Genomic DNA, 72,089 nt, shown 5'->3' on the forward strand with positions numbered 1-72,089 from the left:
TGCCGCAGGTGTGATGTTCAGATGTACCGATCCTGTGCAGGTGTTGTTACACGTGGTCTGCCACTGCGAGAATGATCAGCTGTCCGTCCTGTCTACCTCTAGCGCTGTCTTAGGCGTCTCACAGTACGGACATTGCAAGGGAGACCGGGCAACGGGATAAGACGGCAGGACTTAGAGAACCGATCCACAACGACCAGGATCGTCGTGTTCCCCTGAGACAGGGGAAGATCCGTAAGAAAATCCACCGATAGATGTGGAACGGGGAGGGGTTGTAATTTCCCTTGTGGCAAATGCCTAAGAGCCTTACTCTGAGCGCATACCGAACAGGAAGAGACATAGAATCGCTCGTCTCTCACCAAGGTAGGCCACCAGTACTTCCCTCTAAGACTTCACACCGTCCTCGAAATACCCGGGTGACCTGATGAGGGTAGACTATGTGTCCATCGAATCAATTGATCACGAACAGCGAGCGGCACGTACCTACGACCCTCCGGGCACTGTGGAGGCGCAGGTTCCTCCCTTAGTGCCCGCTCGATGTCCGTGTCCACCTCCCATACTACCGGTGCTACCAGCTTGGCAGCCGGAATGATGGGAGTAGGATCGATGGACCGGTCATCAGTGTCGTATAGGCGGGACAGCGCGTCGGCCTTAGTATTGAGGGAACCTGGTCGATACGAGATCGTAAAACGAAATCGGGGGAAATACATGGCCCACCTTGCCTGACAAGGATTCAGTTTCCTAGCTGATCGGATATACTCTAGGTTACGGTGGTCAGTCCAGATGAGAAAAGGGTGCTTAGCCCCCTCAAGCCAGTGTCTCCACACCTTCAGAGCCTTAACTATGGCCAACAACTTCCTATCCCCCAAATCATAATTCCGCTCCGCTGCCCCGAGCTTCTTCGAAAAAAAAGCACAGGGGCGGAGCTTCGGTGGCGTACCCGAGCGCTGGGAGAGCACCGCTCCCACCCCAGCCTCGGATGCGTCCACCTCAACTATGAATGCCAAAGAAGGGTTTGGATACGCCAACACTGGTGCGTCGGTGAACAGCGCCTTCAAACGACAGACTGCTCCGTCCGCCTCTGCTGACCACTGCAAACGCACCGGCCCCCCCTTCAGCAGTGAGGTAATAGGGGCCGCCACCTGGCCAAAACCCCGGATAAACCTCCGGTAGTAATTGGCAAACCCTAAGAACCGCTGCACCTCCTTTACCGTGGTGGGAGTCGGCCAATTACGCACGGCCTTGACGCGGTCACACTCCATTACCACCCCCGAGGTGGAAATGCGATAACCCAGGAAGGAAACGGTTCGTTTGGAAAATTCACATTTCTCTGCCTTCACGTACAGGTCATGCTCCAGCAGTCGCCCAAGAACCTTGCGCACCAGAGACACATGCTCGGCGCGTGTAGCGGAGTAGATCAAGATGTCGTCAATATACATCACTCCACCCTGACCGTGCAGGTCTCTGAGAATCTCATCAACGAATTATTGAAAGATGGCTGGAGCATTCTTTAACCCCTACGGCATGACGAGGTACTCGTAATGGCCAGATGTGGTACTAAATGCGGTTTTCCACTCTTCTCCCTCCCGAATACATACCAGATTATATGCGCTCCTGAGGTCCAGTTCCGTGAAAAATCGCGTCCGCCGTAGCGATGAGAGGTAGTGGGTAACTAAAACTCACAGTGATGGAATTTAGACCTCGATAATCAACACGGACGCAAACCACCCTCCTTTTTCTTCACGAAAAAGAAACTTGAGGAGACAGGTGACATGGAGGGCCGAATGTATCCCTGTCCCAGAGCCTCCGTGACATATGTCTCCATAGCCAACATCTCCTCCTGGGACTTCGGATACACGTGACTCCTGGGGAGTGCAGCATTTACCTGGAGGTTTATCACGCAATCACCCTGTCGATGGGGTGGTAATAGGGTCGCCTTCTACTTACTAAAGGCGATAGCCAAATCGGCATACTCAGCAGGAATGCGCACGGTGGAAACCTGGTCTGAACTCTCCACCTTTGTTGCACTGATGGAAACTCCTAAACACCTGCCTGAACACTCAGACCAACCCTGGAGAGCTCCCTGTCTCCACGAAATTTTAGGATTGTGAATAGCCAGCCAGGGAATCCCCAGTACCACCGGAAACGCGGGTGCATCGATAAGGAACAGACTAATCCGCTCCTTATGATTCCCCTGCATAATCATCTCCAGAGGAATCGTGGCCTCCCTGACCAGCCCTGACCCTAATGGTTGACTATCTAAGGAGTGCACAGGGAAGGGGGGGTCTACCTTAACTAACGGAATCCTCAACCTCTGGGCGAGCCCGCGATCTATAAGACCGGCGACGACGACCGCCGAGCGCCACCCGAACAGGAAGTGGAGCCACCTTCGGTGGTATTTGTGACAGTGTCTTAACAACCGCTCCACAGGTGCATGTTCATTAATTGTTTATGGTTCATTGAACAAGCATGGCAAACGGTGTTTAAACCCTTTACAATGAAGATCTGTGAAGTTATTTGAATTTTTACGAATTATCTTTGAAAGATAGGGTCCTGAAAAAGGGACGTTTCTTTTTTTTAGCTGAGTTTAGAATGTTTCATTAGGTTGTGGGAACATGTTCTCAAAACACAAAAACTGTCATGTTTTGCGGATGATTCTACAATGTTTATTTTAGGCCGAAAAAGCATTAATCTGAAATTACAAGAACGTTCCCAGTTTTAAGAGCAGACAAATGTGTTCTGGGAATGTTATTGTAAATTGGGAACTAATCTTTTCACGTCACCCAAAGTCACTGTACATACACAAAAATATCAGTTAAAAAGAAATAAACTCAGATTGAACAAGTAAGTATATAAAAGTACACTGAAGATGATGACAGACTAACCAGGGAAGTGAAGTTAGATAGAGGATATACGCTAAAACAACAACAACAAACAAGAATCCGGCTAAGCATGTGTGACTAGGCATGTCTTTAGTGTGGACTTGATTATCAAATCAAATCCAATTGTATTTGTCACATGCGCCTAATAAAACAGGTGTAGACCTTACAGTGAAATGCTCACTTATATGCCCTTACCCAACAATGCAGTTAAGAAAAATGCCCCCTTCCAAAATAAGAAATAAAAGTGGCAAATAATTAATAAGCAGCAGTAAAATAACAATAGCGAGGCTACATACAGGGGGTACCGGTACAGAGTCAATTTGTGGGGTCACAATTTAGTCGAGGTAATTTAGGTAATATGTACATGTAGGTAGAGTTTTTAAAGTGACTATGCATATATAATAACAGAGAGTAACAGCAGCGTAAAAGAGAGAGGAGGGGCAATGTAAATAGTCTGGGTAGCCATTTGATTAGATATTCAGGAGTCTTATGGCTTAGAGGTAGAAGCTGTTTAGAAGCCTCTTGGACCTAGACATGGCACTCCGGTACCGCTTGACGTGTGGTAGCAGAGAGTACAGTCTATGACTACGGTGCCTGGAGTATCTGACAATTTTTAGGACCTTCCTCTGACACCGCCTGGTATAGAGGTCCTGGGTGGCAGGAAGCATGGCCCCAGTGAGGTACTGGGCTGTAGTGCCCAGCGGTCGGAGGCTAATCAGTTGCCATACCAGGCGGCTCTCGATGGGGCAGCTGTAGAACCTTTTGAGGATCTGAGGACCCATGCCAAATCTTTTCAGTCTCCTGAGGGGGAATAGGTTTTGTCGTGCCCTCTTCACGACTGTCTTGGTTTGCTTGGACCATGTTAGTTTGTTGGTGATGTGGACGCCAAAGAATTGAAGCTCTCAACCTGCTCCATTACAGCCCTGTCGATGAGAATGGGGGCGTGCTCGGTCCTCCTTTTCCTGTAGTCCACAATAATCTCCTTCATCTTGATCACGTTGAGGGAGAGGTTGTTGTCCTTGCACCACACGGTCAGGTCTCCTCCCTATAGGCTGTCTCGTTGTTGAAGTCGTGCCTAGCTGTGCAGTCATGAGTGAACAGGGAGTACAGGAGGGAACTGAGAATGCACCCCTGAGGGGTTCCCGTGTTGAGGATCAGCGGGGCGGATGTGTTGTTACCTACCCTGGGGTGGCCGGCCAGGAAGTCCAGGACCCAGTTAACAGAGGGAGGTGTTTACTCCCAGGGTCATTCGCTTAGTGAAGAGCTTTGAGGGCACTGTGGTGCTGAACACTGAGCTGTAGTCAATGAATAGCATTCTCACGTAGGTGTTCCTTTTTTCCAGGTGTGAAAGGGCAGTGTGGAGTGCAATAGAGATTGCATCATACGGGATCTGTTGGGGCAGTGTGCAAATTGGAGTGGGTCTAGGGATTCTGGGATAATGGTGTTGATGTGAGCAATGACCAGCCTTTCAAAGCACTTCATGGCTACAGACGTGAGTGCTACGGGTCGGTAGTAATTAGGCAGGTTACCTTAGTGTTCTTGTTCTTGAGACTATGGTGGTCTGCTTGAAACATGTTGGTATTACAGATTCAGATAGGGAGAGGCTGAAAATGTCAGTGAAGACACTTGCCAGTTGGTCCGTGCATGCTCGGAGTACACGTCCTGGTAATCCCTCTGGCCCTGCGGCCTTGTGAATGTTGACCTGTTTAAAGGTCTTTCTCACATCGGCTGCAGAGAGCGTGATCACAAGGTTGTCCAGAACAGCTGATGCTCTCATGCATGTTTCAGTGTTACTTGCCTTGAAGCGAGCATAGAAGTAATTTAGCTCATCTGGTAGGCTCGTGTCAATGGGCAGCTCTCGGCTGTGCTTCCTTCGGCTGTGCTTTTCTTTGTAGTCTGTAATATTTTGCAAGCCCTGCCACATCCGACGAGTGTCGGAGCCGGTGTAGTACGATTCGATCTTAGTCCTGTATTGACGCTTTGCCTGTTTGATGGTTCGTTGGACAGCATAGCAGGATTTCTTATAAGCTTTCGGGTTAGAATCGCGCTGCTTGAAAGCGGCAGTTCTACCCTTTAGCTCAATGCGGATGTTGCCTGTAATCCATGGCTTCTGGTTGGGGTATGTACGTACAGTCACTGTGGGGAAGACGTCATCGATGCGCTTATTGAAGCCAGTGACTGATGTGGCATACTCCTCAATGCCATCGGAAGAATCCCGGAACATATTCCAGTCTCTGCTAGCAAAACAGTCCTGAAGCTTAGCATCTGCTTCATCTGACCACTTTTTTTATTGACCGAGTCATTGGTGCTTCCTGCTTTAATTTTTGCTTGTAAGCAGGAATCAGAAGGATATAATATGTGTATGGAATGTGGGGTTCTGACATGGAGATGGAGGGAATTCCAGAGTTGGGGAGCTGTACTGCTAAAAGCCCGTTCTTCAATTGAGCGGAGCCTGGTGCGAGGGATGGTGAAGAGGTCAGTGTGAGAGGAGCACAGTGAAGAGGTGGGAGTGTAGGGGTGTAGGAGGTCAGTAAGGTATGTGGGAGCCAGTCAATTGAGTGCTTTGTAGGTGAGCATGAGCAATTTGAAGATGATCCTGTATTGCACTGGGAGCCAGTGGAGTTTGATGAGGGTTGAGGTGATGTGGTCCCAATGTCTAGTGTGTGTGAGGACTTGTGCAGCTGACTTTTGAATGTGTTGAAGTCTGTCCAGTGTTTTGGCGGGGAGTTCGTAGAGAATGGTGCTACAGTACTCCAGGCACGATAAAACAAATAATTTAACTAGGCAAGTCAGTTAAGAACAAATTCTTATTTACAATGACGGCCTACCGGGGAACAGTGGGTTAAACTGCCTTGTTCAGGGGCAGAATGACAGATTTTTACCGTGTCAGCTCAGGGATTCGATACAGCAACCTTTCGGGGTACTGGCCCGAGGCTCTAACCACTAGGCTACCTGCTGCCCCAATGAGGGTTGAATGAGGGTTTCAGCAGTGGGCTCAGTGAGAGAGGATGTGAGTTGTGAGCTGTTTTTCAGGTGGAAGAAGGCTGACATGGTGATGATTCAGATGTGGGGTTGAAATGACAGTGGGATCAAATGTAACACCAAGGTTCCCGACTGTGGAGTTGGAGTTTATGGTGCAGAGGGAATTGGGTTTTGTGTGGAGGTAGATGTGTGTCATCTGCATAACAGTGAAATCTGTGTCCAAATTGATGGACGATCTGACCAAGTGGTAGCATGTAAATACTAAATAGTAATGGACCTAACACTGAACCTTGTGGGACACCTTGTGATACAGGGTCTGAAGCAGACCTGCAGTTGCCAACGGAGACAAACTGTTGTCTATCAGATAGTTAGAAATGGAACCAGGCAAGAGGTGTTCAGGAAACTCCAAGAAGCCTCTCCCTGCAGTCAGTTAAAATCTGATGACAGACAGTGTCAAATGCTGCAGACAGGCCCAGGATAATGAGTATAGAGATGTTCCCAGCATCAGCAGCACAATGAATGTGAAATGTTAAAAGTCAGTTTTAGTGCTATGCATAGCCCGGAAACCCGACTGGTTCAAAAAGCTGTGTTGGAGTTGTGATGCTACCACCGTTCAAGCATTTTGGCGAGGAAGGGGAGCCTATGCCTGTAGTTGGTGAGGAGCTCAGTGTCCAGGCTCTGTATCTTCAGTATTGGAGTTATAGTCACTGTTTTCAAGGAACAATGCCAGATGAGAGATGCATTTACAATCTTGACCACCAGGGGGCAGAGAACTAAGAGTGTTAGTTAAAGACACTGTTCCCACAACTATATGAATCATTCTGGGAACATTTAAAGAAGAGATTAAATGTGTTCTAGGAACATTCTTGCAACATCAGGCAAAAGTTTTATATAAACATTCTATAATCATCAGTATGACTGGACAGTTTTTGTGTTATGAGGACATTTGCCTCGACCTAACAAATGTTCTGGGAACTTTCCCAGAACTAATTTTATTTTGCTGGGGAGACACACCTGTTAATGTTAAAAGAAAATATTGTCAGAAGTACAGGCAAAAGATTGTTGAACAATTTTAATATTTCACATTCATTGTACTGATTAAGTGACTCAATAAAAACAATGTTCACAAAACAATAAATACAAGAAGTACAGACATAACTGCTGGAGTTCAATACTGATGAATTTACCAGCATCTTTTACAGTACCAGTCTAAAGTTTGGACACACCTACTCATTCAATACTTTTTCTTTCATTTTACTATTCTACATTGTAGAATAATAGTGAAGACATCAAAACTATGAAATAACACATATGGAATCACGTAGTAACCAAAAAAGTGTTAAACAAATCAAAATATATTTTATATTTGAGAATCTTTAAAGTAGCCACCCTTTGCCTTGATGACAGCTTTGCACACTTGGCATTCCCTCACCTGGAATGCTTTTCCATCAGTCTTGAAGGAGTTCCCACATATGCTGAGCAATTGCTCTGCGGTCCAACTCACCCCAAACCATCTCAATTGGAGCACCCCATCACTTGACTTCTTGGTCAAATAGTCCGTACACAGCTTGGAGGTGTGTTGGGTCATTGTCCTGTTGAAAAACAAATGATAGTCCCACTAAGCGCAAACCAGATGGGATGGCGTATCGCTGCAGAATGCTGTGGTAGCCATGCTGGTTAAGTGTGCCTTGAATTCTAGATAAATTATGACAGTGTCACCAGCGAAGCACCCCCACACCATCACACCTCCTCCTCCTTGCTTCATGGTGGGAAACACACATGCGGAAATCATCCATTCTTCTACTCTGCGTCTCGCAAAGACACGGCGGTTGGAACACAAGATCTTACATTTTGACTAATCAGACCAAATGATTGGTGTCCATTAATAGTGGTTTCTTTACAGCAATTTCGAACATGAAGGCCTGATTCACGCAGTCTCCTCTAAACAGTTGATTTTGAGATGTTTTTGCATTTATTTGGGCTGCAATCTGAGAGGCAAGGCATTCCAGGTGAAATGCATTCCAGGTGACTACCTCCTGAAGATGGTTGAAAGAATGCCAAGCGCGTGCAAAGCCGTCATCAAGGCAAAAGGTGGCTACTTAGAATAATCTCAAATGTAAAATACATATTGTTTGTTTAATAACCTATTTTTTTTAAATATTCGCCTAAAATGACAGATATGCATATTCTTTGTACCATTTGAAAGGAAACACTTAGAAGTTTTTAGAATGTGAAAGGAATGTAGGAGAATAACACAATAGATCTGGTAAAAGATAATACAAAGAAGAAAAAAAACATTATTTTATATTTTTTTTGGATCATCATCTTTGAAATGCAAGAGAAAGGCCATAATGAATTATTTCAGCCCAGGTGCAATTTAGATTTTGGCCAGTGGATGTCAGCTGCGAATTTGCAACATTTTAGACTGATACAATGAACCATTGCATTTCTGTTCAAAATGTTGTGTCAAGACTGCCGAAATGTGCCTAATTTGTTTATTAATAACTTTTCATGTTCAAAATTGTGCACTCTCATCAAACAATTGCATGGTATTATTCTACTGTAACAGCTACTGTAAATTGGACAGTGCAGTTAGATTAACAAGAATGTAATCGCATTAGCCTACGTGAGCTCAACCGTCCAGCGGAAGGGACACCGATCCCAAAGAAGTTTTTAACACTTTTCTTTGGTTACTACATGATCCCATATGTATTATTTCCTAGTTTTGATGTCTTCACTATTATTCTAAGATTGTAGAAAATAGTAAAAATAAATAAAAACCCTTGAATGAGTAGGTGTTCTAAAACTTTTGACAGGTACTATATTAATACTTATTGCTGAAAGCAGTCGCTTCATGCAGCAACTAAATTCACATTCCATTGCTTTTGTCAGAAGGAAGACAAAACTTCATCCAAATAAAAGAGTAAATCCAATTCATACAGCAAGTATCCTAGTGCTGGAGCTGGCAGTAGAAGAATGGATAAGCCCTCCCACGTACTATGTATTGAGAATATCCCTGTTGTTGTCCTTTTGAGGAGTTAGAATGCATAACACCTCTATGGCTGGTGAGAAACAATCTGTAGATTAAGCCCGACATAAATATGTATTATAACTCCCTACATTTAACCCTTACATTTCCCATCAATGTATTCTAAAACCAATTTGTTAATAATGTGAGTTTTAATAAAAACAACCACGGGTTCCAGTGAATTGGTCTCGTGCTCCCTAGTCAACTTTCAAAGTGGATTAATTAAGAACTGATAATTAAGAGATGTAACTCTTTGAAACTGCCCTCATACCTAATTGTTGTACCAGGGGCAAACACATGACATTTTTTTTTTTACTTTAACAGTGTGCATGAGAAAATAATTGCTTTGTTTATAGTTACTGTGAAATTAAGCACGCTTAAAAGCCAGGAAGGGTATGGTTTAATCAGCTCTGTTGATTCATGCTCTCAATTCGCACTGGATCTGAAAGCAAGGCACATTAAATACATTCCCTTATTACTCTATAAATGCAAGTGGCTAACCAGACAAACCATAAGTAATAAATTAATAGTCATAAAAACACCAAGTGCACAGACAGATCCAGAAATTAAAAGCCAGCATCAAACACAACACTTCATCCCATTCAGCATAATAAAATCATGCAAGACAATAACGTTTCCAGGAACCAATCACATGCACCTACTGTGGAATATTTAAAGATGCTCCCTGTTGATTTGTATCTCATTTGACGTCGACTAAATGAATATAATAAATATCTAGCATTTAGAGTCCATTTGAAAGGGATAAAATATAGATGTAAATGGCAGTGAGTGAAAAATGCTATCATTTTCCAATTAAGCCCTGCATCGAATAGAACAATTAAATTGCATTACTTAAATGTGGACCATAGAACTCACAACATCCAGCAAACACTATTTGTACAAAATGCCTCCCTTTAGATTGTCAGTATCTAAAATGTATAAAATGGCACAGGAGAACGGTACACAACAAAACCCTTTTGGAAAAAGACCACAATGAGTGCAATTCAAGTCGTCAACGTACAATGCAAAGTGATGTGCAACGTATCTAACATTCAGTTGTACGCTCTTGGGCAATGTTAAAAACAACAGTAACATCATACATTAAGAATTGTGTTGTTGTTGTTGTTGAAATGTGTAAAAACGAACAATAAATAAAATACATTGAAATAAATACATTGAAATAAACAACAGTGTCCCAATAATTACTCATTTCATATCTCAATAAATATCTCAATAAATATGGAAGCAAGTTTGTAAGATTCAAGGCGAGGTATCGGCTACATGTGTGTTGATGCAGTGATAGAAAATGCCTGTGTCAGCAGAGCAACTCCCATGGAAGACATAAGATAATGAGCTTCAGTACCTTTGGGTTGTCCAGGTCTGTATATTATACCATATGAGCTTTAGCCAACCCTCTTGACTTCCGTTGTCATGTCATACATGACACCTATGATATGATATCACATGACATGACCATGGCAACATACAAGTCAGAAGGGTTGTTAAAAGCACATAGATCTGTGGCGACCAGGCTGGAGCAGGGCCGTATGCATCAAGCATCTCTGAGTAGGAGTGCTGATCGAGGATCAGGTCCCGCCATCCATATAACCTTATCTAAAACGCAAAACTGATCCTAAATCGGCACTCATACTTTGAGGTGCAATACATACGGTCCCAGAGTTGTGTGACCAGGATCGTCCGGAGGAAGAACCAGGGCCAGGGGGGCTGAGTCTCACACTCCTCCCCCGCTACGGTCCACCGACACAGGCTTCCTCTGGTCGACAGGTTCCCTCTGCTCGAGGGGCTCTGTCTGGTCCAGGCTCTGTTCAGCCGTCTTCATCAGTATGGCCAGACGGTTGGCCGACACCTGGCCCTTCTTCACAGCACTCATCAGCTGAAGACAGAACACAGCAGCAGGACCATTTAAAAACGTTTAAATCCTTATACAGTTGAAGTCGGAAGTTTACATACACTTGTAGTCATTAAAACTAGTTGTTCAACCACTCCACAAATTTCTTGTTAACAAACTATAGTTTTGGCAAGTCGGTTAGGACATATACTTTGTGTATGACACAAGTAATTTTTCCAACAATTGTTTACAGACAGATTATTTCACTTATAATTCACTGTATCACAATTCCAGTGGGTCAGCTTTAAACAATTCCAGAAAATGATGTCAATTTACAAACGCCTGAAGGTACCACGTTCCACGGTATAAACAATAGTACGCAAGTATAAACACCATGGGACCACACAACCATCATACCGCTCAGGAAGGAGACGCATTCTGTCTCCTAGAGATGAACGTACTTTGGTGTGAAAAGTGCAAATCATTCCCAGAACAACTGCAAAGGACCTTGTGAAGATGCTGGAGGAAACAGGTACAAAAGTATCTACTGTATATCCACAGTTAAACGAGTGCTATCTTGACATAACCTGAAAGGCGCTTAGCAAGGAAGAAGCCACTGCTCCAAAACCGCCATAAAAAAGCCAGACTACAGTTTGCAACTGAACATGGGGACAAAGATCGTACTTTTTGGAGAAATGTCCTCTGGTCTGATGAAACAAAAATAGAACTGTTTGGCCATAATGACTATCGTTATGTTTGGAGGAAAAAGGGGGAGGCTTGAAAGCCGAAGAACACCATCCCAACCGTGAAGCACGGGGGTGGCAGCATCATGTTGTGGGGGTGCTTTTCTGTAAGAGGGACTGGTGCACTTCACAAAATGGATAACATCATGAGGCTGGAATATTATGTGGATATATTGAAGCAACATCTCAAGACATCAGTCTGGAAGTTAAAGCTTGGCCGCGAATGGGTCTTCCAAATGGACAATGACCCCAAGCATACTTCCAAAGTTGTGGCAAAATGGCTTAAAACCTCTTTGGGCTAGGGGGCAGTATTTTCACGAACGGATGAGAAGCATGCCCAAAGTACACTGCCTGCTACTCAGGCCCAGAACCTAGGATATGCATATTATGGTAGATTTGGATAGAAAACACTCCGAGGTTTCTAAAACTGTTTCAATAATGTCTGTGAGTATAACATAACTGATTTGGCAGGCGAAACCTCAAGCACAATCCATCCAGGGAAAAGTGTTTGAGCTCAATGTGTTTTCCATTAGTTATCTATGGTAATCCCTTTTTAATAGAAATATGCTTGCAGTTCCTATGTCTTCCACTAGATGTCAACAATCCTTAGAAATTGGTTGTTTTTCCTTTGAGAAACGAAGAAGTAGCCCTGTTCTTTCCATGTGTCACACTAAGGGACTCAAGTCTTTTGGAGCGTGCGACCTGGAACGCGCTTCACTTTGTTTTCGTCCGGTATTGAACACAGTATTTCCCGTCTTACATTTGATCGATTATTTACGTTTTAGGATACATAAGTTTGGATTAGGAACGTTGTTTGAAATGTTTGGACCAAGTTTACAGGTAGTTTACTAAATACTTTGTAGGCATGTTGGGCGAGTTGGAACCGGTGTATTTCTGAATCAAACGTGCCAAATAAATGGACATTTTGGGGATATAATTAAGGAATTTATCGAACAAAAGGACCATTTGGGATGTTTATGGGACATTTTGGAGTGCCGACAGAAGAAGATCATCAAAAGTAAGGCATGAATTATATCGTTATTTCTAATTTTTGTGTAGATCCTGCTTGGTTGAATCCTGATTTTCATGTGTTTGTATGCGGGGTGCTGTCCTCAGATAATTGCACTGTCTGCTTTCACTGTAAAGCCTTTTTGAAATCTGACACTGTGGCTGGATTAACAAAAAGTTAAGCTGTATTTTGATGTATAACACTTGTATGTTTAATGAATTCTTATTATGAGTATTTCTGTTTTTGAATTTGGCGCAATGCAATTTCACTGGATGTTGTCAAATCAATCCCATTAACGGGATCCGAGCGGGAATGGGGGTGAAGGGATCTCTAAGAGGTTTTAAGGACAACAAAGTCAAGGTTTTGGAGTAGCCATCACAAAGCCCTGACCTCAATCCTATAGAAAAGTTGTGGGCAGAACTGAAAAAGCATGTGCGAGCAAGGAGGCCTACAAACCTGACTCAGTTACACCAGCTCTGTCAGGAGGAATGGGACAAAATCCACCCAACTTATTGTTAGCTTGTGGAAGGCTGTCAAAAAGGTTTGACCCAAGTGAACTTCTTATGGCTGGGGGGCAGTATTGAGTAGCTTGGATGAATAAGGTGCCCAGAGTAAACTGCCTGCTACTCAGGCCCAGAAACTAAGGTATGCATATTATTGGTAGATTTGGATAGAAAGCACTCTGAAGTTTCTAAAACTGTTTGAATGGTGTCTGTGAGTATAACAGAACTCATATGGCAGGCAAAAACTCCACAACATGGCGAGTATCTGTATGGCTTCTTTTGGTCTCAGAGCTGTACTCAGATTATTCCATGGTGTGCTTTCGCTGTAAAGCTTTTTTGAAATCTGACACAGCGGTTGCATTAAGGAGAAGTATATCTTTAATTCCCTGCATAACACTTGTATTTTCATCAACATTTATGATGAGTATTTCTGTAAATTGATGTGGCTCTGCAAAATCGCTGTATGTTTTGGAAGCAAAACATTACTGAACATAACGCGCCAATGTAAACTGAGATTTTTGGATATAAATATGAACTTTATCGAACAAAACATACATGTATTGTGTAACATGAAGGCCTATGAGGGCCACCTTATGAAGATCATCAAAGGTTAGTGATTAATTTTCTCTATTTCTGCTTTTTGTGACTCCTCTCTTTGTCCGGAAAAATGGCTGTGTTTTTATGTGACTAGGCACTGACCTAACATAATCGCATGGTATGCTTTCGTCGTAAAGCCTTTTTGAAATCGGACACTGTGGTGGGATTAACAACAAGTTTCTCTATAAAATGGTGTATAATACTTGTATGTTTGAGAAATTTTAATTATAAGATTTCTGTTGTTTGAATTTGGCGCCCTGCACTTTCACTGGCTGTTGTCAAATCGATCCCGTTAATGGGATTTCAGCCGTAAGAAGTGAAACAATTTAAAGGCAATGCTACCAAATATCAATTGAGTGTATGTAAACTTCTGACCCACTGGGAAATAAATAATAATAAATAAAAGCTGAAATAAATCATTCTCTCAACTATTATTCTGACATTTCACATTTTTAAAATAAAGTGGTGATTCTATCTGACATAAGACAGGGAATTTTTAGTAGGATTAAATGTCAGGAATTGTGAAAAACAGAGTTTAAATATTTGGCTAAGGTGTATGTAAACTTCCGACTTCAACTGTATATCCCCCCCTCAGAATCCCCATATTACTCAGAGGAGACCTTCCCCACCCTGGAGGAAGAGATGTGCCATTTCCAGGCCCAGGGAAATCTGTGGGGACACAAATGCGCGCACAGGAACCCTACCTGATCTAACGACCACACGAGGGGACAGTTTTATTACAGGCCATATTGTTTCTAACTGCCTTAATCTCCCCCATAGAAACAACAGTGACAGCACCATCAACAAAAACGGAAGGGATCTGTTGCAGCTCTGTAGAAGCCTGTGTCTGTACTTTGTCAATGGTAGGTTACGGGGGACTCTTTGGGGAGATTCACCTACAGTCGTGGCCAAAAGTTTTGAGAATGACACAAATATTAATTTTCACAAAGTCTGCTGCCTCAGTTTGTATGATGGCAATTTGCATATACTCCAGAATGTTATGAAGAGTGATCAGATGAATTGCAATTAATTGCAAAGTCCCTCTTTGCCATGCAAATGAACTGAATCCCCCAAAAACATTTCCACTGCATTTCAGCCCTGCCACAAAAGGACCAACTGATCTCATGTCAGTGAATCTCTCTTTAACACAGATGTGAGTGTTGACGAGGACAAGGCTGGAGATCACTCTGTCATGCTGATTGAGTTTGAATAACAGACTGGAAGCTTCAAAAGGAGGGTGGTGCTTGGAATCATTGTTCTTCCTCTGTCATCCATGGTTACCTGCAAGGAAACACGTGTCGTCATCATTGCTTTGCACAAAAAGGGCTTCACATGAAAGGATATTGCTGCCAGTAAGATTGCCCCTAAATCAACCATTTATCGGATCATCAAGAACTTCAAGGGGAGAGGTTCAATTGTTGTGAAGAAGGCTTCAGGGCGCCCAAGAAAGTCCAGCAAGCGCCAGGACCGTCTCCTAAAGTTGATTCAGCTGCGGGATCGGGGCACCAGCAGTACAGAGCTTGCTCAGGAATGGCAGCAGGCAGGTGGGAGTGCATCTGCACGCACAGTAAGGCAAAGACTTTTGGAGGATGGCCTGGTGTCAAGAAGGGCAGCAAAGAAGCCACTTCTCTCCAGGAAAAATATCAGGGACAGACTGATTGGACTGCTGAGGACTGGGGTAAAGTCATTTTCTCTGATGAATCCCCTTTCCGATTGTTTGGGGAATCCGGAAAAAAGCTTGTCCGGAGAAGACAAGGTGAGCGCTACCATCAGTCCTGTGTCATGCCAACAGTAAAGCATCCTGAGACCATTCATGTGTGGGGTTGCTTCTCAGCCAAGGGAGTGGGCTCACTCACAATTTTGCCTAAGAACACAGCCATGAATAAAGAATGGTACCAACACATCCTACGAGAGCAACTTCTCCCAACCATCCAGGAACAGTTTGGTGATGAACAGTGCCTTTTCCAGCATGATGGAGCACCTTGCCATAAGGCAAAGGTGATAACTAAGTGGCTCGGGGAACAAAACATCAATATTTTGGGTCCATGGCCAGGAAACTCCCCAGACCTTAATCCCATTGAGAACTTGTGGTCAATCCTCAAGAAGCGGGTGGGACAAACAAAAACTCACAAATTCCTAACAAACTCCAAGCATTGATTACGCAAGAATGGGCTGTCATCATGTGGCCCAGAAGTTAATTGACAGCATGCCAGGGCGGATTGCAGAGGTCTTGAAAAAGAAGGGTCAACACTGCAAATATTGACTCTTTGCATCAACTTCATGTAATTGTCAATAAAAGCCTTTGATTCTTATGAAATGCTTGAAATTATACTTCAGTATTCCATAGTAACATCTGACAAAAAATATCTAAAGACACTGAAGCAGCCAACTTTGTGAAAATTAATATTTCTGTCATTCTCAAAACTTTTGTCCACAACTGTATTGCTCACCTCTTGGCTACAGCACAGTAGACTATATGATTACAGACATTGACCCTTTCTCTCTCAGCTCATTCACTGTCAAGCCACTAACACCTCTGTTTGATTACTGCCAAATGACGTTGTTCCTCAAAAGAACAGACATGGAAACAACCACACATTCACAGCCCAGTAAGCTGTACAACATCAGACATTCATACAGATGGGCCCAAAACAGCATAGAAGAATACCAGAAAGCAACCTGTAAACAAAATATCAAAACACTCTTAGATAACTTTATGGATACCACATTCACTCACAGTAAAGAAGGCATCAATCTAACAGTACAAAACATCAACTATATATTCAGGCAAACAGCAAAAGAAGCACAACTGAAATTGATTAAAAAAAACGAAACAAAAAAGACCACAGATGACAACTGGTTTGATGCAGATTGTACAATTATACAGAAAAAACTTAGAACACTATCCAACCAAAAGAATAGAGACCCAAATAATGGTGAATTACGCCTTCATTACTGTGAGACTTTAAAACTCTATAAATGTACACTCAGAACCAATAAAACACAGTACAACAGCGAGCGGCTGACAGTAATTGAGGAGTCCATAAACACAAACAACTTCTGGCAAAATTGGAAAAAAACTTTTCAAAATCTAAACAATAGGAATTAGCGATACAAAATGGTGACGTATGGACAACCCATTTTAAAACACTCTACAACACCGTTCAAATTGACACAAACGCAGAACAACGCCAAAATCATGAGAAGTTGAATGGATTAGAAAAAGCTATAAAGGACAATAAAAATTCATTGGACTCCCCAATTACTGACCAGGAGCTCTATAAGAAACTAAACTATTACTGACCAGCTCTATAAGAAACATCAGGCCTTCAAATTTAAAAAAGCATGCAGACCTGATGGCATCCTAAATGAGATGCTCAAAGTCCCTAGTGCAAAGTTTCAATTGGCTATATTAAAACCGTTTAATTTGTAGAATGTAGGTTATTTCCCTCACATCTGGAATCAAGGACTCATAACCCCAATCTTTAAGAACGGAGACAAATTTGTCCCTAACAATTACTGAGGCAGTAACCTGGGGAACGTTTTCTGTGGTATTATAAATGTAAGAGTTCTAAACTTCATCAATAAGCACAATGTCTTGAGTAAAAGCCAAATTGGATTTATACCAAAACATCGCACGACTGATCATATTTCCACCCTACACACCCTGATAGATAAACATGGCCACCAAAATAATACCAAAATATACTCTTGCTTTATCCACTTCCATAAAAACATATGATTCTATTTGGCATACAGGACTGTTCTACAATGTTATTGAAAGTGGTGTAGGAATTAAATCAATGTATACTAACAGAATAAGAACAGAATTCTTTAACCAGGGGCAGGGCCTTCGCCAGGGTTGCAATCTGAGCCCAACACTCTTCAAAATGTACATCAACAAATTAGCCACTATTCTAGAAAAATAGTCAGCCCCTGGTGTTAGTCTCCACAATTCAGGCATTAAATGCCTACTCTTCGCAGATGACCTATGCCTGCTGTCACCCACAACACATGGCCAACAGCAGAGCCTGGACCTGCTAGAGCAGTACTGGGCCCTTGCAGTAAACCCCCAAAATACTAAAATAGTGATTTTCCAGAGAAGATCCAGATCTCAGGGAATTAGACTAAGTTCTCAATTGGTACAAAATATAGAATACTGCACACACTACAATCACTTAAAAATACTTAAAAATAAGCTCAACTGGACACCTTAATGATGCAGTGAATGAACCAAGAGAGAAAGCACGCAGTGTCACGCCCTGACCTTAGAGAGCTTTTTATGTCTCTATTTTGGTTTGGTCAGGGTGTGATTTAGGTGGGCATTCTATGTTCTATTTTCTATGTTTTTGTATTTCTTTGTTTTGGCCGGGTATGGTTCTCAATCAGGGACAGCTGTCATTCGTTGTCTCTGATTGGGAATCATACTTAGGCAGTATTTTCCCCTTTTGTCAGTGTGGGTAGTTGACTTTGTTAGTGGCACTATAGCCCTCTTAAGCGTCACAGTCATTTTGTATTGTTTTGTTGGCGACATTCGAAATAAAGTAATGTACACTCACAACGCTGAGCTTTGGTCCACTTATTCCTTCCAGGAAGATGGCCGTGACACGCAGGGCATTCTACACCATTGAAATACCTATTAAAATACTATTTTAATACCTATTAAAATTTGGCTAAAACTAATTGAATGTGTCATTATACCAATTGCACTTTATGCCAGTGAGATGTGGGGTTCACTTGACCCCTCTCATATCATTACCAAGCCCAGCAATGCCAAGAGCTGAACAAAGAAAAGAGTCCCCTCATCCAGCTGGTCCTGGAGCTGAGTTCACAAACCTGTTCTACTAACACTCTGAAGCCTCAGGACCAGAACATCCAATCATTCAGAATAAAACTAATTACAACACAGTCAAAATAAAACTACATTGCTTATTGGGAAGCACAAGCACAAAGCAAAATGCAGTGCTATCTGGCCCTAAATTGAAAGTACACCGTGGTTAACTATTTGACCATGGTTATTGATCAAAACCTTAGAAAAACCTTGACAAAGTACAGGCTCAGTGAGCACAGCCTTGCCATTGAGAAGGGTAGACACGGGAAAACCTATCTCCCTGTAGAGGAAAGGCTGTGCAACCACTGCATCAAAGCAGAATCTGAGACAGAGCTGCATTTCCTGACAAAATGTAAAAAAACCAAAAAAACAATTAGAGAGTGTCATTTCCCCAAATTTGAAACCCTTATTCAAGGTTTCAAAGACCTCTCTGATGAGAGTAGGCTCCCCCCTGTTGGGGGAGGACGCAGAGAGCTGTGGTTTGGCAGCGCACTACATTGCTGCCTGCCATAAGATGAGGGACAGTGTCTGACCGACCAATCAACCTGCACATGTTCTCTACTGTATGCTTATTGTTACTGTTCAATGTATGGTTATTTTGACACTTGGTTATTGTTGTTACTGTTGTCCCGTTGACAATTTTGATTCTCATCATCTTAATATTGTAAATATCTTTGGCAATATGTACATTGTTACGTCATGCCAATAAAGCAAATTGAATTTAATTGAGAAAGAGAGAGAGAGAGAGAGAGAGAGAGAGAGAGGGGGATGCTGGCTCAATCATTATCATGCTAGAACATGTTCAGCTCACCGGCCATCCTGGTTGTAAGTCTGCTCATGCCTTATGTGAGGAAGACCATGCCTACCCATAATACCACCATAACCAGAACCTCCTGCTTCAGCCACTGGACTCCACCTCAAGACCACCAGAAAACCAGGAAATAAATGGTTCTGCCACTCAAAAAGTACACTAATGAAGATTTATACCAGGTTTTTGGAGCCACTAAATTTGTTCCAGGGGCTGTATGTATAAAATGTCACAGAGTAAGAGTGCTGATCAGGATCAGGTTCCACCTGTCCATTTGATCTTATTCATTGTGAAACTGATCCTAGATCAGCACTCTGAGATGCCCAAGTCTAAGAGTACTAAGTGGATAGGTAGGCTGTCTCCTTCTGAGGAGTTATTTATTCTTTGATTCCATGCACACAGCATATTCCTAACTAAATTAACGTCCAAAAGACATTGATGAAATTCATCCGTAATATAACAGCTCAACGTAAAGATCTCCATTCCTTTCTCCTAATTAGTTGGATTTCAGCAGAGTGCATATGCTCTTAAGACGCCACAAAATGTTCACACGTCTGACACGTGAAACAAAGGGCTCAGACAGGTCACTCCACCTCAACCTCAAATGAAATCCTCCTTAAACGCCGAGCGAAGTCAATGTAATGTATAGAGAACATGCAAATGCTTCCCTCTCTGATTTGAGACAAACCCATTTTCTAAGCACATTAGACATGGACCTGTATTCATTAAGCATCCAAGAGTAGGAGTGCTGATCTAGGATCAGTTTTGACTTTAAATCATAATAAATAAGATGACATGGACAGCGGGAAGTTGGTCCTAGACTAACACTTCTCTTTCGAGACGCCTTGTGAATACGGACCATTGTTTTTAAGAGTAGGGTGATCAGAAGTGACCCTAGTGGCAGAGGAAGACTGACCATGTTTAGGAATGGCAGAGGAGCCAGATCCCCCATAACCAGGCCTCCACGGCACGTCTCTTATCTCTTGAGGGATAATTACCATTCCCTTTGCCTTGATCTTGTTTGTTTAACTTGACACGGCGAAGAAAGGGCTGACATTGACCAGAATCCCCTGCATTAATGTGTCTCGTGTTCTGCATTCATCATTGTCACCGAGCAGGAGGAGCCTGGCAGTGTCAAGAGGAGAGGAGAGAGGGAGGGAGCACATCCATGTGTGTGCGCGTGTGCTTCACACTCTCTCTAACGACACACATGCATGCACTTGCACATGTAAGCATGCACACACACATCTATTCAAACCATAAACTATTATAAGCTCTAGAAAACACAAAAAATATTGTTTTTTTTAGAGTGGAAAGAAAATGTAATACACACAACAACAACAAAAATGGAGGTGGGATTTAAAATATTTTTGACACAAAAATAACCAGACAATAACCAGACAAAATTAATATACTCTACCTGCAAGAATTCATTAAATTCCACTTGTCCATTTTTATTGAGGTCGACTTCATTCAGAATTTCATGGAGGGTGTCTGCATCTATATAGACATTGATACTCTGAAACAAAGGAAACATAGTTTAGAACAGTCACCAGTAAACTGGTGCAGGTACTGAGTCCGCATCTCAAACACTAGAACTATGAACCACATGGGTTGCCGTCCCAAATGGCACCCTATACCCTGTATACTGCACTACTTTTGACCAGAGCTCCCATAGAGCTCTGGTCAAAAGTAGTGCACTATCTAGGGAATAGGGTGCCACTTGGGACGCAGGGTGGTCTCATCAAGTCCCTTCAGCTACAGTAATATCCAGAGCGACACCTATCCAGTATATTCATATCATCTCCGAGATGAGGCTTCTTATGAATATGTCACCCCGGTATTTGCTCCCTAGCAATGAAACACATTTCATTTCGATTGTGTTGACAGAAACTCCCACACATCCCCCACCGCCAACCCACAGCTCAATTAGTAGAGAGAGAGAGTGGTCTCTTGCAGAGGCCTGTCGCTAGCTGAATCTTTGTGTACAGCTAATCCATACACTTTCAATGGAATGGATGTGAATAGGTTGGGATTAATGACAGGCGCGCCTACCTTATATACTCCCTATAGTTATACCCCAGTGGGTTTCAAACCAAACACTACTGTTTTCCACTACACGTCATTCTAACAGCAGGATCTGCTGCTACTGCTACTACTACTACTACTACTGCTGCTGCTGATGATACTACCTCTACTACTGCTGCTACTACTACTGCTACTGCTACTGCTACTTCTACTGCTGCTAATACTACTACAATTACTGCTGCTACTACTACTACGACTAGTGCCACTGCTACTGCTACTACTTCTACTACTGCCACTGCTACTACTACTGCTACTACTACTACTTCTACTACTACTGCTGCTACTACTACTACTTCTACTGCTGCTACTACTACTTATACTACTACTACTACTACTACTGCTACTACTACGACTAGTGCCACTGCTACTGCTACTACTACTTCTACTACTACTACTTCTGCCACTGCTACTACTACTGCTACTACTACTTCTACTACTACTACTACTGCTACTACTACTACTGCTACTCCTGCTGCTACTACTTATACTACTGCTACTTCTACTGCTGCTGCTACTACTACTTATACTACTGCTACTACTACTACTGCTACTCCTACTGCTGCTACTACTACTACTACTACTATTACTATTACCTAAGAGTGTGATAAGGTTAAGAGCACATGAACATCACATGTTAAATGGCCTGAATTATACTTCAAACATCATTTGACAATGCTATGTCAACTCATACTTATAATTAGCCCAACAGCTCCTCATGCTCATGATCAGTTGGAGGGAGCGCTGCTGTCGTGTGACTGAGCAACGGAGTGTCATGGTTACTGAACTAAAAAAGGACCATCAGAGCAACGCTGTGTTGTGGCGCACCGTGGTTATATTAAAGCAGAGAAATCTGATACTCCTTCTACAGGCCTGACAAATGCACACTAATTGCACACACACACTCCAGCGGAGAGGACAAAGGGAAACGCAACATGAGACTGAGCATCATTCGTTACCTCTAATACCCGCTGAACATCCACGGTGGTGATGAAGCCCTTATTTTCTTTGTCAAACTTGTGGAACCTTTTCATATACCTGTTGACAGAAGAAAGGAAGTGGTGGGTGGCTGTTGGGTCGGTGCTAGGCTAGCCCTCTGAGACAGACAGGGGAGGAGAGGAGAGGGGAGGAGAAGGGCACAGTAGTGTGAAGTCCGTCTGTGTCTTTTTCAAATATATGTAAAAGCTTTATTTAGACAGATTGGAAGTTACAAAGGGGATACAAACGGGATAGTTGGAAGGGTCGATTCCGGGCTTGAACCCCGGTCTCCGGTGGGAAGTCACATTTGTGTTGGGAGCAGGGAGTGTGAACACTCCGCGATGGTTCTGCACCAGCCTGTCTGTCTTACCTGCCCACCTCAGCAGGAGTGAGGGTGATCTCGGAGGTGTCGGTCAGCTGCTCTGAGCGAGCCTTGTAGCCCATCTCATAATACAGGAACTGTTTGGCTGCAGATAGCTCCTCCTACAGGAATACACATAACAGGAAGGTGAAGGCCCTGGCCGAGTCCTCAGAGCATGGGCAGACCAGCTGGCTGGTGTGTTTACGGACATATTCAATCAATCCCTATCCCAGTCTGCTGTCCCCACATGCTTCAAGATGGCCACCATTGTTCCTGTACCCAAGAAAGCCAAGGTAACTGAACTAAATGACTGTCGCCCCGTGCTCACTTCTGTCATCATGAAGTGCTTTGAGAGACTAGTCAGCCGATCATATCACCTCCACCCTACCTGTCACCCTAGACCCACTTTAACTTGCTTACCGCCTGAATAGGTCCACAGACGATGCAATCGCCATCACACTGCACACTGCCCTATCCCATCTGGACAAGAGGAATGCCTATGTAAGAATGCTGCTGACTACAGCTCTGCATTCGACACCAAAGTACTCTCCAAACTCATCATTAAGCTTGAGTCCCTGGGTCTTGACGCCGCCCTGTGCAACTGGGTCCTGGACTTCCTGACGGGCCACCCCCAGGTGGTGAAGGTAGGAAACAACATCTCCACTCTGCTGATCCTCAACACTGGGGCCCCACAAGGGTTCGTTCTCAGTCCCCTCCTATAATGTTCACCCACGACTGCGTGGCCATGCACGCCTCCAACTCAATCATCAAGTTTGCAGATGACACAACAGTGGTAGGCTTGATTACCAACAACGACGAGACAGCCTACAGGGAGGAGGTGAGGGCCCTTGGAGTGTGGTGTCAGAAAAATGACCTCTTACTCAATGTCAGCAAAATAAAATAGATGATCGTGGACTTCAGGAAACAGCAAAGGGAGCACCCCCCTATCCACATCGACGGGACAGCAGTGGAGGAGGTGGAAAGTTTTAAGTTCCTCACTGTACATATCACAGACAAACTGAAATGGTCCACGCACACAGACAGTGTGGTAAAGAAGGCACAACAGCGCCTCTTCAACCTCAGGAGGCTAAAAAAATGTGTCTTGTCACCGAAAACCCTCACTAACTTTTACAGATACACAATCGAGAGCATACTGTCGGGCTACATCACCACCTGGTACGGCAACTGCAGGAAGGCAAAAAAATAATAAAAGCCAAAAAATATCACCAAGGACAATAACCACCCGAGACACTGCCTGTTCACCCCGCTTCCATCCAGAAGGCGAGATCAGTACAGGTGCATCAAAGCTGGGACAGAGAGATTGAAAAACAGCCTATATCTCAAGGCCATCAGATTGTTAAACAGCCATCACTAGCACAGAGAGGAGGCTGCCTACATACAGACTTGATATCATTGGCTACTTTTTTTAAATGGAACACTAGTCACTTTACTTATCTCATATGTATATACTGTATACTGTATATGGGGCGGCAGGGTAGCCTAGTGGTTAGAGCGTTGGGCTAGTAACCGGAAGGTTGCAAGTTCAAATCCCCGAGCTGACAAGGTACAAATCTGTCGTTCTGCCCCTGAACACGCAGTTAACCCACTGTTCCTAGGCCGTCATTGAAAATAAGAATTTGTTCTTAACTTGCCTAGTTAAATAAAGGTACAATTAAATTAAAATATGGTCCTGCCGTACATACCTACACGTACACTACGGTCACAAGACACAGGCCTCCTTACGGATTTGAACTCCTAGAATTTCTAAGCAAACAGCTGGAGGCAGGGCTTTCTCATATAGAGCTCCATTTTTATGGAATGGTCTGCCATGAGAAATGCAGACTCGGTCTCAACCTTTAAGTCTATTGAAGACTCATCTCTTCAGTGGGTCCTATGATTGAGTGTAGTCTGGCCCAGGAGTGTGAAGGTGAACGGAAAGGCACTGGAGCAACGAACCGCCCTTGCTGTCTCTGCCTGGCCGGTTCCCCTCTCGCCACTGGGATTCTCTGCCTCTAACCCTATTACAGGGGCTGAGTCACTGGCTTACTGGTGCTCTTCAATGCCGTCCCTAAGGGGGGTTGTGTCACTTGAGTGGGTTGAGTCACTGACGTGATCTTCCTGTCGGGGTTGGTGCCCCCCCTTGTGATGTGCCGTGGCGAAGATCTTTGTGGGCTATACTCGGCCTTGTCTCAGGATGGAAAGTTGGTGGTTGAAGATATCCCTCTAGTGGTGTGGGGGCTGTGCTTGGCAAAGTGGGTGGGTTATATCCTGCCTGTTTGGCCCTGTCCGGGGGTATCATGTCTCCCGACCCCCCCTGTCTCAGCCTCCAGTATTTATGCTGCAGTAGTTTATGTGTCGGGGGGCTAGGGTCAGTCTGTTATATCTGGAGTATTTCTCCTGTCTTATCCGGTGTCCTGTGTGAATTTATATATGCTCTCTCTAATTCTCTCTCTCTTTCGTTCTCTCTTTCTCTCCTTTCTTTCTTTCTCTCTCTTGGAGGACCTGAGCACTAGGACCATGCCTCAGGACTACCTGGCCTGATGACTCCTTGCTGTCCCCAGTCCACCTGGCCGGGCTGCTGCTCCAGTTTCAACTGTTCTGCCTGCGGCTATGGAACCCTGACCTGTTCACCGGACGTGCTACCTGTCCCAGGCCTGCTGTTTTCAACTCTCTAGGAGACAGCAGGAGCGGTAGAGACACTGAATGATCGGCTATGAAAAGCCAATTGACATTTACTCCTGAGGTGCTAACCTGTTGCACCCTCGACAACCATCGTGATTATTATTATTTGACCCTGCTGGTCATTTATGAACATTTGAACATCTTGGCCATGTTCTGTTATAATCTCCACCCGGCACAGCCAGAAGAGGACTGGCCACCCCTCATAGCCTGGATTCTCTCTAGGTTTCTTCCTAGGTTCTGGCCTTTCTAGGGAGTTTTTCCTAGCCACCGTGCTTCTACAACTGCATTGCTGGCTGTTTGGGGTTTTAGGCTGGGCTTCTGTACAGCACTTTGAGATATCAGCTGATGTAAGAAGGACTTTATAAATACATTTGATTTGATTTGTATACTATACTATCTATTCTGTAATATCCATTGCATTTTAGCCGCTCTGTCACTGCTCATCCATATATTTTATATTTATATATTCTTATCCCAGTCCTTTACTAGATTGTGGGTATTAGGTTTTGTTGTGGAATTGTTAGATATTACCTGTTACATACTGCTGCACTGTCAGATCTAGAAGCAGAAGCATTTCACCACACTCGCAATAACATCTGCTCAGCATGTGTATGTGACCAATACGATTTGATGGCCCATTAGAATACCAGACGTTCATCACAGCAGCACTAGCACTACTTCCATTAGCACACATTGATCACATAGCAGACACTCAGACACCCACATACAAACAGGTGGCCTGCAATCTACCACGACTGCTGTAGGTTAGTGGCTTTCTAAATACCTTCTCAACCTAAAAACTGTAAAAACAGGGGTCAGTTATCCATAGTGGTGAATTAATACGTTCACATTCAACACCGGTTTGCTTTGAATGTGACTTGTCATGGATTGGTAAAGGTGCTCTAAGGATTGCAGGCAAGAATCACTCCATAACTGGGCTAAAGTTCAATGTAGAAGGAGAATTAGAGGAAGGGTGAGGCCCCATCTGAATTCATGAGAATCAAACTGTATCAAAGCTCTAGTTAGGCATTTCTCTATTAATAGTCCAATACAAACAAAACCTAGACTGGAATAGAAATATCAAAACAATACCTATTTAGGGGATACCCCAGCAGTAATTGGCTTTTGTTAGCTGCATATGATTACAGTGTGAATGTAGCAACAGCATAAAGCAAACCTCCATAATTAACCTATGGTAATGACCAAACCCAATTTATGGCTCTTAATAAAGACCAAACGTATCCCAAGTTAATGTGAGGTCGATCAAAATGCACGTGCGGGAATATCCGAGCGGGAAAATCAGTGACGGGATGGGAGAGAGATACTGGGAATGGTGCCAGTCAATAGGAATTTTCTTACATATCGATTGTATACTGTACAAATGGGTTAAGGAAAGATGTGGCGGTTTGAATGCAGTGGTTTTGTCTGTGAAATAGGGTTGCAAAATTCCAGTAACTTTCCCAAAATATCTATGTTTTCCAGGAATCCCAGTTTGAAGATTTCTGGAATCAGAAGGAAATTAGAAGGAAATCCTACAACCTGGATTTCTGGAAAACCTGGGAATTTTCTGGAAAGTTTCTGGAAGTTTGCAATCCTACTGTGAGAGAGTGGTGCAGCTCACCCTCTTCCTCTGCTCACTCCACGTCAGCTGCTTTCCCATGATGTCTACGATGCGTGGAAGGGCCTCCTCGGCCGCCTGCACGTTCAGGAAGCCCAGCCGCGTGCGCCTAGCGATCACATCAATGGCCGTGCACGCATACTCTTTAATGGCATACTGGACCTGGAAACAATATAATGCTTAGTCTACATTTTATGCACCTCTGGTCATTCACCTATTCACTCTTCTTTTAGCTCTGTTGATTAGGAGTTAAAGTACAAAAGGTACTTTTGTATTATTTTTAGCAAGTAGTTCTGAAAGTAGCACTCGCTAGCCAAAAGTGGTCCCTGAAAATTGCGTACTGTGTCACATACTGTATGTGCAGATATGTGCACTGATCTCTCTCTCTCTCTCTGCTGTGTCCACTGAGCCATTGGGCCCACCCAGCAAACTCATTGGATAACGCTGGGCAGGCCTCTTGCTAGCAGTCATTCAAATGCGAGGGGCTGAAGCTCATTTTCTAGAACTCGAATTGCTAGGGGACTGACCCAGGTGAGGGGAAATGTAGGGAAAATAGCGAGGCACAGCTTCAAGAAAACATTTGCTTTCAAACTAGGGATTTTGTGGCTAATTGAGGTAAAACAGTCATTCTGCTCATAGATTATGCATGTATGAACTACACACTCACACACCTAGCCCAAAGTGGGATGTTAAAAAAATATGCCAAAGTACCGGAGCATGTCTTTAACTACAGTAACTTCCTATGTTTCCCAGAATTCCCGGTTGGGAATTTTGGGGAAAGTGACTGGAATTTTGCAGCCCTGGATATAATGTACATACATACCTCACTCTCAATGTAGGGGAATTCAGATACGAGGCGTTTGCCGACAATGGGCCATCGTTTGCCGGTGACATGGGCCATTTTGGCGACCTCGTAAGCCCTCCCTCCGTAGGAAGAGGCCAGATGTTGGGCCACCTGGACACCACACACATTTGCAATCCAGTTAAAATCCAAACAGAATGGGCCAATGTTCCCTGGGAAATCCATTGCACTTAAACAGCACCTTTTGATATGAGATCAATATGATGTATTAACAGTCGAGTCACTCATGGTGGAGATGGCTGCAGAGGAGACAGCATGCTTTGACTGTGATACATTATGTGCCAGAACTAAACAAAGAAGAAGTTATTTCAATTCAACCGGTTTGGTTACTTTTTTTCCACTAAAGGTCACACGCTGTCAAAAATATCAGCACATTGACCTTTTTAAACATTCCGGCAACATCAGGATCATAGATTAGGCTTTCTTCCCTATTCCGCGCTAACGAAGGGTTAAATCTCATTCACACTAAGTCACAGGGGGCTGCAACTCTCTCGGCTTGTCATTTGCAGGTCATTGTACAGTTCATTTGAAGTCTAACATGGCGTGGACTGTCCTGGAGATGTGTCTGAGTGGTGCAGAGACAGAGAGAGTGCAAGCTGCACTGTTAATCCACTGTGCTAAAAGCACTGGTGTTCAATTCACTCATTGGCCAAGATGAACACATGTGGCTCATCATTGGGATGTCAGGATACTGATGGCACAATCTTCATTTGACAGCAGCTTCCGGGATTGTGTGGACTCATGTACCAAAGGAGCCATTCAATTCAGCTTTACAAATGGGCCTGACTATTCATTAGTATCCTCCTACAAATTGATGTCATACAATTATGGCAGACCATTACTTTAAAGTTGGCACCTCAATAAATCATTACAACTACCTAAAATGATTGGTAACTTTTTTTAAATACCCAGGTTTTCCAGAAACCCTAGGTGGAGGATTCCGGACCTTCTGCTTATTCCTTCCTGATTTCGGGAATCTTCCAGCCAGGATTTCAGAAAAACCTGGGAATGTTGGGAAAGTTAACAGAATTTTGCAACTAGTAGTTGTGCCCACCTCCACCTCCAGGCCATAGTCCTGTACCAGGCGGATGTACATGGTAGGAGTCCAGTCTTTAGCTCCCTCTAGCATCAGGCCCACTGTCTTACTGGGGCCAGCAGAAAGGTTATGGGCCTTGACTGCAGCATCCAGGGTATCCTCCGCCATGGAGCGATATGTTGTCCATTTCCCACCTAGACAAGGATTTAAAATGTGGTGTTATTATCACACTACGTGTAATAGACTTGTGTTCATATGGTGTTATTACCACACTATATGTAATAGACTTGTGTTAATATGGTGTTATTACCACACTATCTGTAATAGACTTGTGCTAATATGGTGTTATTACCACACTATCTGTAATAGACTTGTTAGTGCTGCAATTCAAGTATATGCCTATATTATCTCACACAGAGTAAGTTACATGTACAGCATGATTAGTATTGATAAAATGCAGTGAAACATTTGACTGTACAGACTAACCAGCGATGGTGACCAGTCCGCTGTCACTGATGTGGACAATATGATTCCTGCAGATTGACTGAGTGTCCTTGGAGTTGGGGTTTGTGACCAGCGGACGAATACCACTCCAGGCTGCCAAGACATCTCCTCTCCTCACTGCACAGGACAAAGAGTCCAGACAGAGTGAGACACCACACCCACACACCCACCGACCCACCCACCCACACACACACCCACACACCCACACACACACACACACACACACACACACACACACACACACACACACACACACACACACACACAAAGCAGGAGAAACACAAAGCTATGAGAGTGATGGACAGCTAGTGGAATCCTTGCACGCCTAAATAACACCTCGCTCCTCTACTGCTAGAAAATAAATGACTTCCAACTCATACGCCACAACAGCCGCTCTCTCCATATCGCGGTGACATATAAAGAATTAAATATTAATATGCTGTTGTGTATCGATTGAAAAAATAGCTGCCACTATAATGGGCTGGTTGATATTTCTGAATAAAACAATGACAAACTCGTTATCAAAGGGCATTTTTTAAACATTTATGACAGCTGAGTAGCTATGGGGCTGAAGGCCTCACATGGGCAGTAAAAGGGGAGCAGATAGAGACAAAGCTAATTTGTACGGCGGTGCAAAGTGAGAGCTATGCATGATAAACAACATCTCTGGTTGCAACCCAAATGGAATCCTGTTCCCTATTTAGTGTACTACTTTCGACCAGGTCCCATAGGGCTCTGGTCAAAACTAGTGCACAATATAGGGGAATAGGGAAACAGCCCGCTCGGTCTCCAACTCTTGCTGTATTCAACATAGGGGACCTGCTGGCTGCATTCAAGAGTTCACCGACTCAGTCTGATTGACTTCAACTTTGTGGGTATACTTTCTAGTCCAGTATGGTGTCCATATTAGGACAGCCTCAAAAGTCTTGCTGAGATTGATTCATACCTAAAAACTATTCAACTCACACTGAAAACATATACATTTACCCTTCCTCAAAAGTATGGCTATGAACAAAGGACATATTCTTCCACGCAGAAATGTGGGTTGTCTGGGATGTGAAGGATACAATATGAAAAAGAGTGCCATTTTTGGATTATAAGAGACAATATGAGTTGAACTGACGGGTCCTTTGTTGGGATGACTCATTATCAGGGAATGGAGGCCGTGTGGAAACATTCCACCATGCCGAGAGAGGGTGCATTCCAAATAGAAACCTATTCCCTATATAGTGCACTACTTTTGACCAGAGCCCAATGGGCCCAAGTCCAAAGTAGAGTACTATATAGGGAATAGGGTGCCATTTGGGACATAACGGAGTCCAGTCCGTACTGCAGTAGAGGAACAAAGCAGGCCCAGTGCTTCAGCTGCAGCAACAGCAGGCCAGGGGTGTGCTACTGGTACGGTCCTGTTACAGTCAGACCTGGGTTCAAAACTATTTTAAATCTTTTAAACACCATTAGCAATTGATTTAGCCTGCTTGGAGTGCCAGATGGGTGGTATTTGCAGTTTTATGACTATTCTATTGGTTCCATTGTGCCAGGCAAGCTCAATCGAGCCCAGCTAAAGTATTTGAAATTATTTCAAACAGTAATTGAACCCAGGTTTGGTTCCAGTAGGGATCTGGAACTGTCTGCTGGGTGTCACTCAGAGGTTGGTGTGACTGTGAGAAGCCATGGAGACCACTTCCTTACGGGAAAGACTGGAGGAAAGGACTGAGGAGACACTGCCTGTCCACTCCAGGCCACTATGTCTCCTCTGAGGTGTCACCGCCACATAATGTGACAAATCCCCCCTGGAAAGATCCTCCTCTTCTCCTTTCCTCTGCCGTTCAGAATTACTGGAGACTCTACGTCTGGAGCCCCAGCACGTCCACAGGCAAGGACGGAGAGATGAGACGGAGGAGAAAAGTCCGCTCCCTCATGGCCTCCGGCTCCATCGCTTCACACTTGTGTTTTTTTTGTTCTCAGGCCGTAGGGTCTTCTGCTCCGACTGTGACCACAGGACTTGGGGAGACAGGGTCTCGCCCAGACATACGCCACATGTCAGCCTGGCGGGCCGTCCAGAGCACAGAGCATGCTGGCTGCAGCATGGAGCTGCCCGGACGCTGGTCTGAGACCTGAGTCGCAGAGCCACCATGACACATAGTCCTCCTCCATACGCTCCATACAGACAGAGCTACTGTACTGTACAGGTGCCACCTCTCTACTGTCTCAAGGTCTTGGTAGAAGGAAAGCTGGCAGCTAATGAGTAGGAAATGTGCAAAAACTTTTTGGGGTAAATCTTTTGCTGGATATAGATAGATGGAAAATAATGATGGAGAATGCAGTGCTTTGGCATTACTGTGCCATTAGATTGGCTGGCCAGGAGAGGATGTGGATGTAGACTAGAATCAAGCTAATCAATCAAATAATCTCGACAACCCCTTGTGCACTGAAAACAATTAGACCACTTCTCCAAAATCAATAGCACTGCATTCTGTTTAGACACCCAACGGTCCTTCATTTAATAAAGTCTCCCTGGGTTTTGATAAACTAGTCAATCGGCAAGGCCATCAGAGGCCCCAAATCGGAAAAACATATACAAAATACATAATAAGGGCTCCAGGAAGGTCTCATAAAAATCGCAAATCGAAAACAATATAATTTAATGTGGTATTGGTTATTTTTCACTTATTCATAACAAACCTCCCATGTGGAGGTATAGTGAGTAGAAAGCAGATAATCTATTTTGTCCTAAGTGTTTAGGGAAACAACAAGCAGCAGTGCATTATAGTCGAAGGAAACAAAACAACTATGGACGAAATGAAATAGGGCTTCACAAAGTTCCGATAAGAAATCCTCAGAGTGTTGTTGGTTGATGTCTCCTGTTTCTCGACTGCAGGTCCCCATACATAATTAAAGCAGGAATTTGTATCTGTCTGCACTCTGTGGCCGCCTGATGAATTAATATCTGGAGGAAGTCCTACACTGTGCTACACTGCCATCACATTAGCCCATTTATACCAGTCAGCTGCTTGCTCCATCAGCTATTTGTAAATCTAGAGGGGGGGGGGGGGGGAATACTGTGAGATTGCCGGACGTGTATTTATTATCATAAATGTCTGTTATGAATTAGGTATGATTGTAACGTCATTATAGTGCCGTAAGTGTAAAAGTATAGCACACGAGTGATTCATGGCTTGTAAAGGAAATACCGTATGTGTTGACATTGCTACCTTTATAACTTCAGCATCATGGCCTTCCTGTCCATCACCTCATGGAAGATTGACTTGGGGGAAAAATGCTGTATAGAATACAAGCATTTCACTGGTAAATCATTTTTACAAAACGATCCAGACTTCTAAAATGACTGGATATTCCAGTTATTATAAAGATATAACTGGCTAATTGAGTTATTATATAGATAACGCATATTGCATTATCAAAAGTTTGGTAAAGAAATGTCAATTCATGATTATAGTAGAGATCTTCTACTCCTGCACTGTGAATCCCTCGGAGAAACCATAAGCAGGTCATCGCAGGTCATAGTCACCTTCGACATCGGGGCTGAGGTAGTTGCGGACCTCCGTGAGGATGAAGTTGATGTCCTCCTCCATGGGGATGGGGTGCGGTGTGATCTCCGTGGGCGTGTCCGTGGTCCCGGCGATGGTCATCTTCTCCCAGGGCAGGAAGAAGATGACGCGTCCGTCGCTGGTGGCTGGGTCCAGGAGCCCCATGTTGTCTGGACTGAAGGTAGGGTGCAGGGGTGTGGTGGAGGGGGTGTGGTGGAAGTAGAGTGGGGGAAGCAAACAAGAAGACTGCATTAACCTTTGGTCTGCTGGGGGTCGTGAGCGGGCCGACTGGGGGACACCCCATAATCAGGCTCCTGTCAACGGTCTTTCCAGGAGATTAATTCTGCTGGTTTCAATTCCAGCTACACCACTGCTCCTGTATAGTTCCAGCGACAGCATAGCACTCATATTGTCCTGTTTAAAACACATGCACACGGTACTGACTCAATTTAATACAGGAAACAGGGGAGGGGTAGAGGTGGCGGGAAATGGGGTGGGGGGGGGGGGCACTTTTTGTTGCCCTGCAAACACAAATAACATGCATCAACAAGAAAACCAGCACTCTTAGAAAAAAGGATTCCAAAATGGTTCTTCGGCTGTCCCCACAGGAGAACCCTTTTTGGTTCCATGTAGAACCCCATGTGTAAAAGGCTTCTACCTGGAACCAAAAAGGGTTCTTCAAAGTGTTCTCCTATGGGGACTTTTAGGTTCTAGATATCACCTTTTTTCCTAAAAGTGTAGGCATTACAGGAAAGTCTGGTTGAGTAGGCCAACAGCTCTCTTCAAAAAATCCATATTCATCTGGAGATAAACGGCATACAACGCCATCTGTTAGCTTGATTAAACTCATCTAAATGGCCTTTTCGACCTAACAGGGAGTGTGACGAAACACAAAGAGACATGATTCCCCTGAACAGAACCCCTCAGCACCAAGCACTTGTTCTGAACCATCCATGCAAGAGCGTCTTGTATCGTAAGAGTGCCTATGTTTTGTCCTGGCTGTCCCTGTCTCGTGGCTCAGCCGATGGTGCTAATGAATTGATCAGCCAGGCGCTAATGATGCAGTGATGCGGGGGGGGGGGGGGGGGGGGGGGGGGGGGGGGGGGTGACGAAAGGGGGCGTCGTTTGTTACCTGTAATAGCCCGGGATGACGATGTGCACCCCAGCACTGGGCTGACAGATGTTGGGGTTCTTCTGATCATCCATTTTCCGCAGTGCATCGGTAAAAGGTCCCGTGGCATTGATAACACATTTGGCTCTGACATCAAATTCCTGCCCTATGAAAGAAAACAGCATCAATCACCAGGGGCCATTCATCTGTACCCAGTGACAACCGGGATTATTAATTTATCAGCCAACACCCCTTCCGTAATAGAGTGGCTCGCGTGTGTCCATGGGAGACTTCAGAAGACTGTAATTAATAGGAACCAGACATACCTAATTTCCCTCTCGCCTCTTTGTGTCAAAGTGCAGCCCAAGAGGCAGTGTGCGAGGGAGTGCTTTTAATGCGCACAGGGAAATGTATGCATCCCAAATGGCATGCCATTCCCTATTTACTGCACTACTTTTGACCAGGGCCTATAGGGCGCTGATCAGAAGTAGTGCACCATGTAGGGATTAGGGTACCATTTGGGATGCAGACCATGTTTGTTAATGTGCTGCCTGGTGTTGACGAGCCTTTACAATGGGGCCCATATCAAACGTAGCACGATGATGCTAAATAATCTGTTTTGACAACGACTTAAAAGAACGGACTACCCTCCTAATTTGACTTGTGACACCATGTCATAACGAAAGTAGCGAAAAGCTAAACTGAGCGACATAGAAATGACATTTTGTACGAATTTTCAAGCATATAATTGTAACACCTGACACATTCACATCGTAGAGAGAAACAGGAATAGAGTCAACTGAATTAGCGCCAAATAGTGATTCAAAGTACTCTTACAAGCACTTTACTTGTGAGGCCTCTCTCTCACACCAAAGAAAGTGAGCCGTTTCTTCTTCAGAAAGAAAGAAAGCACACATATCTTTCAAAACATCAGGGGGCAGTCATGTGTTGAGACCCTCAAATCTTGGTTATGTTTTATTCCTACAAAGCCACTGCTATGCGTGACATTTAAAAAGGTAAGTTAGGCCATTTGGAGTACGCTAATTCCATATTATATTGCTAGCAGATCGGAAGGAGCTCTCTACACCATAAAATGCTTATAAAATATTAAAGCCCCACATTAGATCTGCGATGACTATGTGCAAAATACCACTGATTAACAGGGCTACCTAACAGGCAGGCTCTGAGAGCTGACGCCCTGTGGTGAGTGCTAGGGGGCAGGGAGGAAGGGCGGAAGCAGCGGCTTTGTAGCTGTAGTTTCACCTGTGATCACGTCCCTGCAGCGCGCTCCACAGACCCTCTCTTTGCCCATCTGAGGATCTACCCTCTTCAGTAGGTGCACCACTTCAGTGTAATTGGCTATGGCAGCCCCATACCTGGCAGCAGTGAGGGCGATGGCGAGGTTCATTCGAGCGTCGTTGTGTTGTCCTGCAGCGGGGGGACAGGACCAGGGGAGAGGATGTGAGTCACCCCCAGCCTGTGACTGGTGGTATGGAAGTGTGTCGGAACCGATATGTCACATCTGTCCCTGTCACTTTGCATCAGTGGGATGGCTGCTCTGGCCACACAAGGAGCACACTTAAAGCCACAGTGGCCCTTTGGCCTGTGTGTGCTGTTCTTATGGAGCTCCCACCACCCTGCACTGGGCTGGGGGGCTCCACAAGAACAACAGCGGGCTGGGCTCGGCAGGGCTGGTCAAAGTGTTAAACCTACCAAGTACGGAGGGTTGGGAATTGATTACCTGTTCTCTAATAACCCATGCTTATTTCTGTATACAGTACACACCACATGCATGAGTGTGCCGTCACTGCCTGCAAACATGAGGACACTAATTTAGTTACGTGGAACATGATCACTATAATATGTATACTTCATACACATTGTTCAGATACAATACGCGGTCCAGTTAGGAAACACAGAGGACTAGGTCAAGTGAGGACAAAATCTACTTACAACCAATCAATAATACTGCTCCTTTTCAAAAGGGATGCAAAATGTGGGGAAATGATCATTGAAAATAATTATTTGCAATGTCCCTGGTCCATCAGCATCAGGAGCGGGATTCTGACAGTGACGGATCTACTTGTAAAGCAGAAGATCCCTCCGCAGAATCCTTTTAATGAAGAGAGGAATCTGGTATCAAGATTTATGGATTAATCCCTCGCTGGCTTGAGAATATACTCAGATCTATATTCAAGAGTCAGGAGGTCATAAGTTTTGTAATTTAAATGAAAGGGTCTAAAAGGTGACAAATGAACAAAGCCCGGTTTCATTAGGAAGGGATTCTTATGTACATCTTTGAAGATTTATCGCTGGAAAATCCTTTGGTTCAAAGTAGAGAAAAGAACAGAGATGATTAATCACTTTTAATGTTGGTGTCTTGGGCGACTTTCTTTCTATTTGTTATTGCCAGGCGAGGTTCAAGTCCTCATTGTTGGCCTTGAGGGGAAGAGAATGTTGTTACTTTGCAGGAATGTTCTTTTGTGCCTTGATTTATTTGCGGTTTGAACAACCAGAGGCTAGGTAACTGGTAGGCTCTGCTGGTTAATGCTACCGCATGCTCCGAGCCATTCCACCACTAAGAAAAATAAATTCATTAATTGGAAACAAAAAGTAAAACATGAGAAAACAACACATTTAAAGGCCACATTTTAGAATGAATTACATACAAGAGTATGCACCCTGCCATGATGTATTAAGAGGACCATAGAATCCACTTCCTCATCTCTGTAGGCTGAATATGACCATTAGAGTGTATGGTTGGCTAACATGTGCTGTGCTGTGCTGTGGGTGTACAGTCAGTGTGTCTGATCCTGGATGATTGTTGAGCCCCCTGCTGACCTCTAACCTCATGACCCACAGCTCTCCGCTATGAGCCTAGCTCCGCTGCCAGTCACACATTCGCATCGCCCAGATTACAGCTACATCCATCACAATGTTAAAATAATCCGATTACAGCTACACTTACCACCACAATGTTCAATGTGACTTAGTTCCAGGATTAGACAGATAACGTAACGAAGGATTATTACTATGCCATATTTATAATAATGGGATTAGAATCTGATAACGCTAATAATGATAATACATAATACAAATAATCTGAACATTAAAGCGCAGGCCATCAATAATGAGCATAGGGAGGGAGGGAGCTGAGTGTCATGTCTCCCTAGAGGAGAGACAGTTGAGTGGGAGCCTCGGCCTCCTCCCCTACAGCCCCGTACCTCCTCCTCCACTATAATCCGCGCCTCCTGGAGGTACAAAACTCATTGGAGTGAGAGGAACTCCATGGCTGGACAAAATGCTGCAAAATGACAGGGACAATAATGACATCATGTCTTCCAGTCATGAGAGAGAGAGATGCTTGGCTGGGCTGACTTGTCCAATTAAATTGTTGCAGGTACAGCGGGGGACGCAGTTATTATCCCAGACGCTTCTGCGAATGACTCCTCTGGCTAAAGGAGAGGAGGGCAACGAAGGGAGGGGAGATAAACACACACAAAGAGTCTGTATTTCCTAAAAAATGCATATGAAAATAATGAAGTGTAATAATTGTCATATATCACTTTATTACAGCTATACTGTAATATTGCATAGGACATAGCAGCCTAGTGGTTAGAGCGTTGGGCCAGTAACCAAAAGGTTGCTGGATCGAATCCCGAGCTGACAAGGTAAAAAAAAAAAAAGAAGGTTGTTCTGCCCCTGAACAAGGCAGTTAACCCACTGTTCCCCGGTAGGCCGTCATTTTAAATAAGAATTTGTTCTTAACTGATTTGCCTAGTTAAAAAAAATAATATATATATATATTTAAATATATATATTTTAAAAAATTAACTAGGCAAATCAGTTAAGAACAAATATATATATATATATATATATATATATATATATATATATATATATATATATATATATATATATATATATATATATATATAGTATTCACTGCCATCAACTTTGAAATGGATCCATTTCAGTTGGAATATTTTGATCTATAGCTCCTCATGTGTGTTGTTCCCCAATCAATTTGATCATTTTGGACTAAATTGTATGATCTAAGGCTAAGGCATGTCTACATGTTGAAACTATGTGAGCGTGATGACTTGACGAATCCTGAGGAGATAAACGGAAGCAGTCAAAACCCAATCCCACCTAAGGAATGTCAGCTTTTAAAATGTCATTGCCATAATTGTTACCGATTGAATAACAGAAGGGGGGGAAAAAATGGTCTGTCAAACTAGCCTAACACATACAACACAACGTAATATTTTCATCCAGGTCTTTACACCTTTTAAGTTTCAGTCATTTACCAAAATAGTATGATATTTAGAGAAGTGCTTTTAAAAAAATAAATAGGTAAAATTGTATTTTGACATTGAAGAAAACCAAACGGAGAAGTGATATTATAAAACAGAGCTAAATGATATAGCTCCAGCATAACACCCTCTCTCCCACTTACTTCTGCTAAATGAGTTAGGCTGACAGATAGATCACTGCTCAGATCGCAGCCACATTCCCTTAGAAATATGTTGCCTTTTTTTGCAGTACATGGGAATCCACATATCCTCAAATGTTTAATGAGGTCTGACAGATAGCCTGGAGAAACCAAGTTGGGAGTTTGAGGCTACGTAGGAGACCTTGAGTAAACAGGACATGCTATGTACACCCCGGCTAACAATCAACATATGCTTTGTCTTTCTGATGCCAACACGCGGCACGGATAGCCGGAAGGAAAGATGGGTCCTGGGGTCCTGGGACTGGATGGAAACAACAAGGGATTGCCTACTGGCTATTTTCTGCTTAAAACCACGTTGTTTCTAATTTGTTTACGCTCACATAGCCAGCAATTACACTGCTGTGTACGCAAAATGAGTTATTTCTATGAAGGAACATAAAAGACAAAAGATTCAGGAGATAAAATAATAATTTACATTCTATACAGGATTATAAACTGGGTGGTTCGAGCCCTGAATGCTGATTGGCTGAAAGCTGTGCTATATACCACGGTATGACAAAAACATACTTTTTACTGTTCTAATTACGTTGGTAACCAGTTTCTAATAGCAATGAAACACCTTGGGGGTTTGTGGTATATGGCCAATGTACCATGGTTCATGGTTGTATCCAGGCACTCCTCGTTTCGTCGTGCTTAAGAACAGCCCTTATCCGTGGTATATTGGCAATATACCAAACCTCCTCGTGCTTTATTGCTTAATTATATCATATATGTTAAATGACACAGATTTCACTTACAAAACAGGATTCTTTGTGAAAAAAATGACTTTAAAAGGTGCAGAGTCTTTTCTTTTGCAGGACTGATTGGGTCAGTGGTTCTATATTTGGTGAAAAGGTTTGCGGCTTACCATCATAGTAGACAATGGCTCCGACCAGTTTGTCTCTCTTCAACATAGGAAAGAGCTCCAGAGCCTTGGTCTTGGTGAGGATGTAGCTGCTCTTCAAGCACTGGGCTCCAGCCACCAGGTCGTATATCTTGATCCCTGCCCAGTAGTAGGGAAGCTGCCACCACCTCACACACAGTGGAAAAGTTACAATTAAAAGGGGAGTTCCACCACTTTTTGGCCTCATGTTCAACATCTCCAGCACCATACCAGTGTCTACATATGTGAAAATGCTGCATTTCTACATTCTGTAATCAAAAAGATCATTAGAAAAGGTCATAAGAAAGTGCCACTTGATGATGTCATCAAGTTCCGATGATTTACTATGAATCAATTAGGTGTCATTCTGTAAGTGTATTTTTGGTTCACGCTAAATATACAGTAGATAATACATTCTGAGGTTTATGGACTATAATAGAATTGGGAAGGTAGGTGGTATAAGATGTGCACTTCTGAGTGTGACGGATATAGGGTCTGTGTTGGCATGATGACTTTAGGCAGTGCATGGCAGAGCACTGGAAGCCAAACCGGTTTTCCCACACCCTTCAGTAATGAGACACACCTGTTCACTGCTTTAAATACCAGAGAAGGATCTTAAATGTCATGTGCAATTAATGCTCATGATACCAGGCATCACCAATCAAATCAAGCCCCTAAGTTCACACAAGGCTCAGAGAGCTGGGGTGAGATGGTAAGATTGTGAGCAGGTACAGGTGGACCATCAGCCATTTTACCCATACCCACAATGGGCCTCCCAGCCCCGGGTGATTGTCTTAAAGTTTATTGCCATTCAGGTGAACTTATCTCCATCTTCAAAACTTTATGTGAAAGGTTTACAGCTTCATGTGGTATTTTCGGTGGTATGTGTAGTGAGAAAGGATGTGAGAGGCGGAGACTGGAGGTTATTCTTACTTGTATATGGGGAGCATGATGGGTAAAAGTGCAGTCAGATGAGGGGCGATATTCAGGAGGTTGGAACGCTCATGCAGTGCTTCCTTCACCATCATATACTGGAGGAGAAAAGAAGATCAAAATGGATTACATCCAAATCAAATCAAGCTTTATTTATACAGCACATTTCAGACATGGAACGCAACGCAACGTGCTTCACAGAACAAAAATATATATTTAAAACATTTAAGAAATTAAACAATTCCATTTATACAATTTAAAAATGAAACAATGAGCAAAATGATACAATTAAAAACATTATCCACTTAGCACTTTCTGAAGACTGGTTATATTTTTTCTCTCTCAATGCCTAATACGGTAGTGCTGAGGTCACGCGAGAAAAAAATACTGAACTACACTGACTCCTATCAGAGTAGCTAATATAACCATTAAGTGTGAATAAATAGACATTTAACCCCTTAATCCTAATGGCGTGCTATGAAATACAGTAACATCAGGTTCATTGTATTTCTTTAACAGATATACAGTATTCATGGGTCATGTCTTCTTAAGTGAGGGACTTAAATGGTATAATGGTGATTAATCATTTACTAGACAGAAACGTGTAAATGTTATTGTTATCGTGGATGACCAAAGTGGCCGGCCCAAAGCAAATATGGAATGAATTGCCTTAATTTGCTTTCCATTTCCTCGCTGGCTGGTAGAGTAGGTGAGGAGTCTGTACTTTGCTGCACTGGTTCTGACTTTGCAGTTATGTTTCCTGCAATCACACTAATTGGCCCCTTCTCCAGCTCACCTCCAAGGCATGTTCAAACAGATAGGAAAAAAATACTTTAAAAAAAACCCACACAGCCCTAAAATAATGAGATTCTTCAAGTGCTCTGAAATGTAACAGAAAACTGTGACATTTGAGTTCGAACCTGGGTGACTCTTCTTAACATTAAACAGACAAAAGAAGGCCCAAATGCTTTATTCCTCCCATTACTCTGATATACATTTCCTGTATTAGCCTAATTCCCGTCTTGATAATGACAGGGGCGCTAGCTACTCCTTCCTCTCTTTCCCAGTTGTAGGAATTCTTTGAAATAACTTAGAAAATCATAGGCACTCACTCAAGGCAAGCATGTCAAGACCTTTTTTTGAATGAAAAATGATTCCAGATGGTAAATAAAGCAATATGACCAGACGGACCAGGAATTCACCGGATAAGTGTCAGCTGCAGAGAAAAAATGAAGCATTTACCTGTTCGTAATCTAATTTCACAATGGCTTTCTGTAGATATCGGACTCCTCCGTGAATGAGCTTGGTGCTCCGGCTGCTGGTCCCAGATGAGAAATCGTCTCGCTCTACCAGGGCAGTTTTAAGATCTGACGGCGGGAAGGGAACCGAGGCAACAGATCAACGGCAAGCTGAGATTTGGCTACTTATTGTCCCAAATGTTTAGAATACATCACACATTATTTTCATATGCATGGACTACTGCTGTAATAATGGATGATGGGAGAAATATTGTGCAGGCATACATATTCCATTGGGTAAAAACTGCAAACATTTTCATTACACCGACGGTATGAACCACAAAAACGAGTACAAATGTTTGATAACAATTCAAGGACCTAACAAGTAAAACATGTAATAAAAAAGACTGTACAAATCACTTTACTTAATCATGTTTTTGTAATTATATTGTTATCAAAAAGGAGAGTATATTGGAGCAGAAATTGTCTTGACTTCCAGAGAATTCATTAACATTGAAACTGCTCCTCGCTCCCACCATTAGAGGCTTGTTTGCTGTCCCTGACAGAAAGACACCGTAAATCCCAATTTTGAAAGAAAAAAAAGGGGGAAATAAATGTGGATTAGGAAAGTGGGATATGGCAGGGGTTTACAAAACCCCTGCTATTTCACCATTAGACCGTCAAATCGATAAAGGAGAAAAACAGCTTAAAGAAACCTCTAACCAAGTTTCAAGTTTTAATGGCACATGCACAAGCACAGTGACATGCCTTCCTTAATGGCACATGCACAAGCACAGTGACATGCCTTCCTTAATGGCACATGCACAAGCACAGTGACATGCCTTCCTTAATGGCACATGCACAAGCACAGTGACATGCCTTCCTTAATGGCACATGCACAAGCACAGTGACATGCCTTCCTTAATGGCACATGCACAAGCACAGTGAAATGCCTTCCTTAATGGCACATGCACAAGCACAGTGAAATGCCTTCCTTGTAAACTCATAACCCAACAATGCACACAAGAAATACGAATTGGAAGTATGAAATGCACAATAAAGTAAGTAAGACAAAGGAGACGCTTGTGAACTACAGGAAAAGGAGGGCCAAACACACCCCCGTTCACATTGAAGGGACTGTAGTGGAGCAGGTTGAGAGTTTCAAGGTCCTTGGTGTCCACATCACCAACAAACTATCATGGTCCAAACACACCAAGAAAGTCATGAAGAGGGCACGACAAAGCCTATTTCCCCTCAGGAGAATAGTTATACAGCTGCACCTTCGAGAGCATCCTGACCAGTTGCATCAGCGTCCGCTATGGCAACTGCTCGGCATCCGACATTAATAAGGCGCTACAGAGGGTAGTGCGTACAGCCCAGTACATCACTGAAGCCAAGCTTCCTGCCATCCAGGACTTATATACTAGGCGGTGTCAGAGTAAGGCCCCAAAGAATTGTCAAAGACTACAGTCATCCAAGCCATAGACTGTTCTCTCTGCTCCCGCACTGTAAGTGGTACCAGAGCGTCAAGTCTAGGTCCAAATGGCTCCTTAACAGCTTCTACCCTCAAACCATAAGACTGCTGAACAATTAATAAAATGACCACACAGACGTAATTTTTTTTTTTTTTAAGTTAATTTAAAAAATTTAGTTTATTTAGTAAACATTTTCTTAAATAGATTTTCTTAAACTGCATTGTTGGTTAAAGGCTTGTAAGTAAGCATACTATATACAGGAAATATTTGAAAAGTCAGTTCCGATACCATATTTACATGTGCAGGGATACTGGAGCAGCATAGATAATTGATTAGGATGTAATGGTAACCGCAAGAGGAACCCTCATCAGGGGAATGAAAGAGACATATTTTAATCTTTGGTGATTGGACTCTTAGTCTCTTCTGGGGAAAAGAATCCTAGCTATTCAATCCTAGCTATTCTGGAGTTCCAGCCTCCGTAGCTGGCTTCTGAAGCTCCTTACAGGCTGAATCCCAGGGAGATGGCTTGGAGGCAGCTTCTGCACCATGACTAGAAGGTTATGCAACATCAGGACAGAGAATATCGCTGCTGTGAGGGGGGACCGGAACAAAAGTGTACAGCAGCTCAAAGTCCTTGCTAAATGCGGATTCAAACTGCAGCTGTTGTGAAAGCTGAATAAAGGGGATTCATCCGAATTTGAGAGAGAAAAATGTGAGACTAATCAAAATAGTTTTGCCTTAATAGTTTGTGATATCCACAATGAAGTGGTCATAGTTTATGTACAGCAATCAGCCAATTTCACTATGTTTCTTAGCAGTTATTTTACAGAGATTAGTCATTCCATGAGCCCAGAGTATTGTTTGTTGGTGATATTCTAAAACATGATGATAGAAATGATCCACATGCAAAAGACATGCAGGGGAAAGGACAGTTAAAGCATTAGGAACAACTGATAGACTGCAAGTCACAAAGACTGCAAAAGGCAACTTACCCCGTGTCACAGCGTCCAAGGCACAACCTGAGCCCGTGGCTCCTCCCCCTACAACGAGAACATCAAACTCCTGGGTGGCGCGTAAGGCCGTTAGCTGGGCTTGCCTGGACGGGAGCTCGTCTTGGAAGGCCATGTTCACCTGTTCAACCGCCTCCACGCGCGAGAGTCGGGCCTAGACCATCCACGCAAACAAACCAGTCATCCATTTCATTGTCATATGACTCCAGGGGACAGTGCACATTAATAAATGTGTTTCATTATTATGCACGTCTTCACATTCTTTATGATGGATTTAGGAAAAAAGAAACCAGGCATTTTCTGTGGGGGAAAAAAACTCAGACCCTACCAAGGAATAAAAAACAATAAATCACATGCTAATTTATTACAATCTCCCTACTACCCCAACCCATTTCAAAATATTGCCCATCTAGATTAATGGCAAAATCTGCATGCTACATGCATATATGTTAAGCTAAGATGGTAAAGTACAATAAAAGAGCATTACACCAAACAAAAATGAAGTAAAGTAATCTATTAGGAGGGAAGGGATTAACCTTCCCAAACCATCTGCTGAAAACTGGGCCTAATCTACACATAAACGTTTTAATACATCAAGAAATTGAGATCCACAAGGACAAACATTACCAAGGTCACCAAAAAGTAAGCTGATTTCTGCACATACAGTATTTGACCTGGCTGACATGCAGTCTTCAAGTTTCACTGTAGCATCTCAACAACGTGGACGCTAGAGGCTCACCTGTCTTTTCCTGTATTCGGTCAGCTGTGTAAGGCCATAAAAGGCTACCAAGCCTCCACTTGCTACGGCAGCAGTTCCTTTGACTGCCTTTCGGATCGCCATGCCTCCTGTAAGACAAAATACAACTGGAACTGAGAAAAACACACATCACTAGTCATGATACTAATCTGCATTTGAAAGCAGTTGGTATTAACGTACCCCTTCATTTTTTGCTTGTTCAGTTTGCTCAAAGTTCAGGATGTTGCTCTCAAGGGCGTTAGTGTTGTGTTGGCTAATGTAACCTGACTAACAGTGGTGGTTTGGTGTGTGACTTTTTCCTGAAACCATCAATCTCAACCAGAGCCTAGCCCAGGGATAATCAACTAGATTCAGCCACGGGCCAATTTTTTCTTGAGTGAAGGGTCAGTTGGACAGAACATAATTGCAAATATTTGGAGACTGCAAATTGACCGCAAAAGCCCAAACAGATATACAGTTGAAGTCGGAAGTTTACATACACTTATGTCGGAGTCATTAAAACTAGTTTTCAACCACTCCACAAATTTCTTGTTCACAAACTATACATTTGGCAAGTCGGTTAGGACATCTACTTTGTGCACGACACAAGTAATTTTTCCAACAATTGTTTACAGACAGATTATTTCACTTATAATTCACAGTATCACAATTCCAGTGGGTCAGAAGTTGACATACACTAAGTTGACTGTGCCTTTAAATAGCTTGGAAAATTCCAGAAAATGATGTCATGGCTTTAGAAGCTTCTGATCATTTGAGTCAGTTGGAGGTGCACCTGTGGATGTATTTCAAGGCCTACCTTCAAACTCAGTGCCTCTTTGTTTGACATAATGGGAAAATCAAAAGAAATTAGCCAAGACCTCAGAAAAAAATGTGTAGACCTCCACAAGTCTGGGTCATCCTTGAGAGCAATTTCCAAATGCCTGAAGGTACCAAGTTCATCTGTACAAACAATAGTATGCAAGTATAAACACCATGGGACCAGGCAGCCGTCATTCCGCTCAGGAAGGAGACGTGTTCCGACTCCTAGAGATGAATGTATTTTGGTGCGAAAAGTGCAAATCAATCCCAGAACAACAGCAAAGGACCTTGTGAAGATGCTGGAGGAAACAGGTACAAAAGAATCTATATCCACAGTAAAACGAGTCCTATATCAACATAACCTGAAAGGCCGCTCAGCAAGGAAGAAGCCACTGATCCAAAACCACCATAAAAAAGCCAGACAAGGTTTGCAACTGCACATGGGGACAAAGATCATTCTTTTTGGAGAAATGTCCTCTGGTCTGATGAAACAAAAATAGAACTGTTTGGCCATAATGATCCTCGTTATGTCTGGAGGAAAAATGGGGAGGCTTGCAAGCTGAAGAACACCATCCCAATCGTGAAGCACGGAGGTGGCAGCATCATGTTGTGGGGGTGCTTAGCTGCAAGAGGGACTGGTGCACTTCACAAAATAGATGACATCACGAGGAGGGAAAATTATGTGGATATATTGAAGCAACATATCAAGACATCAGTTAGGAAGTTAACTATTGGTCGCAAATGGGTCTTCCAAATGGACAATGACCCCAAGCATACTTCCAAAGTTGTGGCAAAATGGCTTAAGGACAACAAAGTCAAGGTATTTGAGTGGCCATCACAAAGCCCTGACCTCAATCTTATAGAACATTTGTGGGCAGAACTGAAAAAGCATGTACGAGCAAGGAGGCCTACAACCCTGACTCAGTTACACCAGCTCTGTCTAGAAGAATGGGCCAAAATTCACCCAACTTATTGTGGGAAGCTTGTGGAAGGCTACCTAAAACAATTGACCTACGTTAAACCATTTAAAGGCAATGCTACACTCAATTAGTATTTGGTATGTAAACTTCTGACCCACTGGGAATGTGATGAAAGAAATAAAAGCTGAAATAAATCATTCTCTCTACTATTATTCTGACATTTCACATTATTAAAATAAAGTGGTGACCCTAACTGACCTAAAACAGGGAATTTTTACTTGGATTAAATGTCAGGAATTGTGAAAAACTGAGTTTAAATGTATTTGGCCAAGGTGTATGTAAACTTCCAACTTCAACTGTATTTGAGTAAAACATAATACTTTCAAACCTTGCTTACATTTCTGTATGATCACATACACTGAGTGTACAAAACATTAGGAACACCTGCTCTTTCCGTGACATAGACTACCCAGATGAATCCAGGTGAAAGCTATGATCCCTTGTTCATGTCACTTGTTAAATACACTTCAATCGGTGTAGATGAAGGGGAGGAGACAGGTTAAAGAAGGATTTTTAAGCCTTGAGACAATTGGATTATGTCTGTGCCATTCAGAGGGTAAATGGGCAAGACAAAAGCATTAAGTACCTTTGAACGGGGTATGGTAATAGGTGCCAGGAGCACCGGTTTGTGTCAAGATCTGCAACGCTGCTGGGTTTTTCATGCTCAACAGTTTTCCCGTGTGTTTCAAGAATGGTCCACCACCCAAAGGACATCCAGCCAACTTGACACAACTGTGGGAAATAATGGGCCAGCATCCCTGTGGAACGCTTTTAACACCTTGTAGAGTCCATTGTTTTGTATACTCAGTGTATATCTAAATTATGCGTGGGAATACTTTGGAACATATTTTTTAAATAACTTGGAGCTGATTTGCTCGTGTATTTTATGTCCAAAAATAAAAAAATATATTATTGTTTTTTGCTCAGGAAACTTGGGTGGCCAAGTACAGTTGGGGAAACCTGGCCTAGCCTATTCAACTGTTGCCAGGATAGCCACCTCATCAGCACCACAAGTTGGAGCACAGGCACAAGGCGAGAAAATACTGCCATCCAACTGCTTAAGGAGAAAGCCATGCAGTTTATACAAAACTTGAGCCAATTCCCTCATCCATTCCAGGAGACTTTAGAAGGACTGAAATGGAATCACAGCAAATTATGAAGCAAAGATGGAATAACAGTAAACAGTGGCAAGTGGCTCAGTCAGAGACAATGTTGCCTCATGGTTTCCTCTATTTCTGGTTCAAATATGGATCAATTAGAATGAGTTCATTGAATAATAGAAAGGTGATTTAAGACTGAGTAAGACAAAATCGCATCTAACAAAAACCTATTTGAAATACAAGTAGATAAACTGGCCTAAAACATGCTAGACCTAAATTCATACAAAGCGTAACAATGACATTTAGGCTAGGCCTAACTTTGCCTGTTTGGATCCCCTTGTCTTCCACGATGATTAGGCAAGCTAGATTAATCATCAAAACAAGCTTGGTTTCCCTGATTTTTACTCGAGCACAATCCAACAGGCAATTGATTGTGGCATCAAGGCCACCTGCAGCTTCAAAATACATTTTGAGAAAGAAAAAAAAAAAGGGGGGGGGGGGGGGGAGACACCCCAACTAGGAAATATTGGCCCACGACATGAATATGCAGGCACTCAATACCAGCAGTGTCATTACTAATGTTGCTGCCAATTACAGAGCATGTCATGACACTGTGATTCATGAATATTCATCACTGACTGATATAAAGGCAGTACTATGCAAAGGCCTCTATCCCCATTTTACTGTCGCAATGTGAATGGTGAACGGGTACCTCCATCATACCATGGCGGCGCCTTCCAGCTGCAAGACAAGCTGTTCCATAAGGCATTGCTAGTTAACAGTATGTTATATAAAGGTGTATTAAAGTGATGAAGTGCTCCCTGGCTCTAAAGAGTAGGCATTAAAGCATATTAAGTAGACATTTAAGCTTGTAAAATGGGAATGTAGAAATGGAAAAAAGACATAGGGCAATGGAATGCCTTCAGGGTGAGACTGCTGGGAAAGTTGAGATTCCATCCAGTCAATGTCATGAGGTTGGTCAGTTCTATCAACAAATAAATCAAATAGCCTACTGTGGCAACTTGTTATCCCCTGAGGTACTAAACTAGCCTAAATCCATGTATCAGTATGCAACCAAATCCGTTATCCTAGTTAACAATGAGTGACCTGAAACATTGCATCGTAGTAACAAAGGCAGATACTGGGTCATACTGCCAGTGATTGTTATTACATCAATAGGTTACCTGGGTCAATCCACTAAAAGAGTGCCTTTTGCATTCCTGTATAAATGGTGCACCAATATTGAATTTATACGTATGTTATATTAAATGAAGTGCCCTTTAATATAGAATAAAGATTTGCTAAAGTGCCAAATTCAGCATTTTGACCCCCCCCCCCCCCCCCCCCCCCCCAATGCACTCTCTATGACTTCTAGGGATATTTTAACCCACTTTAATGCCAACATTTGATTTGATTTGATTTGACATTTCTCCATGTACTCACCATCATTGTAAATAAAGCCCTAGTTATTTTGTTGTTTTGACAAAGTCCTTTTTGAAGATAATTATTTGTTTAAATGTGATTAGTGATTCATTTTCATATGGCGCTTATTTTGAGGTCAACCCTGTTATGTGAACAGAACTCTCGTTTTAAAATGGAGAAACTATTCCTCTTTAAATATTTTTTTCAAAAGAAAGCCTGAACAAAGCAGGAAAACTGGTTATACTCTTTTTGGCAATTTTCTGGTGCTTTGTGGTGGAAAATGGAGTGGGTCGAGCTTAACCCATCAACCCTGTTACCCATAGATAGGGCTACAGGCTAGAAATGTTTTAACGTTAAACATTTTGGGGGGTGAAGTTTGCATTAAATTGCCCCTCCCTGTTGCACACAACAAGCTTCCATTCCCCCTGTTATGGTCAAACACTTAAAGAGAGACTGATTCCGATTCCGCATGTTTCTCTGTTGCTCATTAAGAAAAAAACTGATTTCAGTCTTGGTGGTGTGGTTCGATGTGGCAGTTACTGATGTTTGTCCCCCATGAGACACCATAGGGAAAAAGGCAGTATTACTTCCTCAAAATAGTCCGAATGATTCTAAGATAACTCAAGAAATGTGTAATTGATGTTTACATTTTTAAAGAGGTTGTAGAAGCGCAATTTTACATCTAGCTTAGGTGTTCGTAAAAAAAAAATGCAACTTGTTTAACTTTATTTAAACAAAGTCAGATCCACTGTGCTGATGGGCTGGTGTGTCCCGTTATCTGTGTGTTCTGTGGTAGGATTGGATAGAGGCAATCACCGCAGCTGTTTATCCTGTTTCAGTGGGTACTGGGCAAGTGAGCATTGTCGAAATCAAAATCCAACCCTCAAGTAAGTCATGATGAACTCACCTACAAAACTTTGGACGAGACTGACTTTATGAACAACATTATCCCATTTACAATTTCTGGTCAATTTTGACAGTAAAATAAACACTTTCTATCAGATAAGTTGTTTATTGTCTTCAGTTTGCTTTAATAGGCATTTACTAGTCTATTTTTATTTAACCCCTTGGGATGGGAAATGTGTTTTTTTATTAAGTGGAACTTGCTATTTATGACTGAATGTTACAATTAGGTGAAATCATACCAAGTTACAATTCTCAAATGTGAATGACCCACCTACTCATGAGTTGCATGAGCAAGTTGCAACTTGTGTACTGTAGCCAAAAACAACCTGACCTGTGTATCATTATGGGTGGACTGGACACCCATGCATTTTCATACTAGCTAGTAAATGTAGGCCTGCTACTGAGAAGCAATCATTATCATCATGATCAATTTAGCTAGCTTTGGTCCACGAATAGTGGCTGGTTAATTAGGCTACTAGCTAGCTAGCCCTAATAAACAAATGGGTTATTTAGGTAGCTATTATTGAACACTGACATGGTTGTTATGACAGGACAGGGCAGTTGCTGTATCTAGGCTACTTGAGTAGTATTTCTACTCTAGCGAATGCAGTCTCCCTAGCTAACGTTAGATCGAGCTAAGTGCGATGACATCTTGACCGACATAAGTCGTCACCTCGTAGCCTAAATGTTACTTAGCTGAGCTGGCTACGGTAGCAAGAGAAAACCACAGGCTCAGAATGCATGCAAAATAAGATGGCTCGGAATCTCTGGGTGCATTCTGACATGCATGCCGGGGACTTACAGTTCTTCCGATGTCTCTGGCAGCTATCAACCTGCACAGACCCCCGGATCAATGACTGCAGAGCGTGAAAACAACAACTTGACACTTCAGGTAGGCGTCTGGTTGCTAGCAACAACCTCTTGGCAGTCGAACCAGGAAGTAGATTAATATGATGAACAGCACAGTAAACCAATCAAAATAGAGACAAGAGAGTCTTGTCCAATCATGATCAAGCCTATTTTATCTTGGAGCTAAACTGCGCAACCCTTGCCTGAGATCTATTTGTGGCAGAGGCCGGTTTAGCAGGGCTTGTCAGGGCTAGAATGCCCTGTCCATAACAATGATGCATATAAACCCTGGATAGATAATGCTATGTTTTGGCCATGGAGCAGATTTGAAGCCTCTGGTCGGCCATATTGGCACTCCTCAGAAAAGCAGTCCTCAAATGAATGAATGGAATTCTACATTATTTCATTTGAACGTTTCAAGGACAAAATTACATGTATTTAAGTGTGTTTGTTGTTGTAGTGGGTTAAGTAACATTAGTACTTATAATTAGAATTCAAGCAAAAATGTTTGTATATATTTTTTCATTATTTATTTTCATGTTTAATTTAAAAGTTTGCATTAAAGTGTCTGTAATAAAATAATGGTGGCAAAAACAAATGTACACGTTAGTAAATACATTTATATAATTTCTAAATATTTTATACAAAGGTGGGGGAATGCCAAGATGGTGGCACAGTGGCTTCAAAACAGCGCCCCCTGTAAGTCCTCTGGTGTATACATAAACTATTGGTACATAAGCATTCATGATGGTTCTTGGACAGCACTTATTTCAGCACCTTGGACAGATCACTTTTTTTTACTGTCTATGACAACACATCTTTTTCAGCACCATGGACAGTAAAAATGTTTTTATAGTCAGTCCATGGACAGAACACATGCACGCACTCGCACACGCCCACACATGTACGCACACACACACACACGCCCACAAACACACGCACACACAAACATACTGCACAATTATCATCTAAAGAGTCCTAATATCCTGCCGGGCCAATAAAATACAGAGTGCATTACACACACGCACGGAAACACACACACACACACATTTGACCTTGATTAGCAATGTCATTTTGAATTCCATCTACCACATATACAAATATTTTTGGGGAAATATCTTTGCTCTGATTTGATTATACATTATTAGCTCCCCACGTCCAAATGATTGTCAATTTATTGTGCATATAAATGAGGTGCTTTGTTATTCCACAGTAAAATGGGCAATTAAACTGCTAATTGTATTTCCATTCTAAACTTTAATTGGTAAATGGATAACAGTAGATTAAGGAATAGCAGTAGGCTCAGACTTTCAGGATAAAGTTGTTGGACTTTATTACTCATCCTTGTTAGGCCAATAAAACGTGCTTGTTGTTATATGCTAATGAACTAAGTTGCCTTTGGTAAACGAGTCAAATGAGTCCTTGATGTAAAAAAAAATGACAAAGCATATGGGAGTATCTGTATGTATAGGCAAAACCTGAAATGCTCCCATTTTGTATGGTCACTTGTGGACCTATAGGATGCCAAGCCTATGACAATTTGAGAAACTTTGCAATTGACTCACCATACAAGAACACCTGTAATTCACTGTAACTGATGCGCCTTAGGCCAACAACAAAGATTGGAGGTATTTTTTTTATTCTGTTTTGAACACACACTTATGGCCGTCTACTTTTTCAGAGGGTAGATTGACTGAGAGGTAGAGACCATCCAGTTTTGCCAAGCACTTCATGCAAATGCAACACTGTTTCAAAACCATTGATCTGATGAACCTAGTCTCATTCAGGATCTAGGCCTAGGCTAACAACTCCTCACATTCCACTGAGCAAGTATAGCGAAGTCTGCATTTACAAAACACCAGATTTTCCATGCCAGTATGGGAGATTGTTATACGCTCCTGAAGTGTTATGCTGTAGCCTTAGTTCATCAAAATCAGAGATAAATATGGATTGGATGATCTATGGATGATGAACAATAGTGTCCTCTAGAGGTGAGTGCAACCATGAAGTGTTGTTAGGGTTCTCTCCCCAACGTCCACTATGTTATGACTACATGGGACAGAGCTCACTGATCATGGACTATGTGTGTTCATAATTCCACGGAAATATGGACTTAAGTGAGCAAATAGGCAAGTATTAGACCATTGAATTGTTGGCTTAGGCCAAACCATTTTTCTTCCAATGCTGCATAAATTGGTCCCAGAATATTCACACCCAATCATTAGCCTCTGTGGCAGATCCATGCTTTTAAAATAAACAGTCTTGGGAAAAAAGTGAGTAAGCCTATAATGGATACACGTGCAGGTGTAAGCTAAAGACCAGTAATATTGTTACAATACAATAACAATACGGGAAGGTCTATTTATGGAGGTCTGTTGACTGCGTCAAAGCCTGCGTTGTCTGCGTCACTCTCCATTCTGTGCTCTCACTATCGCGTTTCCCTTCCTCGATCAAATTGGCTCAGCCAGAAGAACTGACTCTACACACTAAATAATGAGCCCTGCCCACCCCATAGTCTGCTCAAGAGCAGCAGAGAACATGACTGACGGCATGTGAAACAACTAGGCCACACGCCCACGCGATTATGAGGTCTAAATTTGGAGTCCAATTGAAATCTACTAGTTGATTTTAAAGATAGACAGGGATAATATTGACCCACCGTCCATTATTTAACCAAACAAAGTTGTGAACCACTCTGATTATGACATGCCTGGATAAACAAATCACAGCCAATGAAACATTATTGAATGTTGAGCAAATATTCCACTCGTCAAAAACGGCCTATATTATAGACTACTGTGCTTAAGACTGACACATACTCACACATTGCAACAGAGCTTTACCCGTCAAAATCGTGTAAACCTATGTGGCCTGCTGTGCGTCTTTCCTAGGCTATTTGAACACCTTGCTGCTGCTGCTTCGAAACACGTAAGATGAGACACCTGGTAGAGGCTGAGAATGACGCTCAGTCTAAACACAATTGCACACTTAAGCTTTACTTGAATATAAATATTCAAATGTTTAAATAACGCGAAATAAGGTTTTCCAATACTTTTTATGGCTATAATCAATAAAAGAGAGTAGTCCCAGGTACACATGTACACAGACTATGCAACGGACTCGTCATGTTGGCTGGACCATGTTCCAAAAGGGATTGGTGCATGTCACTGGCGACGCAGATGACGTTGATATTTGAAACACGTGGGCTGTGGTGCGGAGAGCTCACATAAACAAAGGCACATTGGCAGACCCGGTAGTCGAAGGTTGTATCGCGCGCAGTGCTCTGAGGAAGTCATACAGATTGCTTGGTTGGTATTGTAGGCTGTACTGTCGCTCACGCTTTGGAGCTTTTTTCAGAATTGAAAAGCACTATCTACATGCTTTATGCATGGATTGACAACCACGATTCTGACGTGAAAGAAGGTAGGTTGATTTATTTGAATAAGTGGTATGTTTTTTTTAAATAAGCGTTATGTGTTCTGACATCTTACTTCTTTTTAAAAATTGATTGGGAGTCATCAAACCAGTTTTACTGTAACAGTTTATTTCTCACGTATTGTGTCATGTTGAGAATTGTTACTTTGCACATTGGGAGTGGTACTTACGGGTTGAGAATTGTTACATTTTACAATGAATGTGCAACATTACTTTGGAAAGGAGACGTGGAGAAAGTCATCGACGTCAATGCCGTGGAGGGTGGATGTTCAGCGACATTTAAACTTATAATTTCTTCATTCAAAATGTCATGCGTGTGTATAGACTATAACAGGCACCTACGAAGCAGCGTGTGATTTTAAAGCTCATCCATATGGTCTTATAATTGACCTTTTGTCATTTAGGCTATATTGTAGGGCAGGCTGTGAGGCAAACATAAGTACAAGCATAGTGAAAATGTCGGAAAATTGTGCTTATTAATTGCCTAACTTGTTTCTCGCGAATTGTTGTAGCATTGACTTATATGATGGCATTGCGTTTTCTAGATGAATATAAGTTAAATGTATCTATTTCTTTAGGGGACGATTCCAGAAAAGAGACACTTTCTTGAATCCTGACCCCATACTCCTCCAGACAACATTATCAATTTCAAGTGTCACCGAAAAACAGTCTCAAGACTAAAGGTAGGAAAGCTTATTATACAGTCTATAATAAAAAAATAAGAAGATTCTGAATAAATCTCATGAAGTTCACTGTTCCCGATTGCCCGTTTAAAACATGCGACTAAATAAGTTATCTGAACATCAGATCCGGATCAGAATTTTTTATAATACTTGTTATTTTGTAGATTATATGGAATGTCTATACTTTGTAGCTTGCAAATGGGTTTGAACATGAACATGTTGCCACTTTCGTTTTCAGCCATGCCCTGCGTTCAAGCTCAGTATGGGTCATCACCGCAAGGAGCCAGTCCCGCTTCTCAGAGCTACAGCTACCACACCGCTGGAGAATACAGCTGCGACTTCTTAACACCTGAGTTTGTTAAGTTTAGTATGGACCTGACCAACACTGAGATCACAGCTACTACTTCTCTCCCTAGTTTCAGCACGTTCATGGACAACTATAGCACCAGTTACGACGTTAAACCGCCCTGTCTATATCAAATGCCGCATTCTGGAGAGCAGTCCTCCATCAAAGTCGAGGACGTCCAGATGCACAGCTATCATCAGCAGAGCCATTTGCCAGCTCAGTCGGAAGAGATGATGGCCCACTCCGGCTCTATGTACTTCAAACCCTCCTCGCCTCATGCCCCAACCACACCAAACTTCCAGGTTCAGCCCAATCACATGTGGGAGGACCCTGGGTCCCTCCACAGTTTCCACCAGAACTATGTGGCAGCGACCTCTCATATGATAGAGCAGCGCAAAAACCCGGTGTCAAGGCTGTCACTATTCTCCTTCAAACAGTCCCCTCCTGGTACCCCTGTGTCGAGTTGCCAGATGCGATTCGATGGCCCACTGCATGTATCCATGAACCACGACAACCCAGGAGCACATCGAGGCTTAGACAGCCAGAGCTTCGCGGTACCCAGTGCTCTAAGGAAACAGGCCGGGTTAGCCTTTCCTCACTCCCTTCAGCTCGGCCATGGACACCAGTTGATGGACAGCCAAGTTCATTCGCCCCCGTCCCGAGGGTCACCATCAAACGAGGGTCTGTGCGCAGTGTGTGGGGACAACGCCGCTTGCCAGCATTATGGAGTGAGAACCTGCGAGGGTTGCAAAGGATTTTTTAAGGTGGGCGTTCGCTGATTGTGAATTATGTAGCTTAATTCAATTATTACAATTATCCATTGTATTATCAGTCCTGTTAATGTTAGTATTGTTATTTTCATAATCCCCTTGTTATTAGTGGTGGGACTAAGCCTAGTAAACAATTATGACAACTGTAATAACTTGTGGATATCACTTTCATCACGTCATTAAAAACGGTCAGTGTTGTGAGGTCTTTTTGTGAAATTACGGTCTTGTCTGGACAAGGAAGTGCAATATTCCCCATGGTAAAATTGAATGGTCACTTTATTTCCAACCCCCGATTAAATAACATAATCTTACATATTTAATTAGAGGTCGTCTCAGAGGGCCGTAAAAATATGAATGCCCACGGATTTTTGTTTTTACTGAATGTCTACCTCTCCGGTTCCTCACATATATAATAGCCCAAAACGGGAAGGATGGATGTTCTGTTACAATATCAATTATCCCCCATAGCGCAGCTGAATGTATGCCAACTGTGTATTCATTTTACATGTGCTGATGTCCATGCTAAAACCCTGTTGTATTTTTCTTTGCAGCGCACTGTTCAGAAAAATGCTAAATATGTGTGTTTAGCGAACAAAAATTGTCCTGTCGATAAACGCCGAAGAAACCGTTGCCAGTACTGCCGTTTCCAGAAGTGCATGGTTGTCGGAATGGTCAAAGAGGGTAAGAACATATTGTGGTCACTTTGATTGTTTATGTCCGTGCATGGCCATAAAACACCTGCGGTCCTGCGCGTAAAGTTTGCGCGTAAAGCAAGTTTAACCTTTTACGCACAACAATCAAAGTTAAATACAAGTCTATATTTTCTCTTGTCTTCCTCTCAACACAGTTGTCCGGACTGCTAATCTAAAAGGTCGAAGAGGCCGTCTTCCCTCCAAACCTAAAAGTCCCCAAGACCCCTCACCACCCTCGCCACCTGTCAGTCTCATAAGTGCCCTTGTTAGGGCTCATGTCGATTCCAACCCGTCCATGTCTGGCTTGGACTACTCAAGAGTGAGTTTACCATTTAATTGCCTTTAACAAATTGTGTATGAACATAAACACCGTGCTGCTAATTTATAATATTATTAGAGTAAAAATACAGCGTTTGTACAAAGCAGGTGCATGTCTGGATGTAATTTGATCGTGTTTGGATGTGCATTTGCCACACAATGTATCGACTTCAAATGTTTTGTGCAAGACAGGTCTGCATTCTAAACTTTGTCCGTCTTTTAAGGTGGCATATTTTACTTAAGTAAATTACTTTGAAACGGAGAACTCAATAAAAAGAAGACATTAATGTAATAGTAAAAAAAGCACTCCCCTCCTAGAAATAGGCTTTGCAATTTCACGGGTAATATATTTTAAAGGACCTCATTAAGCCCTGTTGAAATTAAATTCCAGTTTCAGGCTAACCCTGACTACCAAATGAGTGGAGACGACACCCAGCACATCCAGCAGTTCTATGATCTCCTGACGGGTTCCATGGAGATTATCCGAGGTTGGGCGGAGAAGATCCCTGGGTTTTCTGATCTTCCGAAGCAGGATCAAGATCTCCTTTTCGAATCAGCCTTCCTGGAACTTTTTGTTCTGCGGCTGGCATACAGGTAAGCCTCTTCTTAATTATGAAATAACCTCGACTATAATAAAGATCAGCCCCCTTCAAGCTCCGCTGCTTTGGCTTTTATTAGCTATCCAATAATTAGGAGCCTCTTAAATCCCTATTTATTGCTCAAGGTAATTAATGACACTTTGTTATTAATTGCAGGTCCAACCCAGTGGAAGGCAAACTCATTTTTTGCAACGGGGTGGTCTTACACAGGCTGCAGTGTGTCCGAGGATTTGGGGAATGGATAGACTCGATTGTGGAGTTTTCCTCTAACCTGCAGAGCATGAACATCGACATATCAGCATTCTCCTGCATCGCCGCTCTTGCCATGGTAACAGGTGCGCAAATACAATATACTTGAATTTAATCACTCTCCCAAATGTTACACTGTTTAAATGCATTTCTTATATTCACGTTTTGGTAATTATGTTTTATTATTTTCACATTACAGAGAGGCATGGGCTTAAGGAACCCAAAAGGGTTGAAGAACTTCAAAACAAGATAGTGAACTGCCTTAAAGACCAAGTGACATTCAATGGCGGAGGTTTGAATCGTCCGAACTACTTGTCAAAACTTTTGGGAAAGCTCCCTGAACTTCGCACCCTATGTACACAAGGTCTGCAACGTATCTTCTACTTAAAACTCGAAGACTTGGTTCCTCCGCCAGCAATAATTGACAAACTTTTCCTCGACACTCTACCTTTTTAAATAGACTTTAAAACGGACTTTTGACGAGACCTCAAAGAACTTCCACAGACTCTGTTTGAGTCAGCCTAACAGATTTGAAAGATTTTATCTCTGAATATTTGCAAGCTCCATAGTACAATCAAGGATCCACGAAATTGATATAAAGAAGAGTGAGAAAATTGGGTTCAGAAAACCAACCGATCTTCGATTTTTTTAAATGTAATTGCCAGAAATGTTGTGAGTAGCCCATGATCGACCCCACACCGGGGAAAGTCTCCAAGGCTTCTCTTGACATAATGTGGATAATTCTCGACCAAGTGAAACACTTTCTTGCAATTCTTATTCCTTATTGTTGACTAACCATCTGCCCCATTGATAACGCATACTGATATGTAATATATTCCATTTATATATACACATATATGATAGATTATGTGATGCGTCCAAAGCGTCAATTTATAACACTTGTAAAAAGTTTGTTAATGACAAAATTTCATTTGACTTTTATGACTTGTGCCTATATGTGTTTCTGTCAGGATCCCAGAGGTGCGAAAGTATTTCGAAAAGACAACGCATGTTGTAGGTTTTTATAGGCACTGGCTGTCGAGGAGACATGTCTATATTATACATTATATACTGGACACTATGTAGTCTGCTAGATTTTATAAAGATTCGTAGTACTGGCACACCTTTTATGTATGACGCATATGTGAAAAGTATCTCCATCTGTATAGATAAAGAGGGATCCATGGTGTTTGTAAAACTGTCAGACATTCCTTGTTTGTATGTGTTGTAAGTATTGTTGCTGTTGAATATAAACGTTTATATATTTATTATTTTATTGCCAAAAGCGACGTTAAGCATGGAACATTTTTAAATGATTTCAAACCTTCATAATTCATGCTGAGCACGTTGTCTATGTTTTATGTCTTATAGACGTTTAGATTGTTATAATTTTACACATTTGAAAATGAAAAATTCGTCCTATATAAAATATAATTAAGTGTGCGGTACATCCTTTGCCTTTCATGGTGTATTTGAGTAGGCTATTGCAATGCATTCGGTGCCGAATTCCAAACCTTTAGAGAGAAAGAGATATTTAATGTTTACAAATAAAACTTTTAAATCATTTTTCTTCCGAAACAATTTCTCTTAACTGATTTTTCTTTACAAATACAGGTGCGTCTAAATGAAATGATTTAATTCAAAATTAATTGAGTGAAATATTGCTTGCTTTCCTGTAGGCATAAATATAGATTTTACGTCTTGATTAAATTCTTTCTCGGTAGCTCTATGCTGTATGGAATATTTTCCTTTTGTTCAAGCTCAGTAGAAATGAGGTGTTAGTAATTAGGCTGTGATTACAGTGAATGTTTGATTACAGTGAAATAACTTACAATTTACATGAATGCAAAAACAAAAAATGTTGATTAAAAATAGATAACCCTCAGAAATGGGCATGCTTGCTTGAAAGGTAGGCTATATGGTTTACACTCTAAGAAAAAAAGGTTCTGGATAGAACCAAAAATGTTTATATGCTTGCTTCATATATGACACCCGTTAATGTTATATAAATAACCGAATTGGTTTCCTAAAGAACCCAATATGGAACCCAAGGAGTATTTTTGGTTCCGATTTTGGTTCAGTGTAGAATAACCAAATAACCCTACATAAGGGTTTATATAGAACCTTTAGGTGTGCCATATATGAAGCAAGCAATATAACCCCTTTTGGTTCTATACTGAACCTTTTTTTCTAAGAGCGTAGGCTAGTGTTTAATTGAGGTCGGAGACTTTATTTGGATTTGTTTTGCAAGAAAATTGGGAACTCACACTAGCAGTTTCCTAAAAGAAGGCTGAACAGTCTTGGACTCAAAATAATTGGTCAAAACGTTTACATTGTTTACTAATTTCTCATATGGCGACTGGCCTGCTATTCCAAAAGACCAACAAGTGGGGACATTGAAATATCAAGAGAAGTTCAAGTGGCATGCTGATATAGCGTCAATGCAGGGTCATCATACTTTCAAATATGAAATGAATAGAATAAGTGACAGCCGAGAACATAATACGAGATTTCCCAGTCTTTATTAATTCAACCACTTCTCACAATTTGGAACTCGGAAAAGATTATCCAGAAAGACGGGTAGACTAGGCTGCTATAAAGTAAAACAGTTCTAAAACAGTTGGATGGACATAAAAAAAAAACAACTACAAAACAGTAGTCCTAAATGGATTTATTGTGTACAAAATAATGGACAATGTAATTTAAAAAATAAGCGCTATTTTGGAACGAAGTTAACAGACAAGCAGGGTCAATACTTTGGATTTATAGCGTATAGATTTAGGAAAATAACTAAATAAAGAATCCTTATTTCAATTGCACCAGTCTCAATCATTTTCATATACATGATGACTATATAATTACTGAAAATATACATTTAAGTTTAAGCTTTTAGTAGAGTATTGCTTGGCCTACGCGATGTCAGAGGTGCGTAACCTTCAGCATTGAAATTAGGTATGTCATTTGTGAACTCAGACGTTTTGTGAAGTTGTTCTGGTTATCAGTTGTTCCAGACGTGTGCAAACAAACTTCAGAGCAGGACGCCGGTACAGACTTAGACTCAAAATAATATGTCAAACAAGAAATTGCTCAAATTGAAAAGCGATAGCATCAAGTTAATTCATTAGGGTATTGGGTCGTTGCAAGAACATATTTCCCTTTGCGTCACTTTGATATTTTAAGTAGTAATTGTGCACCAAAAATGAATTGCCATTTACTATAGACCACATGGAGGATTCAATCAATCAGATTTTTTTATATGACTAAAGACTCGCTAAAGTGCCAAAACTCAGCGTTTTAAAATGTCCCTCCATGCACCCTCTGTGAATTCTAGGAGTATTTTAACCCACTTAAACCCAACATTTCTCTAAGTTTTCACCATCATTGTAAAGCCCTAGATATTTTGTTGCTTTGACAGAGTTTTTTAAATATATATATATATATATTTATCATGTGATTAGTGATTCATTTTTGTCTGTTCCTCATTTTAAGGTCAACCCTTTTATGTGAAATTAACTCTCGATTTAATATGGTGAAACAATTCCTTTATAAATGATATTTTGAAAAGAAACATTGAACATCTAATAGTCAAATCATAGTGTAAAAGCAGGTGAGCTGGTTCTACCATTAGTGGCAATTTTCTAGTGTTTTGTGGTGGGAAACTGAGCAGATGGAGCATAACATGTCAACCCTTGTTACCCATTGATAGACAGGCTATAATTGTTTTATGAATTATATGTTGTTGTTGTGACGCGTGCATTCAATTGACCCTTCGCTAAGCCCCGCCCCAAAAGTTTGGGCAACCAATCGCAGCTCTCCAGTTGATAGCAACAGTTTGTCGAGTCTCACACGTGCTCACGTTAGAAACAAACGAAAGCCTGTCAGGGCAAAAGGGAACAACTGAGTTTTCTTTAAAAAATACATTGTTTAAATGGCAAAATAATTTAACATTGCACCAGAGGTACTTGCTACTGTGATTTCTGAAAGGCAGAGCTTGTTGGAGTATTTTTCTCTCAGTCTCATTGACCACCAAACGTTGCTAACGCTAGCTAGCGAGCCACATACATTGCTTCTCGATATGTATGTTAGCTAGCTATATTCGTCACGTTATTAATACAACTCCCATCTGCTGTCGACATTAGGATACAATTTGAGAGCACTAGTTAGCTCCCAAGTGTCCAGTAGCTTTGACTGCATTCTGACTTCATTGGCTAGCTACACGACAAACATAATTTTACCAGGTGGTTCCTGTCAAGCAATTGTAATGACAGTCTACCACAACATATCAAAAAGTTTCCTGATTAGCAAGGGGTCGTCTGTTTAATTTCATTGTGCATTAAAAACACAGTTTGAGATCATTGTATGGGGATTTGAGTGGAGAAAAAGGCTTCCCAGGAAAATAACAAGGCAGGAGGGGCATATTAAAGGGTCAATTCCCCATTCAACCACTGGCGAAATCCCCTCACAAATACCTCAAAATGTGTTTCTAATACACAATTAAATTAAACACAGACTACTGCTTGCTAGTCAGGAAACTCTTGGTTATGTTGTGGTGAACTGTTATTACAATTGCTTCACGGGAACCTAGTAAAATTATGTTTGTAGTGTAGCTAGCACCTGAATTGCTCTAAATTCAATGTCAGCATGCAGTCAAATCTATAACCACTTTTGGAACTAACTAGCACTCTCAAATTGTTTCCTGATGTCGACAGCAGATGGGAGTTCAATTCATACCATTGCTAGCTTAGCTAGCTAACATGCAGTACCAGTCAAAAGTTTGGACACACCTATTAATTCAAAGGTTTTTCTTTATTTGTTTTACTATTTTCTACATTGTAGAATAATAGTAATGACATCAAAACTATGAAATAACACACATGGAATCATGTAGTAACCAAAAAAAGTGTTAAACAAATCAAATATATTTTATATTCTTGAAAGTAACCACCCTTTGCCTTGATGACAGCTTTACACACTATTGACATTCTCTCAACCAGCTTCACCTGGAATGCTTTTCCAACAGTCTTGAAGGAGTTCCCACATATGCTGAGGACTTGTTGGCTGAGCACTTGTTCCTTCACTCTGCGGTCCAACTCAGCCCAAACCATCTCAATTGGGTTGAGGTCGGGTGATTGTGGAGGCCTGGTCATCTGATGCAGCACTCCATCACTCCTTATTGGTCAAATAGCCCATATACAGGCTGGAGGTGTGTTGGGTCATTGTCCCATTGAAAAACAAATTATAGTCCCACTAAGCACAAACCAGATTGGCTGGACCATCACTGCAGAATGTTGTGGTAGCCATGCTAGTTAAGTATGCCTTGAATTCTAAACAAATAACTGACATGTTCACTAGTAAAGCACCCCAACACCATCACACCTCCTCCTCCATATTTCACGGTGGGTATTACACATGCAAAGATTATCCATTCACCAACTCTGCGTCTCACAAAGACACGGCGGTTGGAACCAATAATGTCAAATTTGGACTCATCAGACCAAAGGAGAGATTTCCACCGGTCTATGTCCATTGCTCGTGTTTCTTGGCCCAAGCAAGTCTCCTCTTCTTATTGGTGTCCTTTAGTAGTGGTTTCTTTTCATGCAGCCTGATTCACACAGTCTCCTCTGAATTTGGATTTGTTTAAAAAAAATAGGTTACTGCATGATTCTATATGTTATTGCTGTCTTCACTATTATTCTACAATGTAGAAAATAGAACAAATAAAGAGAAACCCTGGAATGAGTAGGTGTTTTGACTGGTACTATACATATATTAAGTGGCTAGGTAGCTAGCGTTAGCAACGTTTGGTGGCTAATGAGACTGAGAGCTAACTAAGCAGCTGAGCAGCAAACAATGTAACAAAAACCTCCATCAAGGAATCACAGTAGCAAGTACTCCTGGCGCAGTGTTGAATTATTTGGCCATTAAACATGTCTTTTTTGAAGAAAACTCAGTTTTGCCATAGCCCTCACTGGCTTTCATGTGTTTTAAACATGAGCTTGTCCAAGGTGTCAGACTTGATGACCGTTGCTATCCATTGGAGCGCTGTGACTGATTGCCCAAAATTCTGTGGCGGGGCTGAAAGAAGGGTCTATTGTCAACCCATGTTGCACACAACAAGCTTCCATTCTCCCAGTCATAAGAGGATATATTATGACTGATTTAAGATGAAATCATCAACCCTGTTATGGTCAATCCCGTTACTTTAGGCCTATGTGGCGCTAAAGTAGTTTTTTAAATTTAACCTCTTGAGATGGGAAAACATATTTTTTAATGAAGTTGAACATGCTCTTTATGACAGAATTAGAAAATTAGGTGAAATCAAACATATATTTCTTTATACACTTCTCAAAAGGCACCGAATTACTGGAACGACCGACACTATTACTCTGAACAAAAACAAGTTGTTTTTGAAGGCAGCTTTGCCGCAACATAGCACAAAACACAATGCCCACTACAAAACGAATGTCGTGCTCTTAGGCAAGTTTTGAGTTAAGTACTAGGAGTTGTATTATAAAGCACCTTTACAGCCAACTAATATTTGCTATTTGTAGCTACAGTTGAAGTCGGAAGTTTACATACATCTTAGCCAACAACATTTAAACTCAGTTTTTTACAATTCCTGACATTTAATCCTAGTAACAATTCCTTGTTTTTGGTCAGTTAGGATCACCACTTTACTTTAAGAATGTGAAATGTCAGAAAAATAGTAGAGAGAACGATTTATTTAAGCTTTTATTTCTTTCATCACATTCCCAGTGGGTCAGAAGTTTACATACACTCAATTAGTATTTGGTAGCATTGCCTTTACAATGTTTAACTTGGGCCAAATGTTTCAGGTAGTCTTGCACAAGCTTTCCACAATAAGTTGGGTGAATTATGTCCCATTCCTCCTTACAGAGATGGTGTAACTGAGTCAGGTTTGTAGGCCTCCTTGCTCGCACAAGCTTTTCAGTTCTGCCCACAAATTGTCTATAGGATTGAGGTCCGGGCTTTGTGATGGCCACTCCAATACCTTGACTTTGTTGTCCTTAAGCCATTTTGCCACAACTTGGAAATATGCTTGGGGTCATTGCCCATTTGGAAGACCCATTTGCGACCAAGCTTTTACCTTCCTGACTGATGTCTTGAGATGTTGCTTCAATATATTCACATAATTTTCCCTTCTCATGAAGCCATCTATTTTGTGAAATGCACCAGTCCCTCCTGTAGCAAAGCACCCCCACAACATGATGCTGCCACCCCCGTGCTTCACAGTTGGGATGGTGTTCTTTGGCTTGCAAGCCTCCCCCTTTTTCCTCCAAACATAACAATGGTCATTATGACCAAACAGTTCTATTTTTGTTTCATCAGACCAGAGGACATTTCTCCAAAAAGTATGATCTTTGTCCCCACGTGCAGTTGCAAACCATAGTCTGGCTTTTTTATGGCGCTTTTGGAGCAGTGGCTTCTTCCTTGCTGAGCTGCCTTTCAGGTTATGTCGATATAGGACTTGTTTTACTGTGAAAATAGATACTTTTGTACCTGTTTCCTCCAGCATCTTCACAAGGTCCTTTGCTGTTGTTCTGGGATTGACATTTAAGAAAAGGTGACATATATTGTAGTCATTTAATAACACTTTGAATCGATGTAATGAGGGTATTTCAATTGTTCATGCCACGTTTTGTGATATCAGATGGCTATTTGACAAATGCGTGTCTCATCAAGTAAATACAGTATGTTTTAGACCTATGTAACAGTATTCCCCCAGGGAATGCAACTGGTAATTTGTGACCGGTAGCCTATGTTGAAGTCTTCCTAAGGTTTTTTCTTTAGTCTGCCTCATAGCCACAAACACATCACAGCATCTCAACATGCACTAAATCTGTAGTTCTTATATTTGCATCTCTTTATTGTTTTCGTTTGCACACACTGGATTATATATATCGACATACACATAGCCTAGACATTGTCACATAAAAGTAGATAGACATAGAATATTTCTCTGAGACTATGTTCATCATTGTAAAGCTACATTACAGTTGCAATTAAGAAACTACAGGCAAATACCCAAACAGGCAATAGCTTTGGTTGCGTATGACTTTTTAACTGTCATTGCTGGTCACATCACTCTCCCCTAAAAGAGAAGTGATGTGAGCCTTCGAGGCTATGTCTGGGACTTATCCACAATGATACAATAATTATCACATGATCAACACTGGCAGCAGTATAGCTCCTCTTGAAAGTTCTTAGCAGAAGGCTGTATATTGTCGAAATAATTACATCTTTACTGCATAGTACTAATTCCAAGACAAATTGGGATTACATTCAGAACCGGTCTGGTGACATTTAGCAGATCTGTTGAAAGGGGTGCTTTGCAATGTCACAAGTTAATTTCTGTTGATTCCAACTACAGTTTGGTTAGGAGATGCCTGTCTCTGCACAATGGAACAGACACTATATGTGTGTAGCAAGAACACTTTTGACAGTGGCTGTGCATACACATACATGTAAGGGGATTTTAGTCCCATTTAGATTTTACAGCTTAATTAGCAGCATACTTAACATCAATACAAGGGTTTTTGACTGTACATTCCTCCATAAAAAAGGCCAACCTTGTCTCTTGATAAAGACGAGCAAAAAAAGACTGTATAAACTAAATTATACAAATACTGAGCTATATTGCATGCAAACGTTTTTGGTGAACATTACATTCTTTGATAATAATACAATTACTCAGATGAAGAGATTTTGTTTAACAAGTAATAAAATAAATAGGGGTCAAAATGATTGGTACCCCTGTTTTCAATACTCCAGCACCCTACAATTGCGAGGATAACGACACCGAGCCTTTTTCAAAAAAGTTTTATGAGATTGGAGAACACATTAGGAGGGATCTTAGACTATTCCTCCGTACAGAATCTTTTCAGATCCTTGATATCCTTTGTCTCCGCTTATGGACTGCCGTCTTCAATTCAAACTACAGGTCTTCAATGGGGTTCAAGTCCGTTGATTTTATGGTCAATTAACCATTTCTATGTAGATTTTGATGTGTGCTTGAGTTTATTGTCTTGCAGGAAGATCCAATTGTGGCCAAGTGTCAGCCTCCTGGCAGAGGTAACCAGGTTATTGGCTAAAATGTCCTAGTACTTGATAAAGTTCATGATGCCGTTGATCTTGACAAGGGCCCCAGGACCAGTGGAAGCAAAATACCCCGATAACATGAAAGATCCACCACCATATTTGACTGTAGGTATGAGGTACTTTTCTGGATATGCGCTTTTCAACGCCAAACCCACCACTGGTGTGCGTGGCTAAAAATCTCTATTTTCATGTCATCTGACCATAGCACCGCCTGGAGTTTGATAAACTGCATTGGCACTTGGATTGGAACCGGTGCTATGGTCAGAGGACATGAAAATCGAGATTTTTAGCCACGCACACCAGTGGTGGGTTTGGCGTTGAAAAACGGAAGCATATGCAGAAAGTACCTCGTACTTGCATATTACCTCAGTATTTGTATTACTTATTCGATACAGTCTTTTTTGCTCGTCTTTATCAAGGGTGCCAATAATGATGGACCTGAATGTATATACATTACTATAGCACTCATTTTATTCTTATAGCATTATTGGACCTTAATGGGGTTATGCAAGTGTATGGTCTGTAAAGAGTCGAAAGAGAAAGCAGCAGAGAGAGAGAGTGCCATAAATAGCATGCTTACGGACGGTCTCCATAAGAGATGGAACAGAGCCCAGATGTCCTCTGCTAAGTGCTTGCACCGGTAGTGAGAAAGCCCCCAAATGATAAGGGTAAAGTCTCCTCCTCTGAGAGTGCTGCTAGTTCATAGGGCTACTATTAACTCCTGCAGACCTATGCAAGTTAAATGCTAAAATCCCTCTTCAGTGTATTTCCTCACACAATTTATTCAGTGTCCTTCGATGTGCTGCAACACTGGTGAAATGTTATCATGTAATAGTAAAAAAAAGCTCAGGCTGAACATGAATTATATTGAAACCTCCACAATTGTTTTAAAGGCATTAGACTAACCTGCGATATAGAAATACTAGAACAGACGTTATCTTAACTTGTACAAAATCACACACTAAAATCTATTTCACCAAGGAATTATTAGGCCTATGCTGGAAATAGGTGTATTTTGTTGTTATGGTGTTCTGCTTGGCTTATGGACCTCTGGTATTTAGATTTGATTTAGTCACACAAATCCTTCCTGCAAAGCAGCAAAATATCCATATGAACTGAACGTGGATCTGGATGTGGCAGTTTTATCAAGTACCACAATGAGTGTGTTTGATTGCTCATTTATGTGACAAGAAAAATACAAATTTGAATGTATCTAAATAGGGGCTGCTCATGCACAAATATGTATTCCGAACAACCCTTGGCATGACTCATGTGAACCTTTGACCTTTGGTGACCCTGAGAAAAGATGTGGGTCAAGGGCCTGCTCTTGACTGTAAGTGAGCTGAGTTAGGAGAACAAGGCCAGGCAGTCTCTTCACTCCATAACACTTCATAACAACTCAAAGCACTTCATATCACTTCATAATACTTCATAGCACTTCATGTTCTTCCTGTTTTCCCATGTCATCCTTCCCCATCATCTCTTTACTCTAGCCTACCGACTCTACACAATTTATAGCTCCGCGAAGGAAGCTGCTCTTTCTTACCTGCATGTGATGACCAGACATAACCATACTGAAGGATACCCTGACAAATAATAACCAAAAAATGTCTCTCCTTGCGAGGATCCAGCTAATGGACACTCAGCTCGGTGTCTGCTACAGCTACTCAATGGTATGAAACTTGTGAGTGCTGTCAGAACAGCAGAGTTGATCAAGCCTATCTTCAGCCCACAGACCCACCATGTTGGTAGACTGTGCTTGGTTGCCCTCACCCGTGACCCCTGACCCTTCCCCTTACAAGTAGTTATCCCTTCAACGCATGTCCTATCCCGGGCGCTTGCTTGGCCATTTATTTTGGTAGTATTTGGAATGGTATGTGTTTAAATGAGTATTGAGGCACTCTGGATAAGCACATCCCGCTGCTAAAATGCATTGTTGTATACTGAGAAACAGTTCATATGTTACTCAGTGATATTGAGGGAAGTTTGTGTCAAACATCTATAACAAAAATGGGAAAACCCCCTGCTTTTAAAAAAAAGAGAGTGAAGACAGAATACACCTTGCACAGAAGAGAAAGGAGCCTCTGGAGGCCTTGACTTGCCCTGACTCACAGCGGCTTTCTCATTCATAGGACTAAACAGACAATCAATTCAGCAGCCATGTATGACGAATGAAGGGAAGTGACAAGCTGTGAATGATGAGGAGCCAAAAATCAAAGTCCTCTGTCCTCCTCAACTCTAATGGCCATCAGCAAGAGGGACAGGACCAGTAAAATGAGGTTAATCGTTTGCAAAGATTATTTTAAAGAAGATTGACTGGACTTGATGCCCAGTCAGATCAATCATACATATTTACTTCCTATTAACAGCTGTGGCTGGTCTGTTATGTCACATTGATTTCTGATGGATATTGTCAAATTATTTTATTAAATTTGGTCAACACATGGAAATCCATTAATGCAATACTTGAACTAGGGATCCATTGTGCTGGCAACAAGGAATTATTCATGCAACGAGATTGATAGAATTATCTGGCTGGAGGTGGTGCCCAAATGTTTTTAAGATGGCTATTTATATGAATAACATGGATAGTTCTTGTGAAAAACATTTCATAATTACTAAATATAAAAGCTATCACAAACACAATACAGAAAAAAAACGTTAAAATAGCCTTGTTTTTTTGCTTTCAGAAGCAACATGCAACAGTATTGAACATTTGAACCTTGTCCTTTGACCTTATTGACTAAATAAAAAAAAAGACATTTCCTTTATGTAAAGAGTTAATGTTTCCTAGGGCAGACATGTTTCCGATTCAATTAGGTTTAATGAACCCACTGCTCACTGGTTACTGAAGTAGAAAAAACAGCCATAAACACTGGAAGGTAAAAGAGGAGATATTAAGGAGGGAAGGGATCGGATGGAGAGTGTGTATTTCTAAGTGGACGAAAAATGCTTCAATCCGGCTGGTAGGAGTCAGTAGCTGAAGAGGCAGCGGATTGTTTAACCATCAAATGATGCATTAGATATCTAGGGCAAAGCTTGAGGAAGGACAGAGCAGAACTGCAAAAGTGCCGATTTATAAAGGGCCCATGTCTGATGAATGAGAAAAGTAGATCTGGGATATTATGGTTGAAATCAGCAAATTAATGTATAACCCCCCCCCACACACACACACACAAACATGCCTGTCTTCCTTCCTTCATCACCACTGCATTCCATTTGGAGGCACACACACACACACACACACACACTCAAAGTAAACTTTGTTATCACACAAACGCTAAGTATATATCAATATATGTCAATTGTTGTTTTCTAAAAGGAAACCACCCACTTACACCTCAGCGCGTTTTGATGATTCGATTGAATGCAAGGTTGCAAACTATCGCTCTGTCTGATGTCATCATGTGAAATGTCAACATGCTCAGATGCATTGGCTTGCTACCAACAACAATTTGCCCTGAACCTGTGATATGATTTTTTCCCCCCTCATGCTTTACCATGTGTAGTGAATGTCTCAAACACATCCATGCACATGTAATCTGCTCATGTTTGACGAGTAAATTGTAAACGGTTTTCATTTCATAGACTTCTCAGTCCAAGGCAGACGGACAAACACCACTAGCATGGATCATCTATGCCTTGAGATCCCTTTTGAAGTGTTGATGATTTGAACAATAGTACAATTGGAGTGTGGCTGACCCAGCTACTTAGGGACATTAGTGTTTCTCTCGTTCTAACTCATATTGCTGTCGTCAACGTCATCTTGTGAATACAGGGTGAAACAAAGCTCGACAAGAGTTACAGATTCGGTATTCAAGCTTAAACTCAGAGGGCACACAACACCGGTCAGTTGTTCGGAATACAGCTGAAGTTCTGCACTTTTTTTTTATAGGACAAAAGCAGAACCATGCCCCGCAGATATTGCAGCAACTTTGTCAAGTGGCACATCCAAATGCTCAATGCAAGGCCTTTGGCCAAATCTAAAGAAAACAGAGGAAATATTTGTGCCTCTTTTGACATGACCGTTTTTGAAAGTTCAAGCAGAAAACCAATTATAATGAGCATTGCAAAGCCTGAAGCCCATCCATGCCGCTCATAGATAATAAAACAAGAGGAGAGAGAATATAAGACTTGCAGTAAGCCAGTGCTTATAGCTGGTGGAGCTATCCACCCAACACTGGATATCATATAAATAGTGTCTGTTTGCTGTTGAGTTTCCAACCAGCTGCATTCTAGTGCAGATCAAATCAAGTCAGGATTAGAAAGTAAAAGAGCATGGTTTAAGGTAATCTATCCCACAGGAGCCCTGGTCCAATTCATCAAACAAAGCTTACAACTACACTATATCTTATACCCCAAGTGTGTTCACCACTGCATGGCTAGAGGCACACATGCTTGAAATGATTTAGAAAATCCATCCATAGATATTGCTTGCATGGAGGGTTCTCGTCTCCCACTAGTTAGATTGTTTTGCTAATGTATATTGCAATGCCTGACTGTGTGCGTGCACTTGAGTGTGTCTGTGAGTATGTATGTTTGAAGAGAATGTTTGTTATGCAAACACGGGTGTGTTATATGATGCATGCTGTGTTGCAGGCAGGCTTCCACATTATATATATAACCATGTTCATGTCTCAACTGAAGAGGATACCATTGAGTGTTCAGCTTCGGTTTCGGCTGCTTTTCTGCCTGATCCTTGAGCTCTCTCAGGGTTAAGGGTTGAGGTGGGGCAGGGGATGCGCGTATCACGGCAGACAGAGGAGATCCAGCGCAGGCTTTACCAGAGCTTTGTCATATCACTAGGAGATTAAGGACAGACACATGTCAAACCCTGCAGAGCCTGCTGCAATAAAGCACCTGCCAACAGTCAACCCTCTGAATCCACTCAACCTCAGCCAGGCAACACACACAGCAAGGCCTTACGCTACAGCTAACTCTAGGAACCCAAAACTTACAGTGGTTGTTCCGAAAGAGATAAAGTAACCAGATTAGGACACCACTGAGACTAGAG

At 42.0% G+C, this 72,089-nt stretch overlaps 2 protein-coding genes across 3 annotated transcripts; one reads left to right on the plus strand and one right to left on the minus strand.

Annotated features, from left to right (window-relative positions):
• Positions 1-9,272: 9,272 nt before the first annotated feature.
• On the minus strand, positions 9,273-51,005 carry LOC110502059 (glycerol-3-phosphate dehydrogenase, mitochondrial). Of its 2 annotated transcripts, XR_005038795.1 has the most exons (18): positions 50,817-51,005; positions 44,791-44,897; positions 44,034-44,205; positions 41,571-41,695; positions 40,329-40,426; positions 39,381-39,544; positions 35,281-35,445; positions 34,039-34,183; positions 32,888-33,081; positions 29,338-29,472; positions 28,870-29,045; positions 27,777-27,908; positions 26,957-27,115; positions 22,663-22,775; positions 22,274-22,352; positions 20,650-20,748; positions 20,228-20,354; positions 10,646-10,783 (listed from the first exon to the last, which is right to left on the minus strand). XR_005038795.1 is itself a non-coding variant. In XM_036958894.1 (17 exons), the coding sequence occupies exons 2-17, from the start codon at positions 44,890-44,892 to the stop codon at positions 10,622-10,624; spliced, it is 2,220 nt and encodes a 739-aa protein (XP_036814789.1). In that variant the 5' UTR covers positions 44,893-44,897; positions 50,817-51,002; the 3' UTR covers positions 9,273-10,621. The 2 variants fall into 2 exon arrangements, 1 of the variants encoding a protein (XP_036814789.1); XM_036958894.1 differs by lacking the exon at positions 20,228-20,354 and having other exon boundaries at positions 9,273-10,783; positions 50,817-51,002.
• Positions 51,006-54,108: 3,103 nt separating this feature from the next.
• LOC110501524 (nuclear receptor subfamily 4 group A member 2) lies at positions 54,109-60,597 on the plus strand. The gene is made up of 8 exons (XM_021579167.2): positions 54,109-54,286; positions 54,877-54,981; positions 55,220-56,091; positions 56,649-56,778; positions 56,945-57,108; positions 57,499-57,701; positions 57,863-58,041; positions 58,155-60,597. The coding sequence occupies exons 3-8, from the start codon at positions 55,222-55,224 to the stop codon at positions 58,409-58,411; spliced, it is 1,803 nt and encodes a 600-aa protein (XP_021434842.1). The 5' UTR covers positions 54,109-54,286; positions 54,877-54,981; positions 55,220-55,221; the 3' UTR covers positions 58,412-60,597.
• Positions 60,598-72,089: the final 11,492 nt, after the last annotated feature.

Source organism: Oncorhynchus mykiss, chromosome 22 (genome assembly GCF_013265735.2).
Source record: "Oncorhynchus mykiss isolate Arlee chromosome 22, USDA_OmykA_1.1, whole genome shotgun sequence".
NCBI lineage: Eukaryota > Metazoa > Chordata > Actinopteri > Salmoniformes > Salmonidae > Oncorhynchus > Oncorhynchus mykiss.

What these genes read in the sequence shown, in the direction of transcription:
- LOC110501524 (XM_021579167.2), top strand. Translation starts at nt 55,222, where the DNA reads ATGCCCTGCGTTCAAGCTCAGTATGGGTCATCACCGCAAGGAGCCAGT. An exon ending in GTTGCAAAGGATTTTTTAAG is followed by an intron (nt 56,092 to 56,648) that starts GTGGGCGTTCGC and finishes TTTTCTTTGCAG; the next exon opens with CGCACTGTTCAGAAAAATGC. An exon ending in TGTCGGAATGGTCAAAGAGG is followed by an intron (nt 56,779 to 56,944) that starts GTAAGAACATAT and finishes CTCTCAACACAG; the next exon opens with TTGTCCGGACTGCTAATCTA.
- LOC110502059 (XM_036958894.1), bottom strand. Translation starts at nt 44,892, where the DNA reads ATGGCGATCCGAAAGGCAGTCAAAGGAACTGCTGCCGTAGCAAGTGGA. An exon ending in CTGCAGGGACGTGATCACAG is followed by an intron (nt 34,184 to 35,280) that starts GTGAAACTACAG and finishes TTTCTTTCATAG; the next exon opens with GGCAGGAATTTGATGTCAGA. An exon ending in AATTTAATGAATTCTTGCAG is followed by an intron (nt 10,784 to 20,649) that starts GTAGAGTATATT and finishes TTCTGTCTTCAG; the next exon opens with CTGATGAGTGCTGTGAAGAA.